This window comes from Ammospiza caudacuta, chromosome Z, assembly GCF_027887145.1.
Source record: "Ammospiza caudacuta isolate bAmmCau1 chromosome Z, bAmmCau1.pri, whole genome shotgun sequence".
In the NCBI taxonomy this organism is placed as follows: Eukaryota; Metazoa; Chordata; class Aves; order Passeriformes; family Passerellidae; genus Ammospiza; species Ammospiza caudacuta.
Window position 1 is genome coordinate 15,341,988 of NC_080632.1, and position 72,089 is coordinate 15,414,076.

General features: G+C 41.4%; 1 protein-coding gene across 1 annotated transcript; it reads right to left on the minus strand.

Annotated features, from left to right (window-relative positions):
* Positions 1-22,203: 22,203 nt before the first annotated feature.
* LOC131570928 (3'-5' RNA helicase YTHDC2-like) lies at positions 22,204-52,824 on the minus strand. The gene is made up of 30 exons (XM_058823370.1): positions 52,644-52,824; positions 52,288-52,378; positions 50,626-50,822; positions 48,679-48,875; positions 47,873-48,039; positions 45,025-45,127; positions 43,703-43,859; positions 41,773-41,880; positions 40,500-40,648; positions 39,984-40,119; positions 39,467-39,593; positions 39,140-39,205; positions 38,021-38,199; positions 37,750-37,846; positions 37,582-37,669; positions 37,416-37,496; positions 36,409-36,491; positions 35,274-35,379; positions 35,021-35,140; positions 34,391-34,663; positions 33,822-33,948; positions 32,675-32,880; positions 32,055-32,250; positions 30,854-30,963; positions 29,258-29,547; positions 28,670-28,847; positions 27,531-27,734; positions 25,476-25,658; positions 24,195-24,298; positions 22,204-24,049 (listed from the first exon to the last, which is right to left on the minus strand). The coding sequence occupies exons 1-29, from the start codon at positions 52,822-52,824 to the stop codon at positions 24,236-24,238; spliced, it is 4,263 nt and encodes a 1,420-aa protein (XP_058679353.1). The 3' UTR covers positions 22,204-24,049; positions 24,195-24,235.
* Positions 52,825-72,089: the final 19,265 nt, after the last annotated feature.

The window sequence follows — 72,089 nt, forward strand, 5'->3', positions numbered from 1 at the left end:
CAAGAAGAGGCTATATCCATTTTCTTGACACCCTTCCTTCAGAAACTGACAGACAATGATGTGGCCCCTCTCAGTCATCTCTTCTCAACATTGAACAGGCCCAAGGCCCAGCTTCCTCAGCCTTTCCTCATAAGAAAAATGCTCCAGTCCCTTAAATCATCTTCAGAGTTCTCTGCTGAACACACTCCAGGAGCTCCATGTTTCTCTTGTACTGAAGTACTCAGAACTGGACAGAGCACTCCAGATGTGGCTTCACTAAGGCCAAGATGAGAGGCAGGATCACCTCCCTAGACCTGCTGGCCATGCTCTTCCTAATTGCACTCCAGGTTATCACTGGCCTTGGCCACCAGGGCACTGCTGCCTCATGGAGCACTTGCTGTCCACCGGGACCCCCAGCTCCTTCTCCACAGAGCTGCTTCCCAGCAGGTCACCCCCAGGCTGTGCTGGTGCCTGGGGTTGTTCCTCCCCAGCTGCAGGACCCTGCACTTGCCTTGGCTGAATTTCAGACGGTTCCTCTGTGCCCATCTCTCCAGGCTGCTGAGGTCCCTCTGAAGGGCTGCACAGCCCTCTGGGCTATCGGCCACTGCTCCCAGCTCTGTGTTGTCAGTGAAATTGCTGAGGAGGCCTCTGCCCCTTCAACTGGGCCCAGTATCGAACCTTGAAAGATACTACCACTGACAAGCCTCCAACTAGAGCCTGTGCCACTGATTGTGACTCTGGGATCTGCTGTTCAGCCAGTTCTCAATTCACCTCCCTGTCCGTTCATCCACTCTCCCTGAGCCCCTGAACTTGCCTATGAGGACATTGTTAGAGACAGTGTCAAAAGCCTTGGAGTTGCTGCTCTCCTCTCATCCATCCATGTAGTTGTTTCATCATGGAAGGCAATGAGGTTGGTCAAGCATGATTTGCCTTTAATGAATCCGTGCTGACTACTCCTGATCACCTTCTTGTCCTCCCTTGTGATAGAAGTGGCCTCCAGAATGAGGTGCTCCATCACCTTTCCAGGGACTGAGGTGAGGCTGACTGGCTGATAGTGCCCTGCATCCTCCTTTTTACTTTATTTGAAAAATGGGGGGACATTTGCTTTCTTCAGTACTCAGGCACTAGTCCTGATCTCTATGACCTTTCAAAGTTAAGGAAGCATAGCTATGATGTCCACCAGCTGTCTCAGCACTCCTGTGTGCATCCTGCACATAGGACTTGTAGATGGCAAGTTTTCTTTGGTGTTCTCCAACCCAACCCTTCTTGACCAAGGAAAATTCTTCCAGCATTTTTTTACCCTGGTCTTCTAGGTCAGAGATTCGCTGCAGGCTGGTCTTGCTAATTGTGACTGTCTGAGACAGCCAGGACACGGCTTTGACCCAACTGGTCAAGGAAACAAAACAACCTTCACCAGTGTCCAATAACCAAATCACTTTTGATAAACAATCTCCATAACACATTCCACATGTGCAAAACAAGAGGAGCAGTGAATAGGGGTAAGAATTGTTTCCTCTTCTTCTCTGAGGTTCTCACTGCCTTCCCTAGGAAAAATCCTGGAAGAGAGAATTATGTCTCTCTCTGTTCAAAGAATGAGAATACCACAGCCAGTGAAGACCAAAACAAAGGCGTCATTCAGTAACTCTGCCTTCTCTGCATCCTGTTGCCATGGTCCCCTAGGCCCACATTATCCTTTGTTTTCCTTCTGGTATTGATGTATTTGAAAAAGCCTTTCTTGTTGTTCTTGACATCCTTGGTCAGATTTAATTCTGTGTGGGCCTTGGCCTTCCTTGTCTCATTTCTACTTAGTCTGACAGCCTCTCAACATTATTTCTAAGTGGCATGACCCTACTTCTACCTTCTGTGTGTTTTGTGCTTATACTTGAGTAATGACACGAGTTCTTTATTCATCCATGCAGATGTCCCACTCCTTTGCCTAATTTCTTGCTCATCACGATGTATCATTCTTGTGCCTGAGGAAGCCATCCTTGTATAACAAACTGTCCTGGACCTACTTTCCCCTCAAGGCCACACTAATCTTCTTTTAGTCTCCATTCTCTGTTTTACTTTTACACTTAAAGCCCCATATAGGGGATTTTACCCCTTAAAAGCCCCATATAGGGCTTTTACGAAGTAAGCAGGTCCTGTTGATCACCCCTTGGCTCTCCAGTGAGCAAACCAGCCTATGGGGGGGAACCATGGAGTCTCCATTGCAGAAATCCTCTGACTGGTGCACCTTTGTGGTAGCAATTGGCACCAGCTGTTTTTCAGCAACCCCACAACAGAAAGGTCCTTCAAGAGACTAGTCAAGGTAGACAGCTCCCTAACTTCCTTCATCTCCAGGGCAGCTATACCAAAGACCAGTTGTTATCCTTTTGGGTTCTTGAAATACCCTCTCCTGAGGTAGTTTGCTCCAAAGATGCTTCTCAGGCAATCATAATAAGGCGCTTTTTCCACTCAGTCCCAGTCAGGCTGACATCAATACAGTAGCTGCTGGGATTCCCCTGCCATTCCAGAAACACAAATGGATTCTCTCCCTGCATAGTGTGATGGTATTAAGGGTACATTGTGCGCTGGTGTCTACTAGAGATCCCCATGGGGCTGATGGGCCAGGTCATCAGATCCACAGAGTCCAGTAAACCATGTCCCACTCCTCCAACTGACAGGGGTCAGACCCCTCTAGTCCTGGTCATAGGATTCCTCACTTAGTTGTAAAAACAGACTAGAATTCCTTTCCATGTGATATTGAGGAAGATCAATCCTTCCACTTTGCCAAGGGAGCTAGTAACTGAAGACTGGACAGCAAGTTTTCTGGAAGAGCCTTCATTTGTGATTGTTTTCCCTTCCAGGTAACCATGCCTCTAGGGTTGTGGTAGATTTTCCATCCCACTTAATCATGTGTTCTCCATATACACATAGTACCCCATGGTGTGTGTTTTCTATAAACTCCCTTTTGATCAAAAGAAGTCTTCCTGTTAATAGCTTAGATACTGGTCCACACATGGTTCATGCGCACTGGACTTGGTCTGTTTCTGTGGGTAATTGCATGTTTCTTGCAAGCAGATGTGTAATCTCTAGCACAGCTAATTCCCTGAGTCATGGGATACCTCTTCCAACTGTGGTCCACTTGCCAGGGTGTCATATAACATCTTCTTTGTTGGGATACTTCACATTTAACAAGAGTCACCTTCAGAGAGTCTGAGGACTTAAGTCCCTTTTCCAATCACATTGTCAATGCCCATTTTCCTAGAAGGTGATCCAGCTACTTGACTTCCCTAACCTTTTATTTCAGGCTACTGGCCCCGCAATGCCAGTATCCAAGCAGCCAGGTAACAGTGTGCTCATACTGGACAATAGCTGAAACCTTTTCATACACAACACAGCTCACTTGGGGAGCGGGATCGAGTGGTTACCTCTTGTTCTGCCTCTTCTTTCTGCCCTTGTGGCCTCCTGCCTTTCCTGTCCATTTCTTTGTATGTACAGGGGCAACTGATACAGGCATGGGTTTGTTCTCTGGTTCAGCTGCATCACACATCCCTGGGGTATCAGTAGCTGTAGTACCTGTTGCTGGGGTTTGAGGAGATCGTGCTTGTCACGGGGGTCTGAGTACAAGCAGTGCCTGTTGCTAGAATTTGAGCAGCAGCATTACTTGTCCCATGGTTTGGAGTAGACACAAGCAGTTGCTTACCCTACACAAGATCTGAGCCACATTCATGGCTCCTAGCAGTAGCACCGTGCTGGTTTGAATTTCAAAATTCTCAAATGCTCTAGCATTTGACTTAGAGAAGAAGGAGAAAATGTGTGAAGGTGCCTTCTCCATAGGTTGGTTCTTGGAGAAAAGGTAAGATGTGCAACATTAGGTTTCCAAAAGATGGTTCCTGTAGTACAGACATGACAACAACAACACTCAGTACAATACCAGATTAATTTCAAGACCACTGATTCTGTAATATCATAAGTCAGTGTTAGAGTACAACATGTTAACTTTAGTCCAACCCTTGGAGATTATAAACAGGAGGTTATGACAAGAACATATACTGCAAGTAAGCTGTTACATAAAAGAATGCTGAGAGCAAATGCAACAACTCTGAGAGTGAAAGAGGTTAATATTGTAACCAGCTATTAAACTAATACAATTAATGCTTATAATAAATTTGTTCTAATATGTTCTGGTATGATCTGCCATTATCTCAATGCTTTGTGCCCCTCATTGGGCACAAAAAAAGAATGTGTTTGTTTAACCCTGCCAGCAACTAAGTACCTTCCATTCACTCACTCACTCACTCACTCACTCACTCACTCACTCACTCCCTGTGCCTCCCCTCTGGTGGGTTAGGGAGAATTGGTAACAGGAAAAATACATGGTTTGAAATAAGAAAAGTTTAGTAATTGAAAAGAAGTAAAATATAGTAATACTGCTATTAATACTAATATTAATATTAATATTAATACAAATAGCAATGAAAAGGAAAAATGCAGAGAGGGATAAAATCCTAGAGAAAAAAGCAATGCACAATACAAATCTTCACCACTCACTGACTGATATCCAGGCTTTCCCTAAGCAGCAATCACTTCCTTACAGCCAACTCCCTCTGGTTTATAATACTGAACGTGGCACTCTGTGTTTGGTAAGTTCAGGTCAGCTCTCCTGGCTGTTCTCCTTCCCAGTTTCTCATGCACCTACTCACTGGCAGAGCATGGGCAAACTGAGCAGTCCTTGATTTAGGGTAAGCACTACCTAGCAAGAGCCAAAACACCAGTGTTTTATCAACATCATTCTCATACTGAATCCAAACCACAGCATTGTACCAGCTACTAGGGAAAAAAAGCAAGGCTGTACTGTGGGGTCTATTGGTAATAGAATTTTTTCTCATTAATCAGAGCAGAAGGTAATTGAGACGAGTTGAAGATGTGTATCACTGTCTCCAGTGCATTTACTAGGCATAAAACAATGGGTGAAATTTTGCATCCATCACTGTGAAGTACCATAATCAAAAAAGACGAAGCTCTTTATGATATACATATACAATTACAGGTTTTAATTTAGCCATTATCTCTCAGGAAGAAGCTTAGAACATTTGGGACAGTTCCATGTAAACATAATATCAATATATAACATTACTCAAAAAGGTAAATAGAATGTTAAAAAGTGTAAGGGGAAAATTCAAGCAAAGAGCAGGAAATACCACACTGCTACTATATAGATATTTTTTGCAACTTCATCTAATTAATATAATATAATATAATATAATATAATATAATATAATAGCTCAAAAAATAGAAAAATGTATCTTCTTTTCAGAGTAATATTGCAGAAATTGAAGAGATACAGCAAAAGGTGGTATAGCTGATCAGTGTTGCAGAACAGCTCCTCAAGTAAGAAAAGATCAATAGATGAGGATTCCTTGAGCCTTGAAAGCCAACAGCTGCTGAAAAAAATTGGTACGTGAATGTCAACAAAAAAGATTAACAGGTAATCAACAGGTTTGATGAGGATACAATTTTGGGAGATACCTTCTGAAATTTAAAAGTAGGATAGAAATTTTTCTATTGAAAAGCAAGTCCTTGTTCCCCAGAACATAATTAAAATGCAGGCTATTAAGGTCATTGACTGTCATGACTGAAAAAGCAGGGAAATTCCAAAGCAAAAAAAAGAAAAAAGCATCATGTTTTTTCCACACATTGAAACATCTGATCATGTGTCAATATGAACTATTTATATGAAAGCTGATCATTGCCCAAGCATCAACATAACTCAAATCCTGAAGTACAGCACTGTTTGAAAGTAAAGAAAAACAAGTCATATTTTTTTTATTCGTCTCATAGCTTAGTTTAGGTTCCAAAGGGAAAACTCCTATTTGTGCAGGACTTCAAGAAAAGCCTCTTTTAACAAAAAAATACTTGCATTATCAGCTAAATTGACAATAATGGCTATCCCCAAGGCTCAGATTGTTTTCTCTTCACCTAGTCAGTTATTCTTCTGTAATTTGTCTTGCAACAAGCTGTTCAGACAACACAGGGGATGCACTACACTCATTCAGTTTTCTGTTACTCATTGCAAATGGATTTGCATTGCCTTCAGCACAAGGACATCATCAATCAATTTGATTTTTGCTCTGAATATCTGGAATAGGTGGCTTTCTTTCTACCATTTAGGTGTCCCTTAATTTTTTTTTACTATTGCAGTTGACGTGAGGGGATAAAGAAAAAAAATTATGATCATGGTCAGATGAGAAGGAGCCTGGCAACCAGACTGACTTGTGCTTTGCATTTGGGGTGAACATTTACTATTTTGTGGTGCTCTCCCAACTTTAGTGTGATTTAGCAGTGGTTGCAAAGTGAGATGCATCTGATTTGTACTTTTTCTGAATTTTATATCAGTAATAGATGCAGTCTCTTTGAAGTCTCTGCTAAGATTAAAGAAGAATGTATTTAAATGAATATTCTTCATTTTTATCTACTCTTAAAAGAAAGATAGTGATGGAGAAAAGATGTCCTTTTTTATTTAGCTGTACTATGGGATGGGAAGATCTTCATCTGATAAAAGAAATAATCATGATGTTGACCTACTTAGAAAAAACATATGAAACAGAATTTAAACCACCTTAACCTGTTGCCTTCTACTCATTTGTCACACTAAAAGAAAAAGTCATAGAAGCAGGGTTGGAAAATAGCTTGGAACTAGTTCCACGAGCTGCAAATTATCATGCTTGGTGTAACTTCTTTCTGTGCTGAGTCGGAAAGAAGTGGGTAATACTGAACTACTGCTCCTCGGACGTCTGTATCACATGCAATACAAAACCATGGGCCGCAGCAAATACCCCCACCACTGAGGTGTGGAGTCGCTGACAGTGCCCTTGTACTCCTAACATGTAATCAGGGTGAGCCTGTGGTCTGTAGAGTATGTTAGAATTTTCAGCCTAGAAGCCCTGGTCTCATTTAGGGCAGTTCCCCACACACATATACAGAAAGTTGTTGATATGAATTCATAAAGCACAAATGTAGCTGAGATTCTGAAATTACAGATAAGTTGTCTAGAGATGCTCAGGTCTGCAGTGAGATCCTGTCTTGTGCTGATGTAATTTTGCTGCATATATCCATTGCAGTCTCCCAGTCCACTGCTTTTCTCATCCTTATTGGTGTTACAGATTTCATCCTTCTTTACATTTATGGTGCTTTTTCTGCCAAAGCAGAAGTTTCTGCTGTTTTACCAGACACTAGGTAAATCCCCAGTAAAACAGATACCCTCGAAGAGAAGTGAAACAGCAGTTTTGGCCTCCACTGTGCACATAAAGCAAGAGGAACTGGAGGGTGTCTGTGACCATGTTCTGGGCAGGCTGAAAACTTCAGAGTATCCAAATCTTGGTAATTACCTTGTCCCCAGAGAAACAGCAAATTTTGAGACAATCTAAACCACTGTGTGGATGTTCAAGATCCTAATTTTTTGACTTTTGAACCAACATCATCTTAGCCATAGCTGAGCAAGCACATTACTATAATTCTTCTAAAAATAAAGAGCAGCTAGAGAGTACCAAGAGGCTTCAGCAGCTTGACAATCAGCTAAGAGTAAACACTCATGGATCATTAACTCTTTGGGTTTCCCAATGCCTGTTGTTGCAGTCTGATTTGTTGCCTAAGGGCCTAAGGCCCAACAGCCTTCTAGGAGCCATAGGAAAGTGAGAACATCCACTTCTTGGGAGAAAAGATCAATCTCAGGTCCCACCACTAAGGGTTAACAGATAGGACTGCAAGTACATGAAGACCATTTAGAGGTAATAGTGGAGGCCAGAGAAAGAGATGGAAACTAGTCTCAGCTGCGTGAAAGTGGACTCAAAATTAACAGTATTATTCTCAGCAGCAGTGTAAAAACCTTAGCGGGAGGACCTACAGTAGAGGCACACAAAAGCAGAAACTTAAGTGATATGCACTGGCAGGACCAACCTTTGACAATTTGCACTTGAGGAATTTCTGACACAAGCTGCTCAGAGCTGGAGGGTGCTCAGGACAATGGGACCCATGCTAAGAGAAAGACATATCTAATTGACTTTGGATGTCTTCTTGACCGCTTTTCTATGCTTGAACAATGTTTCAGAGTAATGCAGTGGAGACAAGATTAGGGGGTGTGGTTGAGGAACATAAGGGATAGAAAACGGCGGAAGTCAATTTTTACAAATGTTTGCTGTCTGTTTCCATTAGACATCCAGTATTCCCAGTGTACAAGCCTCAAATCTTGGCACAAAATACATTTATAGGCAGTTTACAGTTAGAGAGTTTTCCTAAATACAAAGTCTTTTTAGGTGGGCCTCATTTCCTGGTATCTTGATAAGTAATTTGCAGAGCAAAAGACTTCCCTTGAATTTCTGGTCCAACTTCAGCAGTAGCAGCAAAGACCCTCATCTCCATTTCAGATGCAGAAAAGTTTATCCAACTTATACTATGATAGCCAGATTCAGGTTATGAATATATTGGCAATGTAGTCTTCCACATTCAAGAAAAATTAGGCTTGCTGGGTCCCAAACCCAAGGCAGACTACTAGTATAGGGTAAAATAGTATGACCTGACGCAATGTCTAAGCCACTATTTATCTCAGGAACAGCAGAAGTGGTTCAGTTCTTATTATATCAAGGAAAAACTACTGAGAACTGAAGAATTAGCTGCCCTTATACTCTTCTCTTGAATCTTGTATCCCCTTATATCTCATCTCCTGTTGTCTTTTCTGTGTTTTTCAAAACTCAGTATTTTAAAGCCTTCTACTTTTCTTTATCATCTGTATTCTTAGCTAACATTTTTTACCCATAGCAGAGTATTGTCACTTGAAATATGAAAATTAAGGTGACATTCTGCTTTGGAGAAATAAGACCAAAAGAGTACTAAATAACACAAAGCCTAATCACATATATTTTATTAAGAGAAAGCAGAACACTTTAAGTAAAAACAGTTTGCCATAACCTAGTTACTTTTTAACTAGTAATATACTAGGCAGTAATATACTTAATTGGAAATGTAAATTGAAAACATACAGCACATAAAATAACAGATGTCAAAAAGAAGTGTCATCATTGGAGTAGGGTACAGGCATGGAAAATAAAAGACTTCTATTTTGTCCTGACAAATATGGTCGATGAGCACAGTCAGCACAACTGTTCTGTTGTGTTTCATTTAACTTCCCCATAAAAGAGGAAATTGCAGGCATAGCTTATTGCATGGTCAAGCTAATCTACTTAATATTGGTAAAGCTGAGAGGGCAGAAGGCAATATCAAACAGTGGGTTATACATTATGTCAACTAATTCAGTGCTGCTCCAATAAATCTGTCTTACTAAACGAATTTCTGTGCTTAAGCAATGTTGCTAGCAATTTGAAATTCTCGGGGAAGATGTAATATATTTGTATGGAAACCAAATCTTAGCATTGCTTCATTGCCAAGAAGAAATCAAATATATATCTATTGCAGAAAATGTATGCTAAAAAAATTGGAGAATGGAAGTAACAGCTGTGCGAAAACAAGGACTTGAAACAGCTAAAAGTATCACTTCTTTCAGTGAAGTATTTGGAGCTGCATAACCTTGAATCAAAATCTGTGCATAGCAACAGAAGTGAATTTGGCAGTCAGCTGTATTTACAGCCTGTGCTATTAGCTTTTTAAAATATAAATATCTTGCTTTTCCCACTCTTCTGGTACAAAAGTTGAGGTTTGATTCTTTTCACCCTTTGACAGAAAGGAAAGCGAGTGCTTGGCAGAAATGCAGTCATAGGAGAAGAAATTAGGTTTTACAGGAAGAAAAAGAAAAGTGAACAAGAAAGAAAATAGAGAGGAAAAGAATGAGAAAGAATCCAGTTCTCCTTTTGATGTACTGCATTTACTGGTACACTGTTTGACCCCACTGGCAGATTGGCTCCACAAAGAGGATGAAGATAGATGTCCTCATTTCTGGAATGGTCCTCTGTCACACTGTGTTTCAGCAGCTTTCAGCCACCGCACTGGTTTTTGGTCACCTGAAGGTATGAGTATCACTCCCACTGTGTACATGAAAAGCAACTAAGAAAAGCAATTCATTGCTCTGAATTTGCTTGACTGCTGTTCTCACCCCAGGTGGAAAATTTTCAAGGGCGTGCAGTGAGGATGACGCTGTACCAGAGCCCCGACTGGCACGAGAGAGCATTGCAGATGCAGAACCGCACACAGCAGCGTGAGAAGCTGGAGAAACAAGTCCCTGCTCAGACCTCGGCTGACCCCATTTCCCTGCCCCTCCACCCGAGGCTGCTTTGCAACCTGAACTGCTCTGTTGCTGCTCTGGGAGCGAGGCGGGTGAAGAAATTCTGTGTGAGCAAGAATGCAGTTGTTCCCTCCCGCCCCACATATTCAAGCTCCTCTGTTAACACACAGGTGCTGTGCAGATTCAGCCACTTTTCCTGTGGCCAGGTGGAAGCAGCCCACACAAAGCGTACGTTGACAGCACCAGGACAGTGCATCAATGCCGTGCTTAAGCCTCGGGAAACCTCCCCACTGTGGCAGTTCCAGCAGGACACTGACCTACCAAAATCTGTTTGATGAGAGAAGAGCTCCTCCACTATCATCGCCTTTTTCCCTACTTTGACCTTATCTGTCTGTCAGACAATTCCCATCTAGAGGAAAGGATGCTGTGTCCATGAGTAGTGGCCGCTTCTCCCAGACGCATTGACTGCTGTTACTCATCTCTGAGGAGAGGCTGGGGAGACCCATCCTGTCAGAAGGGCAGAGGCCACAGATAGACTGCAGGGCTTCCTGGGATTTCACCATTAGTACTGTGGTTTTCAGAGCTGAAACCTTGCAGCAATAAAGTCAGCAAAGTACTGCCAATATCATCAAAGGAATGCACACACATAGAACTCAGCAAATTCCAGAGTGGATATGCAGAACATGGAATCAGGTTTTCCTGTATTTCTTTATTAGTACCCTAGCATCAAATCTTGTATCAAGAAAATAGTTGGGGCATTAATTTAGTACACAATGGGTATTAAGATGCTCAGAATACCACGTCAGGTGAAACAGGTTAATAGTAATTTTGATTAGTCTTCTACTGTTAGCATAAGTTAAATATTTAACCTTGAATTTTTTCTCTCACTGGGGGGAAAAAAATTCCAAATAACTGGAGAGTGAAAGTCCATGTAAATCTTTTAGATTCCATACAGATTTTCCTACTAAAAGGAAAATGATAATTTCTTTTTTTTCCTCAAGAAGATAGTGTCAAGAACAAACCTATCATTAAAAATACAAGCAGCAGACTGGGGATCTCCCAAGTCAGCATCATGTGTCTTCCAGACGAGAGGAAAACTCCCTGTAAGGCAGACAGGGAGTTTGAATTATTAAAGCTGAAGGAATAATCGACTCAGACTGATCAGAGCAGGGCTCTCTTGAGAGCTGGTGGGGTTTTTCCATTGGCAGGGAGACTATGTTTTGTACGTGAGCTGCATTTAAAGCAGTTTATTTCCATATTGCTTTCTCAAGCAGAATTTCTATTGCTGCAAGTAGTTTCCAAAGAAACCTCCACCACTTCACCACCCACACACACACGAGAAACCCCTGTTGTTAGAAAAGATCAAAAATCAAATGAGAAATTAAGATTAAACTCTCTAGAAAATAAAAAGTAATTTCCCCATCACTCCACTGATTCCATGGGAAGAATTTTGGGGGAATTTTTTTGGCTGAAAATAGCTACACCTACATAATGCAGCAAAATGAAAATCAATGGGCACAGGGTTTCCCAGGCAACCTCTTATCAATTGTCTGTTTCTTGGTGATACTGTTCACTGCAATATAAAACCTTGAACAGTTTCATCTGCCGCAGACTGAAAGAAGGGGGGTGGCAGAGGGAATCACCCAAACGAGAGGCTCATGAATAAATGAGTACTTGTAAGATTATTTTGATTCCTCTGAATAATTTCCAAGCTATCCGAGTGCAAAGACGGGTTGTCAAGCAATGCATTAATATATTAAGAGAAATTATTATCCTAAACACTAAAGTATTTTCAGTCTCTCACAGAAAATATATCCTGTATTTTAAAAAATATTTCCTGGCACCCCTGTGAAATATTTCTGGCTTCTTTCATAATTCAGATCTGTCACTCACATTTATTATGACTTGCACCTCCTGAGGTTTCACAAGAAGAAATGCCAATCATGCTGCAGACATACATAAATAATCACTTTGTTGGAGTCAGCCTCAAAGAGCCAGGCATCAGGAAAAGCAATCTAATTTCATGACATTCTCTCCTCACCATGTCAGTTGCCTTGTTTATAAATTCTCCTCGAGGTGGGGAGCAGAGAGTTGCTGCATGCTGTGCTCTCACCTTGCAAATTTGTCTGGTGGTATCACAAAGGGCTGGAAGTCCCAGTACAGCTGAAAATTCCTGAAAGCTTATGTTTTGGATAGGTATTTATGTGTTACAAAGGTACCCACCTGCACTGAAAAAATTTAAAAGTGTCCAATTACTAAACACAAAAGCTTTTCAGATGATAAGAGTGGCTTTAGCCATAAGCCCACCATCCTCACTGACAAACATCTTGCATAAAAATTCTCCTGCGAGTTCCTGCAGCAGTCAGATCTTCACCTTCTCTTTCTCTCCAGCACATTTTCCTGTCCTGGCTTCTGCCTTTTCCTGCCTTTTTTTGTCTATTTGCTTTCATGAAAAACTGACATTTGGGTCAGTCCTGCCAAGGTGGGTAAAGAGTATGTGCTGGTAACCTATGGAGCCCCTAAGAAATCACAACAGTACTTCAGGAGCCACCTTTCAACTCCCATCCTGCTGCACCAATTGTAGTTCCACAAGTACAACAACAAGGCAAACTCTGCTGTCTTTTTGTCCTTTCATGTTCCCTTGAGAAGATGGTGAAAATGTGTCCCGTATCTTAGTGCATAAACACAGAGGAAAACAAATCCTTCATTTTCTTTTATTTTCTCCTCATATGGCAAAAACTCTAAAGTCTGTGGTGGGCACACAGCTTTGTGGATTCCTCCCTCATGTGATTTAGATTGGCAATATGGGGAAACACTCAGCTGGGAACCTTCAGATCACTAATAGTTAGCAGGGAAGTAAGGGAAGAAATTTATGCCAATCAAATGAGAAGGTCAAAATCCAATACTATACTTTGAATATTAAACAGACTAGCACTGCCTGGATATGTTCAATCACTTCCATATTTTTACTGCAGCTTGATTCTAAATTTTACTTTTAAATCATAAGGGTAAAGCATTGGACACAAAGGAAATGTGACCCAGCTTTGGTAACAGTAATAACCAGTAAACAGCAAGTGAAGCAGAACACACACCACTGATAGCTAACATCTCACTGAGTTGGAGTTTTTGAAACTCCCAAAGTAAAATTCAGTAATAATTACTAAATATTACAAAAGGAGATTGATTTTATTTGGTACCCGTACCAAACACTATTGCACAATTTACTGCAATTGTTAATTTTGTTGGCTATATGTAATTAGTAGAACACAGAAAAAATGTTTTGAAAATTAATTGAAGCAGAAGACAAATGAAATCTGCTAGTCTTATCTGCAAGAGTCAAGAGGGAGATATTAAGCAATACTACTTCTTGAACTTTGTTAATTCATAAAAATTTTTCTGGATTATTTAATCTACTTTGCAAGGCAGTAAAGTAATCCAGTCCCTGATCAATTATTTTTGCCACAGCAGCACCTCTACACAAGACAGCATCCTGCAAGAACTGCTTCACTATTGCTTAGTGTGGAACAGACTGGCGAGCCTCATGGAGGTAAAGCACTAGATGGAAAAGATAGGGTGGATGGTCAATACGGTTTGATCACCACAGTATCAGAGGTACCACCTCTAACTGCAAAAGATCACCTCCAGAGAATCAATTCAGTGTAGAAAGAAGCCTCACTAACATCAATATCTTGCTAGTGTCAGAAAGCAAAAGCTCTGCAGTCTTACATGGCATAGCTATGGAAGGCAGGGCAACAGCAGTTTTTCAATTTGATAGTAATATATACAAACTACTTGAGTGCTTCTCTCTGTTCCAGATCTCCAACCAAACTTATTCTACAGTAAGTAGAGATTTTGGGTATTTTAGGGACAAAAACCATCATTGCTCCTGATTTATTAATATTTTTCTCCGCAACACCTGTTGCTATGTAGGCAGGACATAGGTCTACTGATGAAAAGCCCTTCACTGTCACCTACCTTAACTCTTAGCTACTGGCCAGAGGGTAATACAGAGCTTACACTCAGAGCTTAAGAAATCAAAATTAGAAGTCTTTTTCCTCAATGAAATGGGGGTGAAAATGTGTGATAAACTCTGTGATCTAACCACACCACTTCCTCTGTGTAAAATATTTTATCATCTTATGTTGTGGTTACAGGAGAAACAGTACCAATATGGGCGTAGCCAAAGTATGCATTCCACACCCATCTGCATTATTCCTGATGACCTGATAATAGTGGGCCATTTGCAGAAGCTGTCCCATGCACATCCCACATATGAGCTGGGTATGAGGTTTTCTTTGTCTTCACATGATGATCCTTAAGTGGGATCATCTCTGCCAATGAGCCATCAAGGGCTCCCCATAATATCCTATGGCTCACAGGAGTACATAATTCCATTGTGAAAATGCCCACCCTGGGGGAGGTACCAAACATTCCCTGCCTGTATATAATCTGTGGCTCGGGACACCACCACCACTGGACATCTGGAGGGGGACCAGACTTTCCACAGGACCACGTCTTTTAACAAGGCTGCAATCATCTCTAAACAGCACCACAACGACCACTTAATTGGACTGAGACCACCACCCCGATTAACAGGGGCCACGTTGTATCCTGTGGTTTTAAGCCAGTTTTCTGTATTCTTTGCATGTATTGTAACCTTTCTATTAAAATTTAACTTCGACTTAAAGTCCCTTGCAAGGTATTTGTGCGGGGTTAACTTCTCCTGCTGGCTTACCTTCAAGCCAGCACAGCTTATTAAAAATAATACCTAAAAATCATTATCTCATTACAGCTGAGTGACCTCAACTCTTCTCCATGTATTTTTGCTATATGTCCAGATGGCCATAATCCTTAAAACCCCTCTATAATTACCTTGATTAGCTGTGCAAAACACTGTAAGTTTTTGATGTGCAGAACTCTTTCCTTTTTATCACCAGTTCCAAGTTCCGAAGTATCAAAGGACAAAGGTACCACTATCTGATCACAGTCACACAAAAAGGCATATCCATCCTGAACCCAAAGAGAGTGCCCCTCTCAAATGCAAAATCTGGCCTCTGTAAACTGTAGTACAAGGTTTCTCTTCCCAGTTAGCAAAGAGTCTATGCTACCCCCTCATTGTATTTGTGGGTTTTGACAAGTTGAAGAACTTGATGCTGATTTCACTCTCCTGCTGCTGCAGCCAGTTCTGCTTCATGCAACCAGGTATTCCAGAACACCCCTGCACACACAGGCTCCTCACAATGGCTTTGCTGGGGTTGGGACTGGCATTACTGGAATGGCTTAATGGCACAGACATCTCTAGGGGTCTTCATGAATGAAAATCTTCCAAACTAGAAAAACTAAGTAAAATAACTGTTATGCTAATTCCACTACTCACCCAGCAGGAGAAAAAGCACTTTATGACTGATTTTTGGCAGTAATTTTACTCAGTATTGCCCAAAAATACTGAAGCAAAAGCAGTTACCTGTGCACAACTCTGGCATTAGAGTGCTGTTGATAGATGTTTCCAGTTCCAGAAGTTAAATGAATGCCCAAAATCTCCTTTCACTCAAAAGCAGGATCAGTTAAATGTTGAAAGAATGGATGCCATTCTGAATTCATTACCAACAAAGTTAACAGGCTTCAGCATTTTATTACTCTGCAATATAACCCAAAGAACATTGCTGGTGGTGAGATATACCATGATTGCTTATAAGAGAAGCACAGCTATTTTACTGAGAGTACAAGCAGGAGTCTCAAAGTTTAAATTGTGGCTTTTTTCCTAATGTTCACAATAAAAGAAGTGCAGCATAATTAAATATATTAAAATTTGGCTTTTTGTCAGAGGTAAACAGAACTAACCTAAAAGATTACCATGATTACAGATTATGTGCATTTTTTCCAGATGTGGAGTTTGCAAAGTTCCTAAGTGGCAGCATTAAAAATCTATAAAACTCAAATGTTATTAGAGAATTGAGACTTTTACAGAGGAATCACAGTTTTCAAATATAAATATGAATCCTGTTTTCTCAACCAAATCCTAATATTTAATATGGAAAGCATGGTTGAATATCTATTTTTTTCAGAAAATATAACAGAATTTCCTTATGAATGATGACATTTCAAAGGTTATTAGATTTTCAAAGGACTAAATGCCAGCAGCCTGTGGATTGAAAAATGTTTTATTGCAAGAGGAATGTGCTAGAATATGCTACTTCACTGTCTTATTAAATATTTCTGGTTAAAAGAAAAAATTTGCTGGATAACCACAGACTCCTGCTACATGCTCCTCTCACCAGCAATGCTAAGGACTCATCCTCTGGACCTGATAAATCCAGGTAAGCTCATGGACAAACTTCCCCCTATCTTGATGAATACAACTTTTTACTTGACTCTAAAATGAGATCATGAAATTAAAAATATGTGTAATAAACAGAGGCATCTTTACAGTAGTCTCCTAATTTAATTTCACAGCATCCTGTTGGTTGTCCAGTAATTTCTTAAGATTCCAATATCATAGAGTGGGGATGGTTTTGTCTCTCTGACAGCACTTGTGTCTTCAAGATATGATCAAGAATAGAATCTTGGTATTTTCTGCTCTGGAAAGATTTTCCTTTTGCAGCATGATTAGATATAGCATAAAACAGACAAAAGCTTTGAGGTAGAGCAGTAAGAGCTGCAGAACTTCTTACAAGGTGCATATTTTCTGCTGTGAAAAAAGCAAGCTATCATAGTGTGGTTTGATTTTTGCCTAAAGCCCCATATCAGGGGGGTTCATCAGTATCCAGAGCAATGCTGAAATAGTCACGACACTTCTAAGGGATGAATAGAGAACTTATTAATCAGATGAAAATTTGAAGTCACTAATGTCTCTTTCATTTTTTTGTGTGTTGCCAGTAAGTAAGCAAGAACCTCCTCTAAAAGGCTTGGTCTACAGCAAAGTTAATGAAGCCCCACAGGACAGATGCAGCTTACACAGCAAGATTGCTTATGCTGACACAGCTTGATACTACTGCCACAAATGAAATAAACTGTATTGACTTGTTTGTGAGAATGAGTTGCATTTGCACCAGACATTTACTCTGCTGGTATAAAAATGCCCATTATTTTATTTTTTTACCCCACAAGCCTCAGAGACATCACTGGACTTGGAAGAGCTTTTTGCATCTACCTGTCCCAATGCCTTTCCCTCTCCCTCCTCTGTTGGAGAGGTCATTTCATAACTGACTGTGCTGTTTATGAGTTGGTGGGTAGCCATAAGTTATTTGGGCATTTGTTTTTCACTGTCCCTAAAAATGCTTGGGAGAAGAGGCAAGGGAGGAAAATTAAATTCTTATTTTTATTTAATCAGACCTCAGAAACTTGTTTTGGAATGTAATTGGCAGGAATAGGATCTGGGTGGAAAATTTTGGTTTACCATTTCACACATGAACAATTCTCAAAGACATGTAATAACTCCTAAAACAGGTTGCTGTGGACTAAGGAGACTATTTCCTTCCCCTTGTGCCTAGCCAGTCCAAAATACTGCGCTCATAGATTAAAATTCTTGGTAATCCAAAAGATTCTTATATTATTTCATAGCTTCCAGTGTGTTTCTGCTCCCTCTTAATCTACATTAAGGAGATTGCAAAGACAAACAACTTTGCAGAAGTAGGAATGGTAGTCACACTAAAGAAAGTATTTGTATTTGGAGAGTCATGCAGCAGAGAAGCACATATTAAAAGGCAGATATGACTGAATTCACTTATTTTAGCATACAGGTGCTCTGTATTGTTGCAAGTTTCATAACATAAGCTGCAAACAGCAACTGCCAGAGAGAAAAGACCTAAATATGTCTTTTCTGCTTCTTTTTAATACAGAAGTAAAGACCAAGACTTCTGTTATACATTGGAAAGGCAAATTTTACCCATCTGGTCAAAATTTTAGGAGAAAACAAGAAATTGGTATTTGGGAAAAAATGAAAGAGGTTTTAACATCTGTTTCAAAATTATGAAAAGATGATTCTTCTGAAAGTTCAAGTACCCTTTATACTATTGCCTGTGACGTAAGGAACAATTTTGCAAAACTATAAAGAAAAAACTGCAATAACTAAATATTTGTAATCTGTACATTCTCTGGCCATTTTCATTCTTTATTCATGAATCTGTAGCTCCCACATTTTAAGCTTTTCTTTGGCAGAACATCACCACCTAGTGATCATGTGTGCTTACAGGAACTTCCAGAAAGCTGATTAGAACCCAAAACCAGAAGACTGATGGGAAGAGAAAAAGAAAATTTAAGTGAAGAAAAATCCTTTTTTTATTTACGTTGGAAACAGTTCCTAAGGGAAATTGAATAGGACACTCTAAAGTAATATAAGAAGATTTTTAGAGACTGATTAATTGAATAACAGGTAAGTAACAATATTATTTCGGTAAGAAAATGTATCCTTTTAGATGACACTATCTCAGATCAATTTATTTCATTAATATCAGATAAAATTAGAATTAAATTTACATGTAAAATACTAAGAAAGAGGAAATTCAGACATTTTTAGGAAAACCTCCCAGTAGTGACAGCTATTAAGTGGAAATAGCATCTTGACTACATGTTATACCCTAAAACAAGGCTAGTACACATCATAGAATTAAAACCCATATTTACCAGCATCTCATATAGTCCAATTGGTAAGTGTCTTCAGAAATCTTTTTTTGGCTCTGAGATATTCAAGAATCAAGACGGAGGTCTCATTTGTAGATAAGCTTCTCCCAAGCAAATCACTTAGTATTGCAATCACTGTTAAAATGTTTCTTTCTGTGAGACCATACCACCACTCCAGTTATACTCTTTTCACCTTTGGAGTAATTTTAAAAGGCAGAAATATATTTTCTAAATATTAAAAAAAAAAAAAAAGGAAACATACCAAATTTTTGCAGATGTGTTCAGAGACTTATAAAATTAAGTGTCATTGCTATGTTGAGCTAAATAAAGTAAAAGATAACAAAAGATAACACACATTTAAAAGCCAGCAACATTGAACTGTTCCCTAGAATGTTTCTCAAAAGTGGACATACCTAGAGTTTTCAGCTTGTTCAAACAATGAACACAGCTATAACTAACACAGGGGAGCCACACAAATCTCTGCAAAAAGCAAGAAAGTATTTCAGACAATGAAACTACATTGCAGTCAGTTTAACAGGGAAGAATCACCTCAACAAAACAGTTTCTTTCCAGGAAGTTCATTCAGAATATTCATAAATGCTTTAAATGCTTGCTAAAGCTCGTTCTTCCAAATTCTTCTGCTTAGAAGTGCACTGGAAGGATCATATTTATGCCTTTCCTGCCAACAAAGTTCAATTCCAGGCCCCATTCTGGAGTTTTGTCCATTAATTTTCTATGGCTGTAAGTGGGAATCTCAAGCAAGAGCCGTAGCAAAGGGAAGATAACAGAGTCCATGACCTGTCCTAAGCAGGAGGTGACAAAGAACTGCCCCAAAGGGAAGGCAAGCCACACCAAGCCCAGGCGCAGAGGGACAGAGGCCAAAGCCTCACTACTCCTGCACACAGGCCCAGGCCCAGGCCTTTGGCAAGGGGCCAGTGCAGGGCTGCCAGAGGGGAGCCCATGGCCTCAGCAGGGCTCAGGCTGTCCACAGCCAGCATCCCTCCCACTTCAGGTGGGCACTCCGGGCTCTGAATGCCACTCTGCCTGCATGGGGGGATGCCCTGAGCATTGGTGGCCCACTGCCAGCACCAGGTCGGGCTCCAGAGATGCTGGCTGGCCCTGAGCCTGCTCAGCATCCCATGGGAGCAACATGGGTGGAGAATGCCAGCAGAGAAGAGGCCTGCACTGCGTTTGTGTCTCAAACACTGATAACTGCATGGCTGTGGAGTCAGCCAAGGACTCCTGCTAAAAACATGTGAGAGCTGTTGGGAGGAACCCAGCACTATTTTTAATAACTGCACATCAGAAAGAACAACTTGTGACTGGAGAAGGAGGCCATGCAGAGGTAGGACACCGCTTCTCTGGGACAAATATCCTTGTTCGAGTGCCTGGAGGTAAACACAACACAGTACAGCAAAACAGTAAGAATAAAGCCAAGAAGTGAGCATAGGCTGTAGAGCAGAGTCAAGATCATGCAAGAACCACCACAAGCAAAAAACCTGGTTTCCGAGCAGGGAAACCTATCCATAGAAAGGAAGCCCCTAAATCCTGGCAGTGCTTACAGGACCATGGACATCTATTTTATCATCTGCATCAATGACAGAACCCGGAATGACATCCCATCATCTGGGTTGATGATGGAACCAGGATTGCTGATCTCTTTTTCTCTCCCTTTTTCTTTCTCTCTCCCTCCTTCTCTTTAATCCACCTCTCCTTTTCTTCCTTCTCTTTTACCATATCCCTTTCTCCCAAACCCTCTGCCATGTGTATATAGGGTAGGCTAGGACTGACACAGCAATTTCCATGCCAAGTGTGTCATCTAGAACCGGGACTAGTGGTCTCTCATGCATATTTTTTTTCTTTCCCTCCCTCTGTTTAATTCATGTTTTATACTCTGCTTTCCCTTTCACTCTGCACTTTCTCCCAAACCCTCTGCCTCGTGTATAGGACAGGGTATGGACTAACATAAACATAGCAATTTCCATGCCAAGTGTGTAAGTTACTAACAAGACTTGGTGAGATTTTGCAGACCCTGTCACTTTTGTTGTTCCTTCTGATCACGAGCATTTATGAGTATTGGATGCTTCCTTCCCCGTAAGGGGGGATTCACAAGGGCATGGTTTCACCATGGACACACTAACGTAAGTTCTGTCTCAAGAAGTTTTCTTCCTCCCATTTCTGGGAATGTCCTGGACCAGTCCTGCAGGAGAGGACCACAGAGATGCCAATGGAGGAGAACACGATCCCCAGCTGTTGGGGCAACCACAGTGAGCAGGGCACAGCCACAAGCTCTTAGGGTTTGGGGGCTGCACTGCCCTGTACCTCATCCCATGGCATATACACAGTGCACAGGAGCCCTATTCTTGTACAAGTCGCCCGTGTGGTCTCCACTGGGATCCAGAGGCTCAGCCAGCAGTCGCCACCACACAGGACCAGGCACACAGCATGCCTGTGGCAGCTCCCATGGACAAGCAGGACCCAGAACATGGAGGAGAACCTCAGGCCCTGAGAAGTATGAGAAGGATCAGAGTCATCTCCCAGACAGAGCCTTTTCACGTGCTGAAGACCAGCAGCCAGGTAGCCGTTGTACATCCCAGGAGGTCTGCATCAAATACTGGAGCTATATCACAGAAAATATCCCTCACAAGAAACTGCCAGGATCTAAATATTTGGACTGCCTCCCAGATATTACTCCCCAGTTGGATCTGGCACCCTTTTCTACACCTGATACAATCCTGAGGAACTTTTACCACGTCTTAAGCTTTCACCAGACCTCTTTAAGGTCTGTCTGTTTTGCCTAACACATTAGGCCACTTCTCACATTACACTTCATTTAGGCCTTGGATCACCACCAAATGGTAGACAGATGATTTTTTTCTCTAATTTAAGACCTCCAGAAGTAGTGTATCAGCCAGATCTATCCCTTCTGTATTTGGTACTAATTACCTGTAATCCAGCCAAACGAAGTATAAAAGCCTGCTGCAGCAGGATTCACAGACTACAGGCAAGACAGAGACACCTATTTTAATGAACACAAGAAGCAGGAACCATTGTGTAACACAGCTTCTCTCCAGTTTGGATCTGGATCTTAGTTCCATGCTGTACTTATCCTCACTTGAAATTACAGAAGGAGGTCCTTATATCTCCCAAATCCAGTGATACTATTTTGTCTTACCTCTGTTACTCAGCACCTTCTCTCCACCAGTAGATGTGAACCAAACCCAAATTTTAATGGTTCCCTTAAACAGCAAATAGATGCATCCCAATTGCCCCACAGGCAACTGGGAATTCTCCAAGAGACTGCAGAACAACTGCAGAAGCACTTCAAGCAAGATCAATACAAAAGCTTTTATCTACAGTTTCATTACAAAATTTTTAATACAGGTTATTTGACAGCATGAAGACAATTTTAAAAACTCCAAAAACTGAAGGACAGAGAAAGGCACCAAGTCTAAAAAATCCAGTTTACGCCAAGTACTTTGTTCAATGAGAACACTGAGAAGCTGAACATCTCAGTACAGATTTTCTGCCTCCCTTCCATCAGTTTCAGATCTAGGGAAAAAACAACACATTTCAGCTTCTACTCTTACAAAGAAATAAGTTTACCTCTTAGGGTCCTTTCAATAAGGATTCCTCCAAATGCCATGTAAATGAACAGCAATGACCACTTTGACCATGTGGAGAGAAAAGGTAGCAGTCAGAGAGGACATGACAAGCATGTCCTAGACCTGTTTATGAAATTATTGCATCTTGACTGGCAGAGAGAAGTAATAACATGCCAAAAATCTGACTGTTTTCTAAGAGCAGGGTTCCTGTAGGTTATATTTACTATTTTTATATAAATTAAAGAGGGTGCTAAACAAGTAATAAATGTCTCCCTAGGAAAAAAAAAAGAGAGAGGAGATGGATTTTAAAGAACACTACTTGGTGCAAATGAGTCTTCAGCTCTGGATTCAAGATGAAAACATATTATACATATTTTTTTAAGATGTTTGTTTGTTTTTTAAATGCCTAAAGATCCCTTTTCTTTTAAATCTCTGGATACCTTTTTCATCTCACAGCCATTCATATTCTTGGCAGCTTTTTTGTTGACTGCACAAGGCCCTGCAGTAGCTTTTTCAGGTCTAACTTAAATTTCTAATGATGCTGTGCCAGAGTTAAGGAATACATGGGATAGTCTGAACTATGAGAACATCCTAAGAAGACATGAGAAACTAAGTAGAAGCTCAGAAGCAGAAAAAGCTCTCAGTTTAACTCAAGAATGAGCAACATTGCTGACAGTGAGCAGACTGAATTTGCAACAGCCTTACATTACAGTATGTTAATGACTAAAGAAAAGCCCAATAAATGAAAACAGCAGTAGTATAGAAGAAAGAAATGAACTTGAAAGACAAGGTATAGAAAGAAAGAAAAATTGAAGACTACATCGAAAGATGAAGCAACTGGTGCCAATGTACTGGCAATTATTTTTTATTTTTTATTTTTTATAAAAGGAGTAGAAATCTTATAACAATGCTCAAGTTAGTGAACTATTAGGAATACCATTTGGCCACAGGCCTCTGAAAGATTGTTTCAGCTTGTCAAAGTATGAGTATTTTTACGGGCAAAAAAATTGAAACTAGAAATACCACTGGATCAATCCACACTCAAAAAAGTCTCATGCTTCTTTCCCTTCTGTATTTAAACTAGAATTCAAAAACTAGTGTTCTCTAGCTGTCTAGTTGTTTGTAATTGACTATATCCTTCTCTCTTGTACTATGGATACAGAAGTTCATCAAACAATTACAGAATCTCCCAACATATTTGGAGACATCTATTCTCAATTTATTTATTTTAATCAAACTGCAAGAATGATTAATTAACATTAAACTGGCTTCTTTCATACATTTACTGGATTGAGAATGTTTTGAATGTAAACTGTCTGCTGGGCTATTTTAAACCCACAAACAACTTACATGCGGTGCGTTGCTTTAAACTTAGTTTTGAACTTTACCACATTTTCAAGTATCTGTAGAAAAAAATAATCAGTCAAAAAAAGACTCGTGGATAACCTTATTGACATTTTTACAAGGAAACACTGAAACAAACATAATTCCCTCTTTTTTTCCACTGCTAGCTAAGAGCTAGCATGACTAAGAGCTTCAGGAATTCGTTTGTTGTGCCACCTTCTTCCTGATCTTGGTATTGTAGGCATGCTGCTGGTTCTAGTGGTTAGAGCTGATGTTTCAATGTCAGCTAGAAAAAATCAAAAGGAAGAAAACATTTAGTTCTCTGTGTACCTGTTCTTCCAGAAGCTACAAATGACAGTACTGAAATGATATAATTTGAGACCTGCTCCTCCATCATAAAACCAGAATGCAATACATGAAATAATAACTACCTCCATCTCATTATCTGACATGCTTAATCAGTTGAGTTTTTTCATTCCAAAGGAATATGGTCCCAAAGCTGCAACAACTGCTCTCCAACTTGTGGTTCGAGCTCCTAGAAGCAATAAGGAAATTAGAAAATTTATTAGCACTTCTGCCATTGTGCATGTAAAAACTATTTATTACAAAATCCTTAGAAGAGGTTGCTGGTGGTCTTTCTGAAATAATTACTTTTGCTATTGTGACTTATATTAGAACTATCCCTACAAAAAGGGGTCAACAGCAGATTAGAAACATTCATAAGCAACCCTCACCTACCAGTTGTTTGGGGTTTTTTGTTTCAGGCAAGATGTCAGTTCTCAAAAAAGAATTCTTAATGAAGATACCATCACTAGAACAGATGCGCCATACAATTTGTGCGTTCCACAGGCCACTTCCTTATTAACTTAAGATCATTATTCTCCACATCTTTTAGGTTTAATTCCATTAAATGCAGCGGAGAATGCGGAAAGGCAGGTCACAGATAATGCAGTGGCTCTTGGTGGAATCACAGACAATAATATAAATCACTTATTTTTGGTATTGTTCAGATTCTTTAGGTCTTAAGAGCCACTTAGAGGAGATGCACTGTCAACTTCAACATGTGCTATGTTCCTTTCCTTGTTCTTACAATACTTTTCTTATTTTTCAACTGAAGAGTTTTTGGGGAAGCAGTGAGAAGACAATACAAAAAGTTTAGCTCCAGAATCTTTTATCAAGGAGATGTTTTGGGAGGGGACTGAGGAGAATGCAAAATCTGCTGCAGAGAATTCTCGTGCAAATTCTTTTCTGGCTTTTTGTAGTTGCATTTAGCTTTAACAGATTGGAGAACAGTACTAAGCTTTATTCTGCCTCAAATATCAAGAGTCTCTTGAGGCTTTACAGAAAATGCAAACCTCTAATTATGAATGGTTATTTGGGTATGACAGACTATTTTATCTCAGAGGACACATCTGAATCAAACAGGAGACAAACCTCCAGAAATTAAAAGAAAACCACCAACAACACTTCTGAAAAAATCCAGCTTTAAGTATTTTTTTTAAAAAACAACATTAAGCAAGAAACTGGTTTGATTTTAACAAATTCACTACTGCATCAGTAATTATGCATTAGCTGAAGCTACAATGCGCTCCAAGGAACTGTGATTCAGATTAATACGTACATGAACACAGTTGAGTTCAAGGCTGAACAAGCTAATAAAGAAAACACAGTTCCACCAAGTAAAGACGGCTTTAGAAGAGAATAATAACTACCTGGCCATCTCTGCTTATTTGTACTTTCTTATTGTCATTCCAAGGGTTGAGCAAATGATGTGCAAACTGGAAAGGAATGCTTTCTTTTCGGATCCACTCCACCTTAAATACACCTCCAAGTCCAGCAGATTCCCAGTCCAGACTTTTCTCACACCCTATTGATGAACACATTCTAGCAAAACCCTGGAAGAAAAATTTAAATATGAAAGAACGGACATAATGAGAGCATATCTATTTATGCTGGAATTAAATAAATGAGTGGACTTCATATGAAACTTTCAAATTAGTTTCAGTGATTGATTCAAACACACACATGAAGCTGGATCTCCCAAAATGTTTACACCTAGAAAGTCAGAAGTATAATTTGTTTTTTTCCACATCAAATATACCTTCTAGAATATGAGCATAAAGGATATCTTTCCATTAATCTTTCACAATTAACATTCAAGCGGCTTTTAAAAGAGGTTGAAAAGTTGCTGTAAAAAGTGCAAGGTATCAAGATCAATGTTCTATGCCCATTAGCTATACCTCACTACTTGTACAAAATTCTTTCAAACATCTCTTCCTTCCTTCCGTTCGTCCTTTCATCCTTCTTTCCCTTATGCCCTCTTTGTTAATAAACATTCATATACAATTAAAAATGAGGAGCTGTTCTCCAAAGAAATAAATTAAAGCTGCTTAAAGTTTCTTTTTTAATGAAGCTGAAAGAAATTCCAACAAGGCAAGTATTCAGAAATTAAATGAAAGAAACCACAAATCCAAGATTGCCTTCAATTTATTTAAGGATACCCTTTAAACACACACACCAAACAAAACAAAAATAAACCCAGACCATGCACAATGTATCAACTGTTCAGGTGAATTTACTCCAGTTATGACTTAGGAGTCCAAGAGATGCAGGGCACTGCCTAAGGTTACCAGCACACACTGCTGCTGTAAGTCATACAGTCCTAGACAGCTCTAGCCTTAAATGAAAATAAATGAAAATTAATAAAAGGAACTGGGGAAAAATACAGGTGGAAAGTAGTGACACCTGAGGCAAGAAAATATTATTAGAAATGTTAATCTCACGTTCCCATGAAGATAAGTGCATTGTCAAAACTGGAAGGGCAAGGCAACATAATCCACCTACATCCTGAGTTCAGTGTGTCCTCCCCTCCCAGCGTTCTTGTCTAAGAGCACCAGTACAACAGCCCATTTTCAGATTCAAACGGCATGCTGAAAATGACTTTCTAATATGGCATTTGCATTTGCCAAATCACTGTACACATACATACACTTCAGAACAATCCTTCATTGGTATCATCCATACCTCTATGTTTGGACTGGTTCATTAAATTTTAAGTTTAGCTGACTTCTATTAATAGTTTATAATATATAAAGAGATAAATTGAACTTTCTTTACTTGGAGCAATTGAGTTTAGCAGGCTCTACACAACAGTTAACCTGCAACTTTGTACTAGCAGGCCAAGTCTTTACCTTTAAACTGGCCACAAATACGTCAGCAAACTGCTGACAAATACCTCACTAAATGTGAACTCAAGACAGCTCTGAAAGAAACATGGCCATGACTTTCCAGCTTCCTAACTTTGAGAAACTACAGTTCCAGCAGAACAGTTTTTATTAAAACTTGCATTAAAGACACATGAGTTTCCTGGCTTTAGAAAGCTGTGACTTGTTTGTATCTTCTTTTTTACTTACAACATTTATTTTGGCATGCAGAGAAAAAGTCAGAAATTCCCTCCTTTGTATGGATTTCTTTGTTTGTTCCACTGCTGCTGTTTTAAAGCATTTATGCAGGGTAGAAACATTATTCTGACTCATTATGTTTGGAGACAACCTAGTTTTATCCTTTGAGGGAAAAATCGAGTTCATTAAAAGGGACTACTCTGGAGAAGAATGAAGTACCCTTCCTCAGCAATCAGAGACATTGGCACAGTACTAATTATGGAGTGAGAAGTCATAAGCAAAGCTCTCCATACTGTACACAGCCATTTGCTGCACTTTCTTAAACCATCAACCACTACCAACAGTTGGTATTAGCTAAGGACTCACCTGGAAGTGTCCAGACCCTTGGACGGAAAATATTAAGTAAACCATGCTGCTTTGCCAAAAGGCTCCATTCAGTTTTTGTTCATTGCTTGGCATAGTGGACCATATACCCGTCTGCTGAGAAATCTCAATGTTCTGCAAGTTGCTACTTTTCATTATAAAGTACCGAACTGGCTTATTTTTTCTTGGTGAAGGTGATTTGGGAACCTGAAAGAATTAAATTAAATTAATAAATACAATAAAATAATAATACAAAAAATAATAATACAATGACAAAAAATACAATAAAATAATAAATAAAATAAACCAAGCTTTAGCTCTGAAGTTCTACACACATGCAGACAGACGTTTCAAGGAGTTTTTCCTCTCTTCTCCAAGGTTATACAAGAAATATACTATCTATCAGCTGTTCCTGTCAGAATTGCATTGAAAGTATATTTACATCTATTTTACATTTTTAAGCATTTTTCAAAATTATAATTAATTCATGAGGGGCAGCAAACTATTATGGTAGAACAAGCCTACACAGTCTAGTGATTAATTACAATTTTTTGAAGTCTGAGACAACTTCAGACGACACAAAATTAATCACTCTAGACTGTAGCCTGCAGCACACTTGCATTTCCATTTTCAGGAAACAAATTTTCTCCCTGTAACACTGGCTGAATTTAAAAAAATACAGGAAAATTTATGAAAATAACCTCGCTACAAATGTATGCTTTAATAAATAATCATCAAAAAAACTGCTAAGCAGTCCTAATGTTGCAGATAACACAAAACTTAAAGAGAATCAGTACCAATGTATGCTATAACAGAAGCAGAGGAAGACAGAATCCACAGAATTCAGAAATGCATGTATTGTACACACTGTCACTGTTTATTATACCAAGTTTCAAAAAAAAAAAACAAAAACAACCAAACACCTCAAAATTGATTTTTTTTTCCTACTTTGAATAGCTTTTAGAACAAAGATATTTATTCATGATTTTTGATTCCAAAATAAGTATTATGTGGTTGTTAACAATGAAAATCTAAGTTAGGTTCTTAATTTATCAATACAATACCTGATAGTTTCTGAAAGATATCTGCAAGAGATTCTATTAATTTTGAAGAGTAGGGTAATATGTTTGTAAGAACTGTACCTTCCCAGACATTGGAGAAGATGGACTAGCACAGGGGCTAGGGAAGCTACTGCTGTCTGCAGATTTCACTGATGATCGATCTGACCTGTCATCTGAAGTTTGTTTGGAGTGTAAAATATTTTTTCGTTTGTACGTCTTTGGCTGATGAAGTATGGGATGTGTAGACCTCATCAGAACTCTAAAATGTAAAGGCAGATACACAACAGACCTGACTTTTTCAAGAGGCCACAGAATAATTTATACCTACATATCAGCCTACTAGATGACCATATATACTAGTCATTCCAAAACATATTAAACACTAAATAAAAAAGGATGCATTCACTCTGTAATGGTTAAACCTCTTCTGCTACTTCCCAAGGAGTACAACTCATGGACACTATTTCTGACTGCTTGCCCAAACAGCCAGCATATGTAATAAATAATTCTCAATGAAATCACAACTAACAACTCAGCACAGGGCAGTATCAAAGCTTTCAGATGTATTTATATTGTTTCTTTCTTCTTAAAGCTAGCAGAAATTCAAGTGATGTTTTTACAGATAAATAAATTACAAGCTACAGTCTCTGGAAGATCTCAACATCTTACTTTTCAGCATTAGAAGAGTCAGAGAATTCAGTTTCTGCTGCACTTCTCCTGGTGTTAGTTGACCTCCATGTAGATGGTACAAGAAAATCTTCAGAAACCACAGGTCTTGGTCTCTGACCAATTCCTGAAGGCTGCTGCAAACCTGCAGACTGTTCTTCAGCAGTTAAAACAGCTACAACTGCTCTTACAATTGCTTCATCAACTTGCGACCACGATTTAGAAGGAGCTCGCATGCGACGCAGAAATAAGCTATGCCACTTCTGTCTGAGTTGCAACAGCAAGCCAGCAGCCTGTAATGAATTGCAGTTCTGTTAAAGACTAATGAAAAATACATCAGTTAGGCAAAGGGCATCCTACGTCTTTCCTATCAGGCAGCACGTGGCATTCTGGCAAACTGAAAGGCAAGTCTAAGGGCTCAGGGGGGAAGAAAACCTTACATTTAAATTATGCTGCTATCTTTTCTCTCCTCAGGTCCAAGATAATTTCTAAACCATTTCATGCTGCACTGCACAAAACTTAAAATTCTATTGTAAACACACAGGATTTTTCATTTTTCACTTTTAAAATTTCTCTTTTCTTTAAAAGCAGTCTTTTCATGTCTAATGCCCTTCCTGCCAGTTCAGTTTGTATTTATGGGCTCTTCAGACATACTTGATGGAAAAGACCTCTGGTTACTCTACCTTCTAACACCATCAGAGCTTTGCAATAACCAGAAGACTTGTATCCTCAAAGGCTAAGGCTCTTTTCTTCTTTTTATAAAACCTGACAGCAATTTTCTTTCAGCAGCTCCAGTTTCAGGTGCTCCATTTTAGTCAAGCAACTTAAGTCATCCTCTCAGAAGAGGAAATACACAATATGACATTTTTACTATTGTCTCAACTCCTGCTCAAATTTTGTCTAACCCAGCTCAAGCCAAGGTCTTGTGTACTGGCACAACACCACACAGGCAATACAGGAGACCACAAACAGCAGAAGAGCCATTACACAGCCACTACTCCCGCACCCTGCTGCTTCCTGCAGCCATTTTCTTTTGTCTGCCAGTTTCTTTAGAATCTCCCAACTTATGGAAATGGATCAAACTGCCAAGCTGGAAATCATAAAACATCAGATACCCAAACTGCTTCCCAAGCAAATCCAACAGCAGCTGACTGCTGAGGCTCTCCTGCTTCCCAGCATGATATGTAGGACAGCCGCACCATGACAGAGGAAGAAGGATGAACACTTGCAGTTGGCTAGGTAACTAATTCTTTCCTCCTTTTTGCTCACAGGTGCAAGATTTAAGAGTTATGGGTTGCATCAATCCATAGGAAACCCTACAACTTGGATGTTGAATATGTGAATTCATGCAAATGACTAACCTGGGCAAAAGAAGATCGAGTCCATGTTTGTGTGTTTTCCATATTTCTTACTGAGCTCATGAAATAAAAGTTAACTAAAAGTTAGTGTGTTTTCCTGTAAATTTGAGAGATTTGAAGCGATCACAATAGCCATTCTTACAGCAAATTTTTGGCTATCCAACTGTTTTAAGAATCCTTTTAGGATGGTATGGCATAAATATTCTACACAAAACAAGCATGGAAGTGATAGATTACGTACTTCAGAGTCCAGTTTGAGGTGGAGCCATTCATCTAGCTTCAGTAATGATACATTAGAAGTTGTTCTGTCCTCCATCTCACTGTCACTGCTATCACTGGATACCCTGTCTCCTGAATGAAGTATAAAAAAATGCATTAACATTTCTGTGTTATTTACATTTACATAAAAAACTTGAACATCACTATATTGCCAGCAATAAGATAATTTTCCTTCTAAATTTTCACTTAAAATGTAAACATTTGTAAATATGCTTTTTCATTTCCGCATGTACATCCCAGGGAAGGCCTTTGCTTCAGTTAGAAGAACGGGTTCCCAGACCTCCTAAGAGCCCTACTACATAAACACCTATACTGATGTGATCTGACTCTTTCATGCACCTTCACCAATAACAAGCCATTATCAAAGTTTTGCCTGAAGTTGTTTGCAAAACCACATATTGCTCTATGCTTTCTATCTTAGTATAATGATTAAGAAAAAAATATAAATGCACGTGGCTATTTAGGATTCCTTTTTCAAAGTGCAATTCAATCAGCAATAACATTATTTTAAGGGTAACAGTTTTGGAGCAGTCAGGAAAGTCAGCCTGGACTCTTACTTCAAACTAGTATTTCTACAGAATTGACAACAGATAAGATGACTTTTGCTTCTATTCTTACAGCACGCCATTTAAATATGAAAAAAGGAAATTTTAATAAGTTGTCTACTACTTCTAGCTAATAATATGGCTAATTGACATTAAAAGTTATCAGCAGAAAATAATCTTTAAAATGCACGTGTCAACTGAAAGAAATATGATTATTTGCCATGTTAACTGTAACTGTATTATTCAGTTTGAAGCATCTGGTTCAAAGTATCAAATAAACTAGGCAGTAGAAAAAATATACATGCTGCACTTCTTAGCATTAGTACTGTCTTTAAACATTTTGGTTGCATTTTTTATTTTTTTGAAAACTATACTGTAATTTCTGAGATTACAGAATCGTAAGATTATGAAGATTATGAACTTACAAGGATTCACAAAACTCAAGACATTTGTTACACAGCCTATAAATTATTCCTGAACAGATACAGGAACTATATATAGCTCTGTATTTCAAAAAATAGCCAAATTATGTAGAAAATAGACTTGCAAAATAAGTTTTCCAAACCACATACTAGTATAATACGAACACAGACATTCCAAATCCAGACTCTGGTATACCTTGACAGGATGAAGATGCCTGTAAAGCATTACTTGGTAACCTAGCTGGTCCACAGAAGAGAGCCACAGTGATGGGTGTTACAACAGAACAGCACCTGATGTTTGCTATCCTGTGAGTTCTCGTCATTTCATCGTATATCAGCCAGTCTGTAGGGAGTGCCTGAACAGCTGCAGTTTGGCCATTCACTGGGGGAATCTGTGCAGGAGCAAATAAGACTAGGTTATTTTATCATCTATGTGTCATTAAAATAAATTTTAAACTTAGTTCCTATTTTATGTATGTAGAAATAAATATACAAATATTTACATACACAAGAATAAGAAAAGCACAAGTATATTCAACCAGACTTAAAAGTTATCCTATTACCTTGAAGAAAGATATTTTGCTTTAAAGAGCATCTAAAGAAGTATCAGTTTCAGAGCAGAACTTTTTCTTCGTAACAATGAGCAGAGATTGTTACCTCATCCAAATACTTCTACAACTAGCTTTTTCTTTTAATATTTTGTCTTGTTCCACTTAGCAGGACTAACTGAAATACTGGAAAAATACATCAACTCCAATTTTTCATTCTACCACCCACCAGAAAAAATATTTTCAAAAACGTTCAAAGTGTCTTTACCTTATTATACTGAGGTTGACTAAGAACAGAGGTTGGATGAAATCGCACTTTCTTCTCCTTTGGTGCAGTTAAAACCAGGCTCTGTCGGTCTACATGCACGAGATTGGGATACATCCCAGCCACTAAGGCAGCTTTAACTACAGCCCAGTTTTCAGAGTTAGCATTAACATCTCTAATATCAGCTCCTCCTCTGGCTCTAATAAAACCTGAAGAAAGAAGGAGGTCCAAACTGTGTTATATTTGCTTGTATTTAAGATCTCCTTTTTTGCTTCTCAAAAGGAATTTGAAAAACAAAAATTAAATAAACTACAAATTAGTTGCATTTTTCACAACTGCCAACATTAACAGCGCCAAGAAGAAACCCTTACACTGAACTCCTTCCTGGTAAGGGGTTTCACACTAACACAAAATAGAACTACTTTTTACAATACTTCCTAACAGAATATTAGAAATTGCGTCATTTAATTGCAACTTGCTTATGACTTAGCATGAGTTCACCCTGCTCAAAACCTAGAGTAGGTGAACTTTAAATATAGTGCAGGTGAACTGTTAGCATGAACAGCTAAGCAGAGGAAGTAAAAGATATTTTGGATGAAGGATGAGACCTCGAAAGTGGCCCAAGGCTGGCTGAAGCTGTAATATACGAGCAGGTGATGGGCTGCCCACACTGAGTTAATGGAAGACCCCAGACCATGAACTGCCATTGGATCAAGAGAAGCATGCAAGGAGCAAGCAAGGCACGTAAAGATCAGGCACACTGACAGTAAGGGATAAAGGGATTTCATTATTCAGGACACTCTCCAGGAACATCCAGCTTGACCTGAAATTAACTGACTCTGCCTCAGAACCTAGGGTCTGAACTCATTTTAACAACTGTCTGAGGAAAAAATTTACTAGAACATAAAAATCCAAGGAAACATGTCTCACACTGCAAGACAGCAGGATGTTGAACAATCAGGCTGCTTTCAGTTAGGCCAGCTACTCCCCAGCCACATTTTCTTACCCTACCATCTCCCCCATGCCCAGCATGAATATGTACTGTTCTTTTTCAACTTAGGAAGGAAAATGACAAGTAAATACTACTTTCCTTACAATTTGTAAACACTTAACTCTAAAATAACATTATAAGTTTTTCTAACCTATTTACCTGAGGCTCTAAGCTGGCCAAGCAATTGTGTTCTCATTCCTACGATGATTTGCATTGTGGCTTGAGACAGGAAGTTCTTTTCACAGAAGGCTCTCTCCCAGCCATCACTGCGTGCCTTCTGCCATGCCTGTAAAGAATAATTTTTTAACATTTGCACATTTGCCTACTAATTTAAATATCTAAAATTCAAAAATGCAGAGTTCTAAAAGCTACATTTATGTCACTAAAATTAACCAAAGTAAATGTATCGAACCTGATTTATTTAACTACTAGATTTTTTTCCCCATTCCCTCACTGAAATATAATAATTAATTTATTTTAAGTTCACTATGTTATTATAGAGATCACTATGTCAAGGTTGCTATTTTAAGTTACCCATGTAACAGGATATAAAGTGGCATCCTGCTGGAACTTACAGAATTTAATCAGGTTTGAAAAAGTCAGACAAAATGTGTCCCTCAGAATGTGAGTCCAATATAGAGGAAGGCCATAGTCTACCACTCTATGTCCAGCCTGGCTGGTAGGTCATTTACTCCGATGCATGAGCAGTCCTTGTTCTGAAAGGATACCTGAAAAGCCCTGAGAAGCACCATGTGGTCGCTGAAGGTTCCCGCAGTGAAACGCTTCCTGCACAGCATGGCCGCCCGCTTCTGAGAGGCCAGCGCGGGCAGCACGAAGGGGTCTCGATAGGCAAGAGCACAGGCAATGGTCAGGACAGGATCCAGGCACTTCAAAACAACGGCACACAACAGCATTTTACCGAGGTGTGGCTCCACTGGCAATTCAGTGAGATGATATCCAAGTTCAGTGAGATCTTCCCAAGGGTCCATGGCATCTACAGTCTGTTTGAAAAAAGAAAAAAAGGTGGGGATGTAGGGAAAATGGGAAGAAGGGGTGAGGGGGCAAAATTAATTAACAATGAAAGCACAAAAGATATTAATTACATCACCTGGATTTGCTCCCAAACACTAAAGAAGCAAGTCAAACTAGTTTCAATTCAAGATTTTACAGTAGTCCCTTCCCTTAACATGGAAAAATACATACACACACACACACAAAATGAAAACAAACAAAAATTCAAAGCATCCTTAAGTAAGTGAACAAGACTTTCAGTACAATTAAAAGTCAGCAAGATATGTTACCAAACCACAAATACTACTTAAACACAACTCCCATCTGAATTGTACTCCTCTGCTGACCTTGAGCATTTGCAGAGCATTTTTCACAATTAAAGCTGGTGGAGGATCAGGAGCTTTCATAAGAAAGTCAACAACTGAACAATTAATTGGAGCCAGAAGTTTTGTGTGTAAACAAAGCTCCTGCAAATTAAAAAGAAGAAAAATACTATTAAGGTTTGGGAAAGAGAAAATATTTACACACCTTTTTGGAGTTATTAGTATGGTCTGGTGATATACATTTTTTAGAATTTTTAACTTCTAAGTGAACACATACCTGAAGTGGCATTCTTAGAAGTTCTGGAGTCTGAAATTCCAACATATTCTCAAATCGGAGCCTACTGAAGAGACGAAAACAGACTCCAGGCTGACAGCGCCCAGCCCTGGAAAATAAAATTGGGAAGCTGTGAAAATTAGAGTTTCTTTTTTAAAAAAACCCAACCAAACAAAAAACAACCCACACAAACTTAGAATACAAATGCAGAAGGTCTAAGGGAATGGTAATTTTGTTCTTAAGAGGAAGTCCCTCATATGAATTAAAAGAGTTTTCCAGTACATTAATTATTTTTGACAGTGTGGAAATTTATGTAATTTTATTATAACAAAATACTTATAATTTTATTATAAGAAAAATCTGGACAAAAAAAGAAGCAAGACCTATCTAAATAAAGTGATATAATTTTGCTAACTTGAGATCAATCCAAATCTCAGTCATCTTGAGCCACAGGGAACCTAAGTTGGGAACTTTGTTTCTTCCTCTTCAAATTCCCCAGTTAGAAGTCTAGATGTAAATGGTAAAATGAAGACCCAAAAACATGTGAATGAAGGAACAGAGACAGCAAATGCTCACAATTCATGCTCAAAAACCTGGAGGATAATGACAACATTTTATCTCCAAACAGGCATTTGTTGCTGTCTACACACACAACTTCTCAGCCCTCACTCATTGCGCTGGGAAGAATATGATCTTGAGCATCCTGGTGAATATACAAAGTCATGAATACTCTGGAGCTGGTCAATAAAGAATCACTGCTCAGTGTCACTTCTACAAAAGGGATGCCAGGATATCAATTAAAAATGAGCAGTAGGTAGTCCTTTGCCCACAGACAAGTTACAGTGGCTGCTGGTGCTACATGGTAGAAAGAGGAATTAAGTTCACAGGGGACAACAACCTAGACCTAATATAAGTTCTGGGACATTCTTGAGTGCTGCTTCTCTGTATCTTGGGAAATTAGTCCAAGAAAATACATGACTCTTCATTTACTGCAGAGAAGAAGTATTAACCATTGTTCAACATGACACTGGACTAGCCTAGAAAAATTACCCAGTGTGGCTGCTATAGGTTTGCAATTTACTCTTAATATATGGGATGGTGAATATCTGCAAAATAAGCAGATATTAGCAATTATTACCTGCCTTTTCTCTGGATAGCACTGGCTTTTGAAATCCACACCATCTTCAGCATTGTAACACAACTCAGTGCATCAAAAGACTTCTATAAAAGCAGAGCAAGGAACATAAAACCACAATTAACCACGATATGTGAAATAAAAAGTTATTAATAAGCTTTTAACAGAAGTTCTTTGCAAAACAGAAAAAATAATTTGAACTAACATCAGCAGCTTCTGGCACAAAGGTATGCTCTGAAGTACTTCCTTTCAATTGAATTTATAATACATGTTCTACACTATCTTTGTGCCATAGTTTCCTAAATTGAAGTTTTCTTTCTAGTCTCAGGAGGTAATTTTGAATCAATAAAAGATACAGACTGTATTTTGAATTATCACAAATCGGGAAAGAAAAATGTTGTTGTATTCATTAAAGTCTTCTTTGTCTTACTTGGAAATCACATCCTTATTTTCTTACATTTGATGCAAAGTTCCAGAAAAACTGTATTACCACAGGAACTTTAGAAATTTGGCATTATCTCCTCTAGGAAATCCAACTTCATTTTCAAAGACATAGGTCTTAAACTACCTCATCATACTATATCTCCTTTCCTTCACACATAATTTGGGAATGGGCATTCAACTCATCATAAGCAATACTTAAAAACTTAATGGCTTCAATTTCCACTTGACACAATAGTAGGACAAAGGGAACGCCCAGTGTTCTCTTAAGTCTCAGAAAGTTGGTGGTCTAAACAGATGGACTTGTTTAAAACAACTAACAGAAACTATAAATTTTTACAAAGTACATTAGCATATCAATCTTCAACAGTTTTTACAAGGTTATCCAAAGCTAATTATTTACAGTATTTGTCATAAAATAAATGTCAAAACTTCTGTGATCTTTGTTGCTTGACATGCACTAGCTGTCAGCCTACTATAAGAAAACAGTCCTCTAAAATTTACCTATTATGTATTGTAGAATAACACTAGGAAGTTTACTTGTCACAGAAAGTTTTAAACAATCATACCTCTTTCACCTTGCCTGAGTCAATAACAAATACAACATCATTGACTGTTATGCTGGTTTCTGCTATATTTGTAGAAAGAATCTGCAAATAAAACAACCAAAACTGTAGTTAAAAGCAAAGACAAAAGAGATTCATACAGTATCTGATAAAGTCCTCTAAAACTTACTATTTTGCGCACACCAGGAGGTGGACTTTTAAGTACTTTCTTCTGATCCAAAGTCTGCATATTTGAATGAAGCATGAAAACCTGATATCTAGTGCAAGACAAAGAGTACACTGAAGTATTTTTAAAAGACACAATGAAAACCTCAACCATAGGAACCAGAGGCTTTACCTGTGCGCATTGTCAGCAAATCTCCTGTCATCACATAGAATACGGTCTCTCAGGCTAACTATCTCATCATATCCAGGAAGAAATATTAAAATTGCTCCTGAAAAAGAAGGGCGTTGGCAGAGTTAAGCAGTAAATTCACTTAAAATACCCATCAGTACTGTGCAGAGTAGCATTTGGAAGGTTTTACCTATTTAGTGTTTCCAAAAGAAGGGCAGGATTTACCAAAGGCTGAAAGTACAGTCATTTATTGGGAGTGTGTGTTTATACTTACCGGTCTCAGAACTGTGACAGATGTTATAAAGTAAATGCATAATAAGGTCAAGATCCACTTTTTCATCATCAAAACTGTGATGATAAGCTGTCAACAGCTCTCTGTCCTCTGCACTAAGGTCACTACCACTTGTTCGGACCAGGGAACTTTCATCCAGATTTCCAAATCCTGCTGAAGCACTAAAATAGAAAAATGCACAGACCAGAGTCAAGGCTGCTTGTTTCAGGTTTGCATTCAGCCAGCAAGTAAACTTAGATCAACACCAACAAGATTATTCCTTTCAAATTTAAATTTTAAAGAGTAGCAGAACAGCATCATCAAAATACTGTTACTGTTCACTGATTTAAGTAAAATCCAACAAAGCATGAAACTTCAATTTTTAGCATAACTTCACTTTTCTTACTCTTTATTGAAACACATCCATAAGCAAAGTGCCAGAATTCAAAGTATAAAGACACTACCTGTTTACCTGTTAAATAAAAAGTATTTAAAAGAAATGTTTCCCCAAATGTTTTCCTCACGTGAACAGGTACTATGCAAATGGAAACTACACTAAAAAGTGCTCTAAAAATACGGGTCTCTACCAAACGATAACTGAACTATAACTGTAAGGTAATCAGAAACCAATTCTTAAATGACCTAGTGTAAATGTTACTTCCATAACATTTTTTTAATATGGCTACTATATATAGACAACAATGTATAGATAAAAACACAACAGGTTTGTTTCCTAAATAAGCATCTAAATTAAAATGGTACATGGCAGAATCATTATCTCTATTTATCTAAGTCAGTATATTCATATCCTGTCTAGACATATAATCATGATAGCAATGCCCATATCAAAATGATAAAAAATAACAACATGAAAGAAGTCTACACAACTCTAACTATATTTAACCTAGGATTTGCAAACATAATCAATGAAATACACTGAATACAAACATCCTTTTTTTTTAAGAGCATCTTTTTGAAACATTCCTGGTCTCAAATAAATCCTGCTATTTAGGTCAGATTTAAAGGCATAAAAAGCTAAAAATTGTTCTGATTAGAAGACAAAATTCCAATTTCCCTTTAACATTTCCCTTCAACTGTTTCCGCAAAGTAGTTACAGCTTACCTGTAGGATTCCAACAGGTCAACAACCTCGGTCTGTCCAAAGTGCTTAGCCCAGTCCACAGCCATCCTGAAAGAATACACAAAAAATCTTTCTTAAACTTCTCACTTCAAAAGACACACAGCCTAAGACTCTGAATTAAGAACGCAATTTATAATTTCCAGAATAAAATGTGATAAACAAAAGTTAGAAAATGCTTTGAATGTCAAAATTTACTATTGCATATAGTAGTCTATTAAGTTAGCAATTAGTTTAAATGTTGAAGAAAATTCTTTCTCATTTGCATATTGACAAATGAATCTGTGTTTTGGTTTGTCTGTTTGTTTTTACCAGCCATTAGAAGATCTGCAGTGGATATTTGCTCCCATACTGATCAGCTGCTCTACTTGACTCAAAAAGCCTCTCCCTGAAGCAATCATTAGTGCAGTCGCACTGGTTTCACTGTGCCTATAATCAACTGAGAATTATAAATAAATAAATAAACAAATAAACCAGCAAACCAGATATAAACATTCTTACTTTTGCACCTAAATGAGGTATGAATGTGGCTTACATGACTTTTAAAATCTAAGCCAGAGAGAATTTGTTTTCTGACTTCATCCCAGCATTCAGTTTGCATGAATTTAACACTACTTTAGACACACTGCAACATCTGTTAATACTTCAAAACAAGTACAAACAAAAAAAAAATAACTAAACAATTAATTAATTCTGCTAATTCTATTCACTTTTCCAATAGGCATCAGAATTCAAACTTAACAACATTTTAAACTGGAGATAAAGCAGCCACGGAAATTCAAGTCATTTGTTATTGTTTTTTTCGTATGTTATAAGATGACAGACTTACCACTGACATTTTCATTTAAAATGAGATGGAACACCTGAGCAAAGGCATCAATATCTTTATGCAACCAGATGTCAGAAAGACAAGAATCCATTTCTTTTATTAACCACAGTTCAAGGCAATTCACATCTTTTTCAGTCTGAAGAGGAAAAACAGTATTGAAAGATAGGTGTCTTCCAAGATTTATCTTTATTCTCCTATATTACACATGAAAAAATTGAACAGTTGCTTTTCCAAGTAGCAATCAGAAATTCAGCATTCAGATACCAGTTAAAGCATTTGTTGTATCAAGCAAGTACTTTAAGCAATAGCAGTTCAGCTATTTAAGCTGAAGAGAAGTTGTGCACAAACCATTTTAAGTGAAAAGCAGACTTAGGCTAGAGTAGTTCTTGATAACTTCAAAAAAATCATCTACAAGATTTGTTAATACCCTTCAAAAAATTCTACAGGACTAGTAACTTTGGAAAACAGCTTTTAAACCAGATTTAAACACATTTTCCAACAAAAGAAAAAACTTACCAGTTGATTAAATACTGTGTCACCTTCATCACCCAAAAGACTACACTCTTCAGCTGCCCTTGGGACAAACCTTGGTCTCTCAGGTTCCAGCTTAGTATTATTTTCTTGAGCAGCACACCACTCAGTCAGAGTGTTTTGCTGCTTTTCTTCTGCAACATATAAAGGATTTCCATGAAAAGTTTTACAGCCATCCTAATTATCCATTAATTTCAGTTTAAAAAAATTGCAGTATCTAATGCCAAAGTTTAAACTGTTTGATCTCTTATATAATCTAGAACATTGTTACCAGTCCAATATAAATTCCATGATTAAGGGCACCTAAAGTGCACTATGGCAAAAATCTACTATAAGACAAGGTAAGAAAGACCACTTGGTTGCTTAAACCATCAAGCCTGCAACTTGCTGTATTCAAGCGAGATTCCTAAGTAGCTTCTACACAATTCTCAATTCAGATGTTCCTCCAGAAGTGAAATGCCAAAGAGCAGTGATATAACTCTTGCATGAAATAACTAATCTTTGTGTACCAGTAAAAGAAACAGTAGAAGCCATCAGTGCCCCCAACTGAGCTTTTCTACCTACTGTGATCAGAGCTGAGCATCATGATAAATATGTAGTTAGGACTGCATGATACAGCTTTGGGATTGGCCTTTTCAAAAATTTTTTAATACTCATGAAGATAATTACTTTCAGCTGTCAGAAAAATTTCTCAAATATTGTGCTCAATATACCCAAATACTTAATCAATTGAAAAGAATCTCCTATATTTGGTTCAAGAGTTACTGGAGGAGTAACCAGGAGAAACTGCTCCTTGAACTAAATACGTTAAATGCATCCATGTCTGAAGAATGCACTTAAAAAAGTTAATAGTAGAAAGCACTTTTGTGCAAGACACACAAAATCCTGCATTCTCTAATGGCCACATTTTAATTTGTGCCTAAATGTCAGCATATTGTATCTTATGTTTCTATAGTGTTCATGTGGGCAAAGCCCCACGCATTATGTAGTTCTACTTCATAATAATTAGGAAAAAATGCAAAATTTATCCACTAAAAGAAGTAAGAATATAACCACTGAAAGTAAAAATACTTTTTTCAATCACAATTTACATCAACAATGTAAACAGAGTTTTAAAGATACGTGCTGTCATCTAATTGTCTCATTTAAAAATCTGACTTTAGAATTTTAACAGAGAATCACTTTACTTGTTCAATCAATCAATCAATCAATCAAGTAAACTCATTGTCAAGACATAACAATCAATAAGTCCACCAACCTTGCTGCTTCTCTTTTTTGTACTTTACCATCTCTTTGTTTGTATACCCAGTACTTCGTAAAATGTCCTCCAAAAACATCTCTTTAACTTCAAAAGGTCTTCCTTGGACTAAAAGTAGAAATAATTCAAGAAAGATTAGATATTCCCAAGCTTTGCTTGAAGAACATTACTTCTTAAAAACAGTTTTTATAGACAGGAAAGTGAATTAAACATGATTAGGGCCAGATTTAATGAATTCTTATATTCCTTGGAAGGTCTTGTAAGAGTATCTTCACTTGAGATTATCTTCTTTAAGTGACTGGGACATAAAAAAAATTCAAAAGGGAAATATCAGGTGCATACCATGTTTTTCATTAACCTCTTCAATTCTATTAAGTGTAAATAGCAAGAGATATAAGATGGACAGTTATTTACTGCAATTTTATCAAACGAGAAGAAAATAGTCACTTTTGTTTAGGCGTACAAAGAAAAATTCACTGTGTCAGCCGCTTGAACTACTCAATATAAGAGCAATTAAAACAGTTTCAGTGTAAGATCCCACGAGCAGACTGCCATGTCTGTATTCAGACACTACCTCCTTTCATGAGAAGTATACAAGGAGATGGACTTCTCTCAATGTCCTCAATTACTGCAGCCAGTTTTGGCGTTCTTTGCTGACCACGTCCCATGGTCTTTCTCTCCTAAGAACTTACTCTGATTTCTCTTTTAACATCACTGTTTTCTAGACCTTATTTATGGATATCAAATTATGTTTCTACACAGGAAGAATTCATATCTATTTTAGGTTCCTTAGCAGACACTTACCACAACTAAGTTTAGATCACCTAGGATTTATCTCTCCTTCAGGAAGAACAAGCTACAGTTCACATATTTTCAGAAGCTGTCATAAAGGAAGTCTTCTAACACTAATCACAAATTCTGTGTTCTACAGAAACCCACAACTAAAAAATATTGGTTTCTGTGGTCAGGATTGTGTCAACTATACTGCTGAAGAATCAAAGCTTTTTCATTATATTACTGGAAAAGTTGTCTAAACCCTCTTTTCTTCATTCTTAAATTAGCAAAATTGGAAAAAGCATCTTTTCAATTGTGATTATCCTGCGAAGTCCAGTATGCGATAATAGTGTAACTAATGCAGTAAACTGAAGAAAGAGACAGTAGCCAGAATTTCCAAAATAAATCTATTAATCTAAAAGGATGAGAAGCTGCAAAAAAAGTAAACTGGAAAGCCACACAAAAATTACAGTGAGTTTTTTTTCCTCCAAAAAAAAATTGCGCAATATTAAAATCAAGTGTAACTTCCAGATTCATGCCTCCAACAAGCTGCAAGCCTTATTTTCCTAGGCAATAATTTAAACCTGAAAACCAGAAATGAAAACTTTTATGTGTAAATAAGAAAAAATAATGCTTTCTCATTCATGTCCCATAAAATTAACCAATGACTTGTGTATAAAATTCTTAAGCAAAGAATCATATAATTAAAACATGTATCCCAAATATGCCTAGGACTGCATTTCTGAAATGGACAGACTTATGTGAGTTTTATCCTCTAACTAGTAGCAATATCTGAAGCCACATCTACAGTCGACTGGAATATACTCATAGATATCACACTCCTGTAAATCCTAGGGTCTGTATCGCTATGCAGACCGGCATTTTAGAACCTTCTCCTCCTTGAACTGAATACAGATGGGACCAGGACATCCCTGCATTTACAGAATATCCATTGAATAAAACAACTCCCTCTGAGGTAGGTGCAAATAGTTAAGAAATAAAAAACATAAGTAAACAAGGAACAACCACTACTGGTAACTCTAAGCATATTTATCACCTGCCTTTACTCAGAATGGTTTGGTACAGTTCAGTTAACAGTTATCTAGCAGTCTCAGGGCAGGTATACTGAGATTTAAGAATTTACTTAAATACTTACTGTGTATTACTGGGCAACATCCAAAATACCTAATAAAGAGGTCTGCATCTAGAGCAGCACTAGAAATAATTAGTTTTAAATTAGCTTGGCTTTGCAACACATCTCTCAGTTTTATAAGCAAGAAGTCACTGAACCTATCCCTCTCATGTACTTCATCCTGTATAAAAGAAAAACAAACAAAAAAAAGAACGTCTAAACATCACAGATCCAAGATCATAACTTTTCACAAACATGGTTTTTTTAAAATCAAAACATGTAATTTGGTGGTGCATTGCAGAGGTATTAAAATGTTTAACTTAAAAATTATTTTTTTAAAAAACTTAAAAGTAAAAAAAAACTTCAAAAAGTTGTATAATGGTATCAGAGTAGATTGCACTGCAATGAACAACCCATCTCAGACCTTAATTTCAGAGATCAAAAAGAGCATCAGAAACTTCTAATTCTTGCACTTGAATCTCATTTTCAAGATAAAGCCACAAACTGCAAATCCTAAAATCTTATTTCAATAAAATTACCCTTCACAACTGATAAGAATTAAAAAAAAATATGATACCACATAATGATAAAAAAGATGGCTTTCTTAGATCCAATAAATTATGCACAAAGCCTATCATTAAGGCACATGTCTGATCAATCATCTTTGCCTATCTTCTGTTTAGTTTTATATTCTGAATGTATGAATCAAGAACAAGATTTGCAGGCTGAAGTCAAGAATGCACAAATCATTCTTCTGCTTTTTTCCTCCTTGGTAAATGGACAGCCACCTAAACTTACCATGGCTTTTTCTTTTTCAGCAGTGGAGAACTTGCAGTAAACATTCTGGTTCCACTCACTTACCAAACTCCACAATAGGAAGTTCATCTAATCATACATGAACCTAAATAATTTGCTAGAAATTAGACTACATTTTATGTTGAAAACATTGGGCAAACAAAGGGACTGCAAACTTGGTACTGCAAAATCAAGTACATGATAGCAGAAATTCTGACACACTTGTATTGAACCTTCCTAAGGCTTTTCTGCTGACTGAGGAAATTCAGAAAAATTTTGACCTCTACCCTCCACAATCACATCACAATTCCAAAATTAACTGTTGACAAAAACCTAATATAAGATGTTTTTACAAGAAAAAAACAACAAACCCCAGAAAAATATGTATGTTACAATAAAAAAAATCAGTAACTCTTTAAAGTTAATTCAGATTCTAACTTAACAGAAACACCTTAAACATCCATCAAATTAATACAGAAAACTAGGGCCTCGTCTTCCAATTAAGAAACAATACATCCTGCTCCACCTCACACGAAATACAAGATCCTTACCACAATGACATGTGTCACGGTTGACAGGGCGCTGTCTCCTGCCATCAACGTGCGAAGCAGTACGCCATTAGTGCAAAAGGTTACCAGTGTCTTTGGAGAAACCCTAGTGAACAGTGAACAAAGATGCTTCTGCTTTTTTCATCATTTAAATGCTGCTAGCTTTCCACTATTTACTGAAAATTAAAGATTGAAAGGCTCCTCACCAGAAGTGGAATCACAGTTCTGTCACACATACTTTTTGTTTATAAATTATGCCTGTTCCCTGAGAGTTCTTAAGGATTCTTAGTGCTAATGCTGAAAAGCTTCAGACAAGTGATTAATAAACAAGGAGAGATACATTTTTTCTAAATTAATAAGCAAGTGAAACAGAATCTGGAGAACCTCACCATGTTGTTTGTATTAATTTACTGGAAAATCCAGTGTGGACTGCCTTGAAAAAACAGATTACAATTCTTCCAAATACCCTCAGATATAGTCTTTGTCTACATGTGGTAGGTTGACCTTGGCTGAATGCCAGGCACTCACTCAGGCTGCTCTATCCCTCTCCTTCTCAGCTGGACAGGGGAGAAGGAATTCAACAAAAGGTTCAAGGGTCAAGGTAAGGACAGGGAGAGATCACTCACCAGTTACCACCATGGGCAAAACAGACTTGACTTGCACAACCTGGTTTAGTATATTACCAATTAAATCCAAGTAGGATAATGAGAAATAGAATCAAATGTTACAAAACCCCCTGCCACCTTGCCCTTCTTCCCAGGTTTAACTTCCATTTTTCTCTAATTCCTACCCCTCAGTACACAGGGGGACATGCAACAGAGGCCGTGGTCAATTCACATCTTGTCTCTGCTGCTCCTTCCTCCTCACAGGGGGGATTTCTCACATTCTTCACAGATTGCTCCAGTGCAGGTCCCTCCCATGTGGTGCAATCCTTCAGGAACAGACTGCTCCAGCATGGGACTGCCATGGGTTCACAAGTCCCATCAGCAAAACTGCTCCAGTGAAAACTCTGTCGGGTCACATGTCCTGCAAGGAGCCTGCTCCAGCACAGGCTTCCCACAGGGTCACAACCTCCTTTGGACAACCACCTGCTCTAGTATTAGAGTCCTCCACAGGCTGCAAGAGGACTGCTCCACTGTGGACTTCCACGGGCTGCAGGGGAACATCCTCCCACACTACAGTCTTCACCACAGGCTGGACAGAAATCTCTGCTCTGGCACCTGGAGTACCTCGTGCCACTCCTTTGGCACTGACCTTGGTGTCGGCAAAACTATTCCTCTCAAATATTCGTAATCCTCTCTTTCTACTGCTGTGCAGATTTTCTTCTCCAATACGCTGCTCCAGAGTCATGCCCACTGTTGCCGATGGGCTCAGTCTCAGCTAGAGGTGGGCAACACTTAGAGCCAACAGCCAGAGGCTTTATCAGACACATGGGAAGCTTCTTCTCACAAAAAACACCCCCCTCACTACCAAAACATTGCTATACAAACACAATACACTATACTTGACAGAATCTCAAAGATAAGCTGAACCTTTTCAAACGCTTTGATTTTTCAAGAATCTAAAGTTCTTTAAAAGTACCAACTACCTGCGGCAGTTCTAGCTGTGCAAGTAAAAAGAGCAATTACTTCCTCCAACAGTGACACTCTAAGTACTGAAAACTGTAGAGTACTAAACAAAGGAACACACATACATATGCCTCTATTTCAAGTATGTAATTCATTTTTCAATTCAAAAATACTCCTACATGTTGAATTCAGGGAACACATACCAGATGGAAGTGCTTTACTTTTTTAATCTCTTCTCTCTTTTTCATCAGCTTTCTAGAAATCACCTCTGCTGTCTAACACTAAAACATAAAAAAACAGATTTCTCTGTTACTTCAAACACTTCCATGCCACACTTTTTGCCAAGATGGAAATAGTGCCATCTCTCCCTTTTGCTCTTTCTCAAGTGAACTCTTTGGTTCTTCTGCACTGCTTTCAGTAATTCTTACAGCTTACCTATACTTTGTTTTCTTCATACAGCATAATTCTTCCACACAATAATCATCCCCCTTACTTGCAATTAACCTTTACTTGCTCTTCTAATCTTCTAATGCTCTTCTTCTAGCCTTGTGGCCTTCAGTATGCATAACAAAAATCTTCATCTTGGCTTTGCTGTTGAAGTGCATTCATTTCCATTAGAAATTTATTATCTTCATCCATATAAGCAACATCATCGGCCATACCTTTTGCCATCTTTCTCTCAATTGTATCCCAGCTGATGCCCATTCCTAAAAATCCCACTATTCACACAATTCGAAGATTTTAGAAACTCTACTATGTTTTAGGAGCAAATTCCTCAGGTCATCTAAAATTTCTGCTTTTGTTTTAAACATAAAAGACAAACAGACTAAATTTAACCCAAAGCAGATTGTTAAAGCTCAACATCATTGTTCACTTTCCATTTTGTTGTTTTCCCTCTTCTCTGCCCTATAAACTCTCCCCACATAGCTTTTGTCACAGCACGCTGCTCTTCCTAGCTATTTTCAAATCTTGCAGAACTTTTGGATTTATCAATGTTAAAAGCAGAGAGGATAAGGATATCCACACACATACTCCCTAGAAGAAATCAAGAGAAAGCACTTGCAGTTCAGTTCTATAAAACAACTCACTGCATGAAACTGTGTAATACAGAAGAAAAAACATCCTTTTCAACTCTTAAACATTCATTACCCAAAATAACACATCCTACTTATCCTACACAGTGATATTTTACTGGGCTGCAAACCAAATACACTGTAGTTTAAATAACCAAGACACAAAACACTAATACCAGATCAACTGACTTGAAAAAATGTCATCAGTACCTGCTTTCTAGTCGGATCTGATAACCAACTATTTGTCCAATCTTTTCTCTTCTTTCTGCTGCCACTCTTTCAGCCACAGCAAGTGCTGCCAAACGTCTTGGCTGAGTGCAAAATATACGGCAGGGAGTTCCATTTTTGTGACAGTCATCAAGAATAAACTGGGGGATCTGTAAAGAAGTGGTTTAAATGTATTTTTTAGTTTTTTAGACTCATAACTTTTTTATCACAATGAAACAATTTAACTACACCTCAGTTCCATACACACTGCAAAACTATTCACAATAGGATTATCATTGCAAACATATCTGAAGTGGCAAAAAAGGCCAGAAAAGTCAATTTTGTCTATTAAGTTTCATCTCCTTCAAACAAAACACAGCAACAAAAACAAGAAAACCCAACCAACCAAATGTTGAAGTTCTCTCCCCCGCTTCAGGGAAATCTATGTAAAAAACCCTTGTAGACAATCTTTCACTGTAACACAATAATACTCCAGATACCAGGAACAAGCTTTAGAAGGAAAAGGGCATACAAACTGTAGCTACTTTCCCTTTAATATTCTATGATTATTTTAAAGAATAGCTGATATCCATCAGATAATTGTGCAGAATATTTTATGCTTTAAATATGTGTCTACTGGTTTAGTACTGCAAAAGCAAAAAAGTTAACTGGAACACTAGACTTTGAACCACACAGGAAAACAAAATCCTTAGAACTAGAATAAAAAAATTCCTTATTACAAAAACATTACAGATTTGGCATCAGTTTGGTATAAATACTCTTATGTTTTTTATTTCACTAAAACGTACTTGAGTGGTTTTTCCTGATCCAGTCTCTCCTACAATCAAAACAACTTTATGGTCCTTTATTATTTTAACAATTTCTTCTTGCTTTTCAAAAACTGGTAGTGATTGCCTGAAAGAATCAAACTCTGATTCCCCTCTTCTCACAGGAACCTGGGGGATACCATCACTAAGTCGTCCACTTGTCTTAAATTCTCTTTTTTCTGTGGAAAAAAGGTCAATAAATTATAAAGGAAGGTCACTAAAACACTGTTTAAAATTGTACTTAAAAATGAACATTTCTGACTTTATTAGCATCCCTATTGATAAAGTGAGAAACCAACGAGATATTTAAAAGTGGTTTTCACGGTAACATGTCCTGTTATGGTGCTTGAAATAAATATAGTTCAAATTTTTTACTTACATAGAAATTTTAAACTGAATTATCACAGTATTAAACTGAATTATCACAGTACATTGCTCAAGTTAAAAAAAGGCATGGAAAGCTTAAAGAGAAATAGAAACTAAATCAGAGAAAAAAAGCCTTGGCCTTTGTATCTGTTTACACATTCCCATCTCAAGGATTTCTGCCTACAGAAATCCACCAGAGAGTTAAACATTTAAGTTATTCCAAACTGACAAGTGTGTTCTCCAACAAAAAGACAACTTTACTGTGATTAACATGCCTTCTTTCACATCCTTACTTGTCTTTTAAGACCTCCTTTCAGTCTGTCTTACATAACCTAATAGTCTAGTCCATAAGATTTGTCTTAACTAATTGAAACATGATGTACTGAGAGCCCAGGAGCCACAAAGCAGTGTGATGTATCAGAAAGCAATGCATAAGTAGGTAAAAAACCTGCAGTCTTCTGAGAAGGCTACTTCAACATCTGTACCTTAAATGCTACTCTACAATTCCTTAATTATTTTCCACAAGAATGAGAAGCTCACTGTCAATGCAATTATATAGGCATAATGCAATTATTTAATGCTATTAACAGATTCAAGTGTTAAATTCCAAACAGTGTTTTACCAAGACAGACACAGACTAACAGATTAAGAGAGCCCAAGACCATTCTGGAGACATAAAGAAAGATAAATTTTACACAATTCATTAATTTATGCCCTATATCCCTAAGAAATTGCTTATTGGTACTTTTATTATAGTTTCTCTCTGTTCACTAAACAATCCTATCAAACAAATTGAAAGAACTGAGAAAGAAAACTAGCAAAGGAAGCACTTAAAGAACGAACACAATTAATCAGAAGTATCTCTTTAAACAAGGCATACTGCTATGCTCTCTGTTCACTACATCCAGCTTTGTACACAGAAACACAACACAACTTTTACAAACATAACTTTAAGGCAACAACCACGTTAAAAGCATTATTTAAAAAACCTATCTTTTATCAGAAGTTTGTCTTCCAGAGGACTTTATATACTCAAGAAATTAAGAAGTTCACATAATAGCATGAGTTTACTACATAGCTCTTACAGACTGAATCTATTTTAGATGACAAAATATGAACTCCTTGTTTTATCAAGGACATGAATTCCCACAGGCACAACAGACAGTCTCATTTTTTCTTAAGGGTATTCTTACACAGAGTGATGTCTCCTTAATCTTACCTCATGGAACTTGCAGGAACCCACATTTCACAACTGTATTTTAAAATAAAAATCTGGCTAAAATTGTCTCAAAGAAATCAAAATTAACTTGATACAGGGGAGACACTGCAACGTGGGTGACATGACTGCATGAGCATCTTATGTCACTGGTTTTAAAAGATCCTACATTAACAATTACAAGACAAGGAAAATGATAAGTTTTGCTTAGAAAGAAGAGTGTCAGTTAGGACAGAAGAAGAGACAGAAAATAGAGGGGTTTGTTTTGGGGCTGGGTTGTGGGTTGTTTTTCAAGTAGTACTGATTGACAAGTCCATGTCCATATTGACAAGACACACTGAACATACCAGATTCAACAGCATATGCATTTCCTTGTTCTGTCTTTGGCAGAAGCTCTGTTCGTTCTTTATTCGTGACAGGAAAATTTCGAATTAAAGTACAAACAGCGTATTTTGTACCAGGAGTTAAGGCACAAGTCATTACTGCACGTTTGAGTTCTGATACATCCTTTTTTCTCACGGTTAGGTATCGATTTGCTCCTTTGCTGGGAGAAAGAAAAAAAGGCATTTCAGGAATAAACAAACTAGTTACCTCAATGTAATGATCTTTGACAATGATTCCTTCAAGTGACTTTCAGCTTATTTTCAAATACAATGCCATAACAAGAATCCTCCAAATAATGTCCTAGGTAGCACAATGCAACATTCACAATAATCATCATTAAAAGCAGCTTCTATTCATGTGAGGTAGTGCAGAACAGACACTGCAGACATCGGACGACTATGCCTCAGTTACCACTGCGTTTGTCTCCGAAAATACAGCAGCTCTACCAATCATTTTATCAATCAATACTGAGAGTTATGACATCAAATTGACTTTTAGACTAACTTGAAAGATTTAGAAGTTAAAAATCAACAAATAAGCAGAATAGACAAAAAAGCTCCCTGCTAGTGGCATTCCAAGCCTTAACAAAATCCAAAAAACATATCAGATCTCAGGATGTTCATTATCAAATATTTATTATGTAGAAATGGAGCCAAAACACTTAATCATAACAGTGATCTGCTTCTCAGACTGAACTCTTGACACTAAAATGCAAAAAATTGTCATAAATGTATTTGAAACTGAACTAACTTGTGTCTGGGCTGCAACTGACACATCAACGCTTTTAAAACAACTTCTTAGGGTAAGAACAGAAGGTTACACTAAGAGCCCAGTGACCTGTCCCTGGCAAGGGTGGAAGGCTGGTGTAGGTGTGCAGGTGCTGGCAAGGGCAGCCTCTGTGAGGAGAGGCACAGCCACCTCCAGCAGCCCCTGGTAAAAACTACTCTGTCCTCTTTACATCCTCATTTCAAGTACTTACACACACTGTTGAGACCCCCCTGAGCCTTGTCTTCTGCAGGCTGAAAAGTCCTAGCACTCTGGCCCTTCCTGCACAGAGGAGATGCTCCATCCCCTTCACCAGTTGTTGGTCCTTCACTGAACTCTCACCAGTCTAGGTCTCTCTCCTCCTGGTGATCCCAGCCCTGGACAGACACAACACTTGGTGTAGCCTAATCAGTGCTGAGTAGAGGCGAACTATGACTTCCCTTTGCCTGGTAGCAACACTTGAACCCTCTACTATGCTGCCCAACAGAAGCACTCTTTTGAACATGCTATTTTAAGTTGCACCTGTCAACGCAGGAGATTCTATGCAAAACCTTTGAAAACACACTAGTGCAGGGAAAAAAACACAGGAAGGATCTTTATGACAAGTCTTTCTTATGCACATGAAGTCCTCAAAACTGCATTACAACCAGTACGTCATGCATTTTTTTACTCAGACATCAAGCAAAGCACAGAGACAATTATTTTTATATTTACTTTTTAAAGTCTCTTCTCTAGTACCATTCCCCATGACACTGCAGGACAAGTTAAAAACACAAATCGTTTTAAAACACTGATAACGAAATTCCATTAACTTGCACCAGAAAAAGAAAATAATACATAAAAATAAGAGTCACACTTACCCTTTACTCTTCGAAATCAGCCCAAGAGAATGACAGCGCCGGTGAACAAATGCTCTTTCGGTTCTAGTGAAAGAAGATGGAAACTCCATTTCTGGAAAGAGAATTAAAAAATAAAAACCCGAGCACAAAAACTCAACAGGCAAAATCCCTGACGTAAGACCTCGGCGCCGCGAGTTTATCAGTCGCCAAACCCACCAGGCCTCCCGTGCACAGCGGGAGCGGTGGCAGCGCTGTCCCCGGGCCCCCACGCGGGACTCGGCCGCCCGGGGCAGCGCGGCCGCCCGAGACGCTCCTGCCGGGAGAGCCCGCGGGCCCGGCTGCGCGCCCGCCCCGCTCCGCGCGGCTCCCCCACGCACCCGTGTCCTCGCCATAGCGGAACCGCTCCAGAGCGAGGTTCACCGCGATCTCCACCTCCTCGTCCACACGGATATCCCTCAGACCTTTGCCGCCTCGGCCGCGGCCCGGCGCGGCGGGAGCGCCCGAGCCCGCTGTGCCCGCGCCGTGCTGCCGCGGCGGGACGTTCCTCGGCCGCGACATAGCTCCGGCACAGAGCGGGGGCTCCGGCACAGAGCGGGGGCTCCGCCGCACGCCGGACCGCGGGCGCTGCCCCCGACGCAGCAGCGGGGCCGGGCGGGCGCGGCGCCGTGACGTGTACCCAGCGCCGGGCGGCGGCGGAGGCGGAGCCGCCCTGCAGGCGGAAGGAAGCGCCTGGCGGGGTTTGTGGCGGCCCGGCCTCACGGAGCGTGTCCTGGGGTCGATGTTGCGCAGTAGTGCCGCAGTGGCCGTGACTGAGGGAGCGGTGCTGATACCTGTCAGGTGTCATGCGATTTCATTAAATGACGTTCAGAGTAGGTGACAATACAATATCGCAGTCCTCGGCCGTGTTTGTTTTGAATGTTTTACGGAGTCATCAAGATTTTCCTTCTTTTTTTCTCTCATTTCCGTCTTTATTTCTCTCCTTTCTTGTTACGTCTTGGCAAAGTATGGCTACCATATTCTACCCCTTGGTCTGTGCCAAAGTCTGTGGTGACGACTTGCAGGTTTTTACTTGTAGAAGTTGAGAGCTTGTTAGCCAACACTTCTGCAGTTATATAGAAGTACTAGAAGGGCTAGTTTGCTGGATTTTAGGTGACTGTATAGCAAGGGAACAAAGAATTTACAGCGACCATCACACCCCCAACCAAATGGGTCACTATATGGTCAGACAGGGAAGTTTTCTCAACAGTTTGGCAATCCAAATGGGGTCCCAGGGCACCGCCTTCACAGCCTCCCTTATTCAAACATCCAACTGCTGTGGAGTTCATGGGGAGCTACCTGAGTTTGCCTGAGATCTTTGAAGCAGAGAGGATACAAAAGATGAACGCTAAAATTCCCCAAGTATATTCAACATAAACTACAAGGCTCTCCAATTATTTTTAATAAATTTCTCTAATTACTTCAGACTTTTCCTTCCTGCAGCATTATGTGCATAGTTAGTGAAATTAGGTTAGTGCATAGAGCATGGGTCTGATCAGCAAAAGGTACACTTAAAGGGGTTTTTATGGTCTCTCCCAAGTTGCACAGAGGACTGAGGTCACCTGTAAGGTGTGCAGGGGAGATTGAAATCTCTCCTAAGGCATGTGGGAGCTGTGGTCCCCTGAAATTTGGAGTCCCTAGTAAGGCGTGCAGGGCCAGGGGTCCCTCGGAAGCCCTGCAGGGGGCTTGAGGTTGAAGGTCAGCTGTTGAACTGGGGTCAGTCAGTCCTAAACAACAGGCAAAAGCTCTTCAGAACAGGTTTGTGATCTCTGCTGCTCTTCACCAACTGGAGTGGGGAGATGAACTCAGATGCCCAAATCCAGAGTGGCACAGATGGGTGTTGTAAGGCACCCAGTGTGCTAATGTAACCTATCCCAGAGAAGCCATCAGGAGCTCCAGGGAGAGTTCTGACAGTGCCCAGTGAGTTCCCAACAGCCTGTGACCATCCAGGGGAAGGGAGAGTCCATGTCACACTATACCCATATCCACAGCAGGTCGCCAAGGTGATCCACCCATATCCTCGCATTGCTCTGTGAACATTGATGGATGATTTGAGGGATTAACTAAACTTGACATAGCAAGAGGAGATAGGTAGGAGAGTTGTTTAAGCATTTTAAAGGATTGAGTAGGAAACTATTTAAAAACCTGTGCTATATCATGTGAAAGCAGCAGTGCTTTAGTGTATGGTGATTCCTTGAACACATTTCAAGAGTTTATTTTGCAACTAACAAATAGGCAGTTAACTACATCTCTGGAAAGCACTCACACTGAAGGAGTTGTTCACTCTAGATTGCTATGTGCACGCCATCTCTTCAAAGAGGGGGACCGACAAAGATCTGATGTAGAGGTACACTAATCTTCAAACCATGTTTGTGACTATTTGATTGTTGTGGTGTAAATTTGAAATACTATGCCAAAAGGAGGTTCTTCAGAAGTTATGCTGAAGTGCTGCTTTATTTTTTGTATTTGCACAACTAGTAATTGTAATAATGGTGATAATTCTGCATATATGTCAAAACAGTAGTTACAAACCCACATTTTTCTACATGTACATTTATTTTAAGTGTGAGGATGGTAAACATGCAAATAATATTTCAAGACTTCCTCCAGAATATGGAGAACTGTTGCAGTTGTCTGGTAAGATTTGCTATTCATAAACAAAGGGCATTCTCAGTGGCCTGGTTTACCGGTGCAGTTACAGGAGCAGGAAATCTTTTTAGTATTCAAAATAATGTTATATCTATTAACTTGGAGAATTCTGTTTCATTTTCTTACAGGAGGATAATATGCAAAGAATACTGCCTGAGGAAGAAGCTGTCTCTTGCTTAGTGTTTTGTACTGCCCCTTTGATGAAAAACAAAAGGAAAAGAGGATGTTTAAAAAAAAAGGTGAATGAGAAAGTGCTTCTAACTTTAGGAGGTATGTTAGGCCCCTTGAATCTGCAGAGACTTCAGCACTTACTGCACTGCAATTAAGATAGAAAATTACTGGAATCAGCTCTTGTTGTACAGTTCATGAAAATAACTTTTCCTAAGAAAATTGTGATAAGAAAGAATGGTTGTAATACTAGATTGTGTTGCCCTAGCAGAAAGGGAACAGACTGCATCTTCATCCATGTCTCAGCTGTGTCAAAAGGAAATTTAAGTATTTAGACTGTATTTTGGGGAAGGGGCAATAAATGATAACAAAGAGAGACGATAATTAAGCTCCCACGTCTGATCACAAAAAGTAGGCTTGAGGTTTTCTAAGAGCTGTGGCATCTGACATCCACAGATTCCTAGGTTAGGGCAATTGACTAAGTCTGATTGAGACAACTGAGAACTTCAATAGCTAGTGGAGAGACAATGCAGAAATTAGGACCTCACAAGAGATCAATTGCAACTGCATACAGTTGCAGCAGGAGCACTAGCTTGTATTAACTCCGTGGCAGCAGCAGGAGGAACCCAAAATTCTAACACCACAACAGACACATAGATATCACATCTTAACATCTTTAATTCAGAAATCTAATAGCAGTACCTAATGATGGAGAAAAACATCACCAGTGTGAACAAGTGATACACATTTCAAGTAAAGCAGAATATCAATTCTGACAAAGAATATTTAGTCATTGGCTAGATGGTTTCATGATAAATCCTATAAAGGGATGCAGGTAATATTTTTCCAAGTACAAAAAATATGGCCAGCAATAGCCACTACAGGAATTTAGCTCCAGGAATTTATGCCACCACAAAAGAGAATCACAAATGGCTGCCTGACCTGACATGAGTTTTCAGGCAGTAGACTGAGTTCACAGTTAGGAGGGTGACCATGGATTGATTTCCATTCTCAGGGAATGCAAAGAGACCCTGCAGACATGCCACCTGTGGCTGGGTGGTAGTTGACCAGCTGTCAGGCAGGGCAGAAGCCTTTTTTTCCAATAAAAAAGACTTATTCAGGGGGAATAATAGATGCCTTCTTAAAGAAATCAGTGCTTATTTTATAGCAAATATGATACCAAAATTTTCCAGATAGAAACTTTCTACAAGAGTTCTGAGTATTAGAAAGCAGGCGTTCTTTATTGAAGCATGCTGATCACTCGGAGGACCCTTTCTCTATTTAATTGCCCTGAGTGTTGCATAAATAGAGGTTTTATCATACCCACTGATTTACATAATCGTTAGCTATCCCCACTTACTTGATATGTATGTTTTACTTTATTTTACATTCTCACACCCCTTATCAGAAGTCCTTATATGCTTCTTTGGAGGTCTTCTTCCATGGTCTTCAGCATCTGGTGTCCTTTTTAGGTAGCTGCTCCTCGACCCCCACTTTTGAGTAAGCACAATATTCTTTAAAACTCCTGCTTTGTCAGCCTTGCAGAGCTTAGCTGCCATCCTGCTTGTCTTGCAGGACTTCTGTTTGATTAAGTTACATCCTATTTTTATTTTTCCAAGGCTATACTGTTCTGTTCTACTGTCCTTATCAAATACAATCAATCAGCTTGCTAACAACACCAAAGTCACATACACATTCATGTATTCTCACACAATCCCCATATGAATAATTTATTTAAAAAGTTGGCCTCAGTGATCATTGTGGGTCCCTTCCAATTTAGAATATTTTCTGTGTGAACTTACATCCCAGTTAAGGCCTCTTAGATGGTGATGAATGCTTGACTTAGTATGTTAACAAGTAGAGAAGGATCAGTCTCTTGATCAGTAACTGACTTTTGAGGATGCTCTTTGGTTTCATGTCAATAAACATTTTTTGTCCTATGACATTCTTGTTGGCTTCATACTGTTAAGTTTGTTATTTGTTATAATGCTGTATGTCAATGCAGTGGTAAAATGCATTGAAATGGTTTTGTTTCCCTCTCAGTATATTAGCAGGTATGCTCAATGAATACATATGTGTTAAGATATCTAGTCAATGCAGATAGCTCCATGTGCAACTGCAGTGCCAGCTGCAGACTGGGCTCTGACTGGCAGGAACTCAAGGAAAGAGATTGTGAACTAGTGCCTTTTTATTTTGCATTTTAGTAGTTTCCTTAAAAGGGGTGAAGAAAAGTGATCCTAAAAGTTTCCCTAAGAGAAAAGCTGTCCTGGGGGTTGGAAGAGGCCAGAAGCCAGTGAATATTTCTATTCAGACAGCCCTGAGAGTTCTTGGCATCAGAAGTGGGGGAGCCTCTTGCTTTGTGACCTAACATTGTACCAGAGAGAGGACCAGCTATTTTCCAAGACAGAAGCTCGCTTCCTCCATGCCTCTCGGAGCTGGTTTTGCAGCAGACTAACTCTGGAGTGAGGATATCTCTCTCCAGTTCTTAGAAAGTGCCGGGTTTGAGTTACAAGGTTACAGATAGAGGGGCTAAAGTTATTTGCCATGCGTTGACGGGCTGGAACAGAGAGGAACAGAGACAATTCACAGAATGACTAGGTTGGAAGAGACCTTCAAGATCATCAAGTCCAACCCGTGCCCTGACACCTCAACTAAACCATGGCACCAAGTGCCATATCCAATTTTTTTTAAAACACGTCCAGGGATGGTGACTCCACCACCTCCCTGGGCAGACCATTCGAGTACTTTATCACTCTTTCTGTGGAAAACTTTTTCCTAATATCCAAACTTATATTTTTCCTAATATCCAAATTTATATTTCCCTTGGCACAGCTTGAGACTGTGTCCTTGGTTCTGTCATTTCCTGCCTGGTGAAAGAGACTGACCCCCACCTGGCTACAGCCACCTTTCATAAGTTGAAGAGAGTGATAAGGTCATCCCTGAGTCTCATTTTCTCCAGGCTAAACATCCCCAGCTCCCTCAGCCGCTCCTCACAGGGCTTGTGTTCCAAGCCCCTCACCAGCCTTGTTGCTCTCCTCTGGACACGCTCAAGTGACTCAATGTCCTTCCCAAACTGAGGGCCCAGGCCTGGACACAGCACTCAGGGTGTGGCCTCACCAGTGCTGAGTACAGGGGAAGGATGACCTCCCTGAATTTATTAAACTTCATCCTATTGAACTTTGCCCATCCATTCAACCATTCCAAGTCTCTCTGCAGAGCCCTCCTACCTTCCAACAGATCGACACATGATCCCAGCCCAGTGTCGTCCGCAAATTTACTCAACATCCTCATCCATGTCATTGATAAAGATATTGAACAGAACTGGCCACAGAACAGACCCCTGAGGGACATCACTGATGCCAGCTGGATGCAGCACCATTCACCAAGGTCACAAGGTCAGAGCCAAGACCTTTGAGGATCCCTGGAATCTCTCTAGTCATGGCAGCCCCACTCTGTCCCACCTCACCCAATCTCAGATCTTCCCATGCCCACAAGGCAACTGGCAGTAAGAGGATAAGCTCAAGTAAGGTGCTTGCCATGAATACCTCATGTGTCCATTAAATCTCTGCTCTGCTCACACCACTCCCCTGTAGACAGCAGAGCCCACCCAGGATCTTTCCTGCATTCACACCTGTCCCTTCTGTTATCCCACTGCTCCCACTGATCCTCACAGGTGACCTGGAGCAATTCCTGCTGCCTGCTCAAGTGGCAGCTGCTGAGTACTAGAGACACCAAGCTTGTCATCACCCTAGTGGCACAGCTCCCCAACACCAGTGCTGCCAGCCTGTCTACATGTCCTTCTCCCCTTGGCAGGGCTGAGCCATGTATAAATGTCAAGGGCAAGGGTGGCAGAGGGTGGCAGGGAGTCCTAAGGCATAGTCAGAGTACCACAGCCACTGGGCTGTGTCCTGCTGCGGGGCTTGGGGCCAGGCTACAGTAGGACAGCGAGGTACCCTGAGGGTTTTGGCTCACCAGTGAGCCTGACGGCTGCCTCTCGTATGGACTTCTGTGGGCTCTGCAGGTACATCGTGGACTGGCGCAGGTACCCATCTGCTCTGTCTCTGTCCTCTTCCAGCTGAAGAGAGCACAAGGTGACAGAGGGAAGGGTTGGCATTGTCTCTTCCCCTTGAACGGCAGCCTCTGCATCCAGGACTGGCATCCCTGCTTGGACACTCCTGATGGCCAGCCAACAGTTGGGTTGGAGGGTGCATAGGGTTAGTTACTCCACAGGGACCCTCAATGCTGTCCTGATGCCAAAGCACAGCTGGGCTTTGGCTCTCTTGGCAGCCTGGCTCAGGGAAGCACAGGAGTCTGGAGAGGAGCCTGCTGGGCCACATGCCAGAGGAGAGTAGTGTGTGGGGAGCAGGCTGTTGGAGGTAAGTGCAGCAGTAGGCAGGGGCCACAGCTGCCAGCCCCTCACAGTGGGTATTGAGCCAGAGGGCTTGTTCAGAGAGTCTGGGGCTTTGAGGTCACCCTTACCAGGCACTCGCCAAACCTCCACAGCTCTTCTGATTCCAGAAGCCGCACAAGATTCCATTTCTTCAGGAATATCATTGCTTGAGTTAGGGTTTCCCAGGAGGCCTGCAGAGCAGCAGAGACTGGGAGATGGCACAGCATCTCAGGGCATAGGCCCAGACAAAGGCCAGAAGGAGGCCAGAGTGCTGCAGTCTTAGCGGCATTAGAGCACAAGGCAGCTGAGCCTGCTCACAGGGGATACAAGTAGCTCAGTGTCCTCACCTCTGCCACAAACTGGTTCTCATCATACATATGGTAGAAGAGTGGGACCACGCTCTGGCACACGCAGTCCTGCAGGGCCCATTCTCCTCCTTCCCCCACCAATTCCATCACTGCTTGAAAGAGGCGAATGGAGAGCAGCTGCACATGGCTGTCATCCTAGTGAAGAGAGCAAGAAACTCAGCACTGCCGGCTCCAAGCTGACCTGGGCATGGAACTGAAAATCCACAAGGAAACAGTTTCCTGGCAGCATATAGGGGGGAGGGGGGGAGGTGAGGGGGGCAGATGAAAAGAGGTGGGCACAGAGCCTTACATTGTCAAAGAGTGGCCGGAGTGCCTCAGCCAGCTGCAGAGCAAGGGAACTGGCAATTGGCACATCTCTGTTCAGGAGCATCTCGCTGAGCACAGAGAGGGTCATCCACTCCACCTCCCTGTCTTCATCCTTCAGCACCTCTGTGAGGCCTTCAGTCAGGTTTTGCATGCTTTCAGCCTGTGTGGAACACAACACAATGTGAAGCCAGGAAAGGCTGCATTGCCACAACCACTCCAGCAGTTCAATTCCATGCTAATGTCCTAGAGCCCAGAAGCCAAAGGCTTTGGCCAGGCAAATAGGGAGTCAGGAGAGCTGAAATAAGCAGCCCATCTTCTGAAGACCAAGTGCAAGCTACTGTGTTACTCAGTCCAACACACAGCCCAGCTTCAGTAGGACAGCCTGGTTCTCACCATAGACGGTCTCTTGCAAATTACTATCAGGCATCTCAGCACCAAGAGACGCATCGCTCTGCTCTCCTTGAATAGGTAGATTTGGACAAGTTGTAGGATGCGTCCGTCCCAGTTGTCTAACTTAAGGCAAGGAAGGACCTGAAACACAGCAGTGAGAGTGTCGTGTCACCCCAGCAGCAAGGGACAAAGGGCACAGAGCAGAGCCCACTTCGGCCCCTCCTTCACTGACCGGGCTCCCCTGCAGCTGCATCTCCAAGAGAGCAGGGTGCTGGGACACAGCTCCGCAAGGCAGCGCTCACCATCAGGCTCACCTCAACAAGGAAGGCCATGGCAGCCACTTCCCAGCGTGCCTCCTCTCTGCGAAGCAGTCTGAACAGGTATCGTGCAATCCGGTAACACAAAGACTGTGAGATCCTGAGCATTGATCTGGCAGGGGGAAAAAGACATTGTTGACTCTGAGCAGGGCAGGCAAACCTCACCTGGGACTGACTCACAGAGGCCTCTTCTTTCACCACTACTTCTTGCAAGGAGGAGGATGGAGCCAAACACCAGCAGGCTCATTTCAGGAAGGAAGAGGCTGAAAAACCACCCTTTCTGCCCATGGGACAGTCCCCAGGCTGTCAGTGGCCCTCAAAGCAACCTCCCTGTTCCCAGCAGGCTGTCCTCAGTGAGGCTGCCTGCAGACAGAGCTCCTGCTCTGTGCCATCACCACAGAGACTCTGGCACTCCCCACAGGAAGAGATGCGGGCACTTTGGGTTGTGGTTTCTCCAGTGCACCCAGCCCTTCAAGAATTGTCCCTCTGCAGTACCATCCCTCAGTGACAAGTGCCTCTCACCCATGATCACAGGATTATGCAGACACTGTGGAGAAATAACAGCTGGAGTGAGGAGAATGAGGCTCTCACCTGGCCAGAAGACCCACTGTATGGTGGTGGGTGTCGGTGTTGAGGAGTGTGTCCCAGCCACATTCACGTTCCACTTCAGACACCACATCCTCATACTCAAGGTGACAGAGCAATGCTTTCATTGTCATCAATGCAAATCTGTGTGCAGAGAAAAGCCCAGGTCATGCCAGGAATACTGGCCCCAGCTCCAAGGGCACTGTGGAGATGGGATGACCAGAATGCAGCACCTGTTGGGGTTATTCGGCAGGCAGTGCTTGTACTGACATCGCTTCCAGAATGCATTGACTTCCACTGGCATATGCTCTGTGCTGGAGAAAACTTGGAAGAGCAGGGCCACAAATAGGTGGGGGAAATACAGAATTAACATCTCTGGGCCCTGGGGCAGGTGAATGATCTCCCACAATGCTCTGGTTGCCTGCAAAAACCAAAACAGTCACAGACCACACTCAGCACCAAGTCATCTGAGTGGCAGGGTCCAGCCACAGGAGGATGAAGGTCAGGTATTGCTCTGTGCCAGGGGGAGCAGCATGTGCCCTGGCTGCCTCTGCACCTGCCATGAACCAGATTTTTAGAACACCATGTGAGGCACCATGGGATACAGTGATGGATGGGTGACAAAGGATGGAGAGATGCCAGAGAGGCAATCCTTGAGGATGTGCTTGGGCCTAGCCCCGAAACTCACAGCCAGAGGAAAGACATCTGAGTTGTCCTTATCAGAGGTGGATGTGCTGTGCAGTGGCCAGTCCTCCAGCACACAGAGGAGCTCTGGCAGCACCTTCTCCACAATTCTGCTTGAGGAGATAATTGCCCTCCACATGGCCACAGCAACTCTGCAAGCCAGAACTCTGTGTCAGTGGGGTTTTGGCCACAACACAGTGGCCTGGCCAGCTGCAGGGTCCTCAGCTGGTCAGCAGCTCTGCCTCTGCCCTCTGCCCCTCTCCAGCAGCCCCAGGCCACACTGCTACTGTGAGTAGCACACAGCCAAGTGATGATGCCTCGAAGGAGCAGGGTCTCGGGCCAACATGCCATGACTGGGAAACAATGGCATGAGAGGGGCCTGAAAATCTTCCTCTTTCTGCCACCACATGTGGGGCAGTGTCGTCTACATGTTTGTGAACTCTCAAGGTGATGAATCCTGATCCCTTCATGCCAGTGGGCCTCATACCTGTCACATGATGGGGCACACCGCAGGAGGGTCACCACCACATCAAGTGGCTGTGCAAGGGTCATCTCCTGCAGGGTCTTATCTAGTCTGTGCTCAGCAGACACATCCGTGATGAATGCGAGCCATTGGTAAATGTCCCTTACAATGGTCGGCACCTGGAGGAGACATGGCAGGGAACTGGGGTGCCACTAGAGAGAGCTATTTCCCCAGCTTACCCACAAGAAGTTTTTTCCTTTGTAATACACCACGCTGGACTTAAAAAGCATTGACAAGGCTGTCTGGGGCTTTGAGTTCATCCTTACCAGGCACTTTTCAACCCTCCATTTCATTTCCAATAGGTCTTCGAACTTCCTTTCTTGCAGGAATGTGTTAACTTGAAGCAGCGTTTCCCAGGAGGCCTATAGAGCAGTAGATACCTGGAGTTTTAACCACTGCTGAGACTACAGAACCTGTATCCCTGCATGTGGGCAAGGCTTAGGGTCTTTCCCTTGGGAGATGGGAGGATGCAGCAGCTGGGAAACCAAATTCATGAGTCTGGTCAGAGTGATGGGTCTGCCCCCGCCCCAGGCACCTAGTAGTGCCAGGATAGGAGAAAAGAAGTATGCCAGAACTGCTGCTCTGTAGCTAAGTGGAGGAGGATGCAGTGGCCATTGGCTCCACCAGGCATCAGCACAGAAGGCAGCCAAGTCACAGCCAAATTGGACACCAGCATTTAAGAAGTTCTAACCTCTGCCACAAACTGGTTCTTGTCATGCAAGTGGCAGAATAGTGGGAACAGGCTCTGGCGTACAATTCTCTCTAGGGGCTTTTTTCCCTCTTCCTCTACTAACTTCATCACTGCTTGAAAGAGGCGAATGGAGAGCAGCTGCACACGGCTCATATCCTAGTGAAAAGGAAGACAGCAAGAATCTCAGAACTGACTGCTCCAGGCCCACCTGGGCATGGAACTGAAAATCCACAAGGGAACAGTTTCCAGGCAGCACCCAGCACCTGTGGTGGTGCCTGGAAAAAAAGAGCCTTACATGGTCAACGAGTGGCCGGAGTGCCTCAACCAGCTGCAGAGCAAGGGAACTGGCAATTGGCACATCTCTGTTCAGGAGCATGTCACTGAGTACAGAGAGGGTCATCCCTCTAACCTCCCTGTCTTCATCCTTCAGCACCTCTGTGAGGCTTTCCGTCAGGGCCCACATTGTGTTGGCCTGTGTGGAACACAACGCAATGTTGTGAAGCCATGAAAGGCTGCATTGCCACAACCACTCCAGCAGTTCAATCCCATGCTGCTGCCTCAGAGCCCAGAAGCCAAAGGCCCGTTCTGATAGAGTCTTGTAGATGAATGGCAAGTCATGAGAGCTGGAAGAAGCTGCCCATCTTCAGAAGCCCATCCAAGTGCAAGTTATTGTGTTACTCAGGCCCACACTGGCTGGCTGGCTGCCTGCTTCTTACCATAGAGGGTCTCTTGCAGAGTACCATGAGGCATCTGAGCACCAGGAGACGCATCACTCTGCACTCCCTCCATAGGTAGATTGGGAAAAGCTGTAGGATGCGTTCACCCCATTGCTTTATGTTAAGGCAAGGCAGGATCTGAAACACAAATCCGTGGCAGGGATACAAAGCTGATAGAACTTTATCGCTGCACAGGGCTAGGTATGGACAGTAGTAAGGGCATATGCATAATGAAAGGTAGTAGAGGCTGAAGAGCACCCCTGTGCTTCCACTGCCCTGCACAGGTTGCTCACTCTGTCCATCAGCTCTTGTCAGCCTCCAATATCTTGGCCTTGAAAAAACATGGTGGAAGAGGAGAAGCTGACACTAGAATAGCACAAACCCATAGCTGCCACCCCTGCAGCAAGGGACAAAGGGCACAGAGCAGAGCCCACTTCAGCCCCTCCTTCACTGACCGGGCTCCCCTGCAGCTGCATCTCCAAGAGAGCAGGGTGCTGGGACACAGCTCCGCAAGGCAGCGCTCACCATCAGGCTCACCTCAACAAGGAAGGCCATGGCAGCCACTTCCCAGCGTGCCTCCTCTCTGCGAAGCAGTCTGAACAGGTATCGTGCAATCCGGTAACACAAAGACTGTGAGATCCTGAGCATTGATCTGGCAGGGGGAAAAAGACATTGTTGACTCTGAGCAGGGCAGGCAAACCTCACCTGGGACTGACTCACAGAGGCCTCTTCTTTCACCACTACTTCTTGCAAGGAGGAGGATGGAGCCAAACACCAGCAGGCTCATTTCAGGAAGGAAGAGGCTGAAAAACCACCCTTTCTGCCCATGGGACAGTCCCCAGGCTGTCAGTGGCCCTCAAAGCAACCTCCCTGTTCCCAGCAGGCTGTCCTCAGTGAGGCTGCCTGCAGACAGAGCTCCTGCTCTGTGCCATCACCACAGAGACTCTGGCACTCCCCACAGGAAGAGATGCGGGCACTTTGGGTTGTGGTTTCTCCAGTGCACCCAGCCCTTCAAGAATTGTCCCTCTGCAGTACCATCCCTCAGTGACAAGTGCCTCTCACCCATGATCACAGGATTATGCAGACACTGTGGAGAAATAACAGCTGGAGTGAGGAGAATGAGGCTCTCACCTGGCCAGAAGACCCACTGTATGGTGGTGGGTGTCGGTGTTGAGGAGTGTGTCCCAGCCACATTCACGTTCCACTTCAGACACCACATCATTATACTGAAGCTCACAGAGCAATGCTTTCATGGTCATCAATGCAAATCTGTGTGCAGAGAAAAGCCCAGGTCATGCCAGGAATACTGGCCCCAGCTCCAAGGGCACTGTGGAGATGGGATGACCAGAATGCAGCACCTGTTGGGGTTATTGGGCAGGAAGTGCTTGTGCTGGCATTGAGTCCAGAATTCATTGACTTCCACTGGCATATGCTCTGTGCTGGAGAAAACTTGGAAGAGCAGGGACACAAAGAGTTGGGGGAAATACAGAATCAACATCTCTGGGCACTCGGGCAGGTGAATGATCTCCCACAATGCTCTGGTTGCCTGCAAAAACCAAAACAGTCACAGACCACACTCAGCACCAAGTCATCTGAGTGGCAGGGTCCAGCCACAGGAGGATGAAGGTCAGGTATTGCTCTGTGCCAGGGGGAGCAGCATGTGCCCTGGCTGCCTCTGCACCTGCCATGAACCAGATTTTTAGAACACCATGTGAGGCACCATGGGATACAGTGATGGATGGGTGACAAAGGATGGAGAGATGCCAGAGAGGCAATCCTTGAGGATGTGCTTGGGCCTAGCCCCGAAACTCACAGCCAGAGGAAAGACATCTGAGTTGTCCTTATCAGAGGTGGATGTGCTGTGCAGTGGCCAGTCCTCCAGCACACAGAGGAGCTCTGGCAGCACCTTCTCTGCAGTTCTACGTGAGGAGACAATTGTCCTCCACATGGTCACAGCAGCTCTGCAAGCCCAGAACTCTGTGTCAGTGGGGTTTTGGCCACAACACAGTGGCCTGGCCAGCTGCAGGGTCCTCAGCTGGTCAGCAGCTCTGCCTCTGCCCTCTGCCCCTCTCCAGCAGCCCCAGGCCACACTGCTACTGTGAGTAGCACACAGCCAAGTGATGATGCCTCGAAGGAGCAGGGTCTCGGGCCAACATGCCATGACTGGGAAACAATGGCATGAGAGGGGCCTGAAAATCTTCCTCTTTCTGCCACCACATGTGGGGCAGTGTCGTCTACATGTTTGTGAACTCTCAAGGTGATGAATCCTGATCCCTTCATGCCAGTGGGCCTCATACCTGTCACATGATGGGGCACACCGCAGGAGGGTCACCACCACATCATGTGGCTGTGCAAGGGTCATCTCCTCCATTGTCTCATCCAGGCTGTAGTCAACAGATACATCCGTGATGAATGCGAGCGTTTGGTGAATGTCCTTCACTATGGTCGGCACCTGGAGGAGACATGGCAGGGAACTGGCGTGCCACTAGAGAGAGCCATTTCCCCAGCTACCCCCAAGTAGTCCTTCCTTTTCTAGCTCACTATGCTGGCCTAAAAGTCTGTTGGATGCTCAGTAGACCTAGCTTGAGAGTGTATGTGTTTGCTTGTTGGCCAAGTCCTTGCCATAGACAACTTACTTTCTTCAGTCTGGAGGTGCTACTTCCCAGGATCACATCCAGCATGGCAGAGTCCTCTGTTTTATGGGAGTCACCATTTGCTATGTCCTCAGCAGCCATGCTGGTATTGTCTTCAGGATCAGTAAGCTTATGGCAGTTTAAAAATATCTTAAGGTGGGAAAAAGAGGGATGTCAAATCTAGTGCTCTACAGCACTGTGTTTGGCTGTGCTACAACATCAAGTCCAGCCCAGGCAGTGAATTCTGCAAGTACCTGTGCATTTCTGTGGAAGTGGCGATGGGTGTGATTCTTCTTTTTTGGCAGTTTCTCAACTGGATTTGGAAAAAAGCAAGCACAGTCATTGCTGAGGGACTGCAGGAGAGACTGGAGAACATAGCTGTGTCCTGCACTCCCTAGCAGGGGCCATCTCTCAGACAACAGCTTGTGGAGACACCAATCCCTGTCTCTCTGGCTGCAGCCTGGGGCTGAGGGTGCCCAGGGGATAGAGCAGGACTACTGGGGTAATCAGCTCCATTTCCCCTTTTTCCCTGGGGATATCCACAGTGCATGGGATGGCCCAGTTCAGCCACTTACCTGCCTGCAGCAGCTGGACTCCCTCCACTTCTTGAGGCTGCTGTGCTGGAGCAGCCCCAGGGCTTTTATCATCATCCTCATCCTCCTCCCCCTCCTCCCCTTCCCTCCTGTTCACTGAGGTCAATCTGAGCATGTTTGGGGTTCCCTCCACTGGAGGTTCTCTCTGTTTGGTCCTGCTGGAGCTTGGACTTGAGGGCTTCAGCCACAGGGATGGGAGATGTCCTGGAAAAGAAGACAGGGGTCAGTAAGACATGAGGTGGCTATGCAGGGCCTCCTTGCAGCCCTGCTCTGTTCCTTCCTGTTCTCTTGTGTCCTCCAGGATTATTTGGGTGGATGCTTTGATACCAGAGACGGGTCACAAAGTGCCCATATGGTGGTAGGTCACAAAGGGGTTCATGAGACATGACATCCACTTGGCAGTGCCTACGTCACAGTGGGTAACACAGGGTCCATGGCTTGTGTCATCCAATTGTCAGTTCCCATATCACAGTAGGTGGTTGCCATGAACATATGTTTGTTAATGTCAGAACTATGGGCATGTGTTGCTTTGAGGATGTCTCCACCAATGCTCTTTACCTAGATTTTCTGTCTGATCCTTTCTCAAGCCCCTGTGTCTTCATCCTCTAGGGTTCTTATGTTTGTCCCAGTGGGTCAGACTGCAACCTACCAAGCCTCTCATCCTACAGTCCAAAGAGAGAGGGAAACAAAACATACCATATCAAAGCCACCTCGTTTGTGCACAACAAAAGGACAGTACAAGCACAACCCAGAAGACCTTACCTCAGCAAGGTATCAACACTGGTGACTGCAGCAGTCCGTGGCCTGAGACCTAAAGTCCGGCTAGCGAGGGGGCGGCCAACAGCCCACTGCAGCGGGGGGAGTCAGTCCCGGTGGCAGGGCCCCAGGACTGGCTGCTTCAGGCACCCCTCGGCGTCAGAGGCCTTGGGCTGTGCCTGCGGGGACGAGGTCTCGGAGAGAGCTGCGAAATAAGACGAAGCAAGGAGAGCCGGACACTTCCTGGGGTCCAAACAGGTTTAATGCCTTGGCGAACCAAGAGGGAGTGGCCAACTGGGAAGGTGTCGTGGGTTGACAGCCTTTATCCCAATATCATGTGTTGTGTCTTGCAGCCGCGGCGGGGCGGGGAAGAGAGGAGGGAGGTTTTGACCAGGCCTCTTTGGCTTTTTGCTTTTGCTGCTTGGCTTGGCTAGCCGCTTTGCTTGCTTGCTTTCTGCTTTTTGCGCTGTTTTTTTTCTTTTCTCTTGTTCCCCCCTTCTTACCCTCCCCTGAAGATACTGGACCGGCTCCGGACCTGACCTGAGAGCTCCAGGACACCCGAAGCTTGCAAAGAAGAGTGGCGCCCTCTCAACACAGTCTGTTTTTTTGTTTTCTTTTCTTTTCTTGTGTTGGGGAGTGTTCTTTTGTTACTTGTAAATAAATAGGTTTTGTTTTCCACTTTGCTCCTCCGAGAAATTCCTTCCCAAACCCGGTATTGGGGGAGGGGTGGTTGGAGGTTTGTTTTGTTTTGGGGGGCTCCCTTTTGGAGATTTCCCCTAATTTGTCCTACACCAGGACAGAAGGACCAACAGGAAGTGCCAAAAAACAGTGGGAGAACAGGGATTATAAAGGCAGGTGGAAACCAAGGGAGGGATTTACAGCAAACCAATCAGGGAAGGTCGAGAGAGGAGTTTAACATAACAGACTTTGCAAAGAAACCAATGGTTACATAGTATAGGAGGGGCCCCGGGACCACAGCCAATCACGTCTCCAACAGAGGAGAACAATCTGGAACATTAGGAGGAGTAGGGAGTGATTGACTGGGCCCAGGGAGGGGAAACAACTCTACATATTAGGGAATAAAGGGAGGGGAGATTATATAACATAGCAAAACCACGACAACCAAATGGTAGGCAGAAACTGGGGCAGGGAAAACTGGGAGAACAGAACAACCTTACAGCAATGGGGGAGAAACAGATCAAACCAACAAAACACACTACAACAAGTGACAATGCCAAGAGTGTGGATAGTGGGTGCCTTTGCCACATTCTACCGCAGAACCACAGTCATGATGTGTTTCATTCCAAGACACAAAGAAGGATGCTGAGGCAGGGACGCCTTGGGAAGAAACACCCCTTTAAGTTAGGGTGACACAAAGAGTTGCTCTCCCAAGTTTCTTGCTCTTGTATGTTAATAACGCAAGTTTTCCTTTGTCATCCCTTAGGAAAGGGATGACAGTTCTAGAATGTTCCTCAGTTCTAGAATGTTCCTCACTCCTGCCTTCCCTATTGGTCCCCATTCCTCCCCTGAATCCCAGTTGGTTGCTACCCTATATTCCCACCTCTGTACTGCCCCTATTCTCTTTACCCACTGGCCCTCGGACCTGATGCTCTGCCTCCCTTGTCCCATATATAATCCTGGACCCTTCCTTGTTCTTTGCTCTTTTTCCCTGGTCCCCTTCAGTGTGCTGATAATAAAGGCCACTGGAATACCATACAAAGAGCCCCTCCTGTGCTTCTTCATCAACTCTCAGATAACAACATGTGGTGCAAGCGTCTGGTGCATGCTGACATATCCCCTTCTCGTAGAGGATGCTCTCAGGAAGGTGGTGACTTCAGCAGCTCCTGCCACATCACTGCAATGATCTGATCAGTGTCTTGGGATGGGTGGTGCCTCCAAAGTTCATAGTAGCTGCAATGTTACCAAGTTGCAACACCTACTATAGATGACTGTGACAGTAGTCACAAGGGTTTTCAGGGTGAAGAGAGAGACAAGAATGTTGATTCCATGTTCAGAAGGCTGATTTATTATTTTATGATATATATTATATTATGACTATACTACAAAGAAATAGAAGGAAAAGTTCTCAGAAGGCTAGCTAAGCTAAGAATAGAAAAGAATGAATAACAAAGATCTGTGTCCCAGCAGAAAGCGAGAACAGCTCTGCCGTGAGTGGTGAGTAAATCCAAACATCCAATCACGGATCCACCTGTTGCATTCCACAGCAGCAGATAACCACTGTTTACATTTTGTTGCTGAGGCCACAGCTTCTCAGAAGGGAGAAAAATCCCAAGAAAGGATTTTTCACAAAAGATGTCTGTGACAGATGACCACATTTCAAGCACCATTAGCGATGAACAATCAAGCAACAATAAGAACAATAAGCATGCAATAATAACCAACATCATAGGAACAATTAACAGTAGCATTGGTCCCCGTCGCAGACACCATCCCTATCCCTTCCGCTCTGAGCTCCTTCCCCAGTGGTCCCTTCACCTCCAGTTTCCACACCACCAGGACTGGAAGACATAATGACAGCGACCGGAAGGAGGCAGTATTGGCCTCCACTGCCACCAACCAGAGGGCAGATTCCAGTCCCCCAAAAAAGGCCCGCACAATCATCAGGCGCTCTCCATCCTCTTCAGAGGATGAGAACAGCAGCTCCTGAGTCTGAGCATTGCTGGGCCCGGGCACAGAGTGAAGCAACTCAGGAGAGTGACTCCGAGCTGGTCAAAAAGATCCTGGCCTTCCCCGTAATTTGCAAATGCAGTAGGAGGCTGACTGCCATCAATACCTGGGAGCCAGTCCCCTACAGGGAGTTAAAAGAACTTTGTAAGGTAGCAAATGAGCATGGTAGAGGATCCCACTTTTTCAAAAACCTACTAGAGGCTACTTTCTCCATGCATGTTCCAGTTCCACATGACATTAAAAATATTATGAACTGCCTTCTCTACCCTGCCGAATACATGTTATGGGAGAGGCACTGGAATAAACATCTAAAATCATTATCTGACAAATATGCCAAAGATGCCAACAAGCAAAATTTGTCAGTGGAACAGATTGCCAGAGAAGGTGACTTCCAAAAACCCCTAGACCAAGCAAAGTACCTTCCTGAAGATGCTCTAGCTGTCATAGCTACAGCAGCAAAGACCTCTGCTCTTCACACCTGACGATAGTGCTCCCACCCAAAGTTTTGCCAGCATAAAACAAGGAGCAACAGAAGCCTTTGTACAGTTTATTGACTGATTGAAGACCACACTCAAAAAGCAGATTGAGAGCCTGGAGGCTCAGAAAGAAATTTTAGTAAAAATGGCTGTGGTCAACACAAGCCATGTGTTTGCAGGTTGATTTTGAGAGCTCTCCCCCCGGACACAGAACCAACCATTGGCCGAGGCATCCACCAGAAAACATGGTTGCCCAAGCAGTGGCAAAACGAATAGCACAAGGAGTCTCTGGAGCTTTTGTCATCATATCATCCAGAAAAAACTCAGTATGTTTTATTTGTGGGGAGCTTGGACATGTTTTTATACACTCCCCTGAAAAGCCCTCTCTCCAGGACCGTTACCCAGATCATCGGTGGCCCCAAAGATAGCCTAGGTTCCAGCCACATTTGGGAAACTCCCAGCAGAGCGCAGGACAGCCCCATGGTCTGACACAAAATCAAATGCCGTATCGCTCTGTCCCGCCTGCGAGTTCCACCACCGACCATCAGCGGCAGGGAAATGGACCACAAGTGACACCATCACCATAGGGTATCCCTGAACACATTGCCAAGATCCAACACACGGAGCAATACAGGTGGGAACCCAGCACCAACTGGTAACCTCTCTATCAATCGACTTCACTGACGAATGCATACACCCCATTCCTACCGGGAAGTTTTGGCCATCCAATGGGTCATTCCAGCATTTTAATTATCAGAGACACTATCATGGGCCTGAACAAATTTACGTTATTCCCGAAGTCCAGACTGTCAGCCCAGGAAAAGAGATTTTTGTACAGATTTGGCCATATTGAC

Excerpts from the sequence above, each read along its gene's own strand:
- LOC131570928 (XM_058823370.1), bottom strand. The coding sequence starts at position 52,824 with ATGTCGCGGCCGAGGAACGTCCCGCCGCGGCAGCACGGCGCGGGCACA. Across the intron at positions 48,876-50,625 it reads TGCATATGCTGTTGAATCTG|AAAAAAGAGAATTTAAGACA; the intron begins GTATGTTCAGTG and ends TTTTTTCCACAG. Across the intron at positions 30,964-32,054 it reads GGCATCTTCATCCTGTCAAG|GAGACAGGGTATCCAGTGAT; the intron begins GTATACCAGAGT and ends TACTTCATTCAG.